The sequence below is a fragment of the Juglans regia genome, chromosome 5, assembly GCF_001411555.2.
Source record: "Juglans regia cultivar Chandler chromosome 5, Walnut 2.0, whole genome shotgun sequence".
Lineage (NCBI taxonomy): Eukaryota > Viridiplantae > Streptophyta > Magnoliopsida > Fagales > Juglandaceae > Juglans > Juglans regia.
Genome location: NC_049905.1, coordinates 15,576,669 through 15,648,757, shown reverse-complemented (window position 1 = coordinate 15,648,757; position 72,089 = coordinate 15,576,669). Strand labels below are relative to the sequence as shown.

The window sequence follows — 72,089 nt, the reverse complement described above, 5'->3', positions numbered from 1 at the left end:
TTTCAAACTCTTCCAAGTCAGTAATGCTAGAGGAGACCAGTTTTAAAACCTGTTGGGGGGAGGCAAATTTGGATTCAAAAATGAACTTGTTCCTTCTGAACCAAATTTCCTTTGCTGTGATAGCTAATTTAGTATGATCCTCTGGTGGAAGTGTGGATAGGAGGTTTGAAAGTAAATCATAAAAGGGTGCCTCCTCAGTTTTACTTTTATGTATTCTTCTTGAGCTAATACTCCAAACATCCTGAGCTGCTTTACACATCCATAGAACATGGGATACGGTTTCTGGATGAAGTAAACATATGGGGCACAATGGTGAGTCAATGATCTTCCTTTTGTGCAAGTTAACTCTGGTGGGAAGGATTTCCTTAGCTGATCTCCAGAGAAACATTTTAATTTTGTTAGGCACTTTAAGCTTCCATAATCGATTCCAGAGGGCCTCATGTTTGGAATTATCTGAAGCTTGTCCCTTACTGATATCATTCATAGAAACTTGGAGATGGTAAGCTGATTTAACTGTGAAGATCCCGTTCTTAATACACATCCAAACCTGCTTATCATTGTTGTTGCAAGGACTAACATGAATTCTGGAAATAATAGCAGCCTCTTCAGGAGTGAAAACATTTTGAACCAGATGCATGTTCCATGAGTGGGCTTCTTGATCAATGAGAGAGTTAACAGTAGCTTCAGGACACAGTACCTTGGGTGGAGACTGAGACTTGTAAGATGTTGGAATAGGCAGCCATCTATCTGACCAGATTTTCACTTTGTTCCCATTACCAATCTTCCATATAAGGCCCTCATAGAGTAACTGTCTACCTGCTGTGATACTCTTCCACACAAAGGAGTCACCCCTTCTGACTCTAGCTGAGGAGAAGTCCGTAGATGGAAAATACTTAGCTTTTAGAACTCGAGAGGCCAATGATTGAGTCTTAGTGATGATCCTCCACCGTTGCTTAGCTAGAAGAGCCTTATTGAAATCTTCAAAATCTCGAAACCCCAAACCCCCAACCTGTTTTCCTTTTCCAAGACCTTCCCAATTTAGCCAATGCATCTTAGAATTCTGGTTTTTGATACCCCACCAAAAGGATTGCATTAGTTTGTTAATGTTCTTCAATATGCCTTTTGGAATTAGAAAAATGCCCATGCAATATGTAGGTATGGATTGAATGACTGACTTCAGCAAGACTTCTTTACCTGCTAGGGAAAGTAGGTTAGTTTTACAGCTGCTCATTTGAGCTTTGATTCTGTCAAGGATTGGAAAGAAGGCCCTTGATTTACTCCTTCCTATGTAAAAGGGCAATCCCAGGGCTTTAATTCCAGCAGTAGATAGTATAGAACTTTAGGTCTCTTGCCTTGGGTTTTTACTAAAAAAGATTGAAGACTTCTCAAGGTTTAACCTTTGACCTAAAGCTGATTCATACAAAGAAATGATTTTATGTAGCCTGTTCCATTCCTGCAACTGTGCTTTACAAAAAACCAGACTATCATCTGCAAAAAAAAGGTGGTTAACAGACAAAGAGCCTCTAGTAATTGGGAAGCCAGATATTAGTCCCTTTTGTTCAGATTGATTCAGTGCATAAGTGAGAACTTCTGAGCATAGAATGAACAGGTATGGTGAGAGTGGATCTCCTTGACAAATACCCCTCGAGGGCTTGAATGAAGGCTGAGGTGAACCATTGAGAAGAATAGAATAAGAAACCGTGCTAATGCACTGCATGACCAGCTCAATCCACTCCTTGACAAACCCCATCCTTTGAAGCACTTGCTGTACAAAAGACCACTCTAGCCTATCATATGCCTTGCTCATATCTAGCTTGAGTGCCATGAAACCTTCTTTGTGATTCTTTCTTCTGTTCTGCATTGAATGCATTAGTTCATATGCCATGATTGTGTTATCAGAGATCATCCTTCCTGGAACAAAGGCACTTTGGGTGTCTGAGATTAGAAGAGGCAGAATGGATTTAAGCCTATTTGCCATAACCTTTGCAATGAGTTTGTAGAAAACATTGCAAAGGGAGTTTCTTCTTGGGGATAAGGGTGATAAAAGTATGGTTGATTGATTGGAAATTTGACTTGGTATTAAGGAATTCTAGAGCAGCAGCAACCACATCATCACCAACAATATGCCAGTGGTTTTGAAAGAAAATAGCGGGGAATCCATCTGGTCCCGGGAAGCCCAGAGGATTCATATGAAAAATGGCTAACTTAATCTCCTCTCTAGAGTAAGCTTTTGTTAGGGAAGAATTCATCTCTTGCGTGACCGTTGGTCTGAAGTTTTCCAATAGAGAATCAGGGCTTGTAGGGTTGGAGGTAGTAAAGAGATCTCTAAAAGCTGATTGGAATTCACATCCAATCTCATCCAAATTTGTCAAGTTCTGTCTCAGACCAGTTTTGAGTTTTTGTATCAAATTTTTCTGTTTTCTAATCGATGCACATTTGTGAAAAAATTTGGTGTTCTTATCACCATCTTGGCTCTTTGCCTCCACTTAAGGTCCATTGCCTCTAAAGAGACATCCAATTCCTTCTGAACAATTCGAATCTGGTCATTATCCATCCCAGAGTTGGAAGCTTGCAAAGATCTCAATAGTTCAGTTTTGGTATCTAGGTCTTGTTGATGAGAATTTCTAATCAAAGTATACCACTCTCTCAATTGGAATCTGCATCTCTCAAGTCCCTTTCTAGTGACCTCTGCCTTGGAACCCGATTGTAGTGAGCCTTGCCAAGCCCTTTTAATCACAAACTCACATTCCTCCTGCTTGGCCCACGAAGCTTCATATCTAAAAACTCTTTTGTTTCTGATAAAAGAGGGAGTGAATGAGGAACTGGATATGAGAAGAGGGTTGTGATCAGAACAAATGGTAGGTAGGATGGAAACTGAATTAGAATAAAAAAGGTCCTGCCATGCACTGTTTGCTAATCCTCTATCCAATCTTTCTTTTGTGAAGTTAGGACCCTCACGGTTATTGCACCAGGTAAAAAGGGATCCCTCAAAGCCCATATCACCAAGTCCACAGTAGGTAAGGGTCTGTCTAAATGCTTCCATCTGATTAAAAGGTCTGGGAGGGCCACCTCTCTTTTCACCATGGGAAGTAATCTCATTAAAGTCTCCCATGCACAGCCAAGGAGTATCTGGGTTCACTTTTATTAGTCTTAGAAGGTTCCAACTTTCTTTTCTTTTAGCAGTAATAGATTGACCATAAAAACCAATGATAATGAAAGATTTTCCATCATTTTCCATTTGAACTCTGAGAGATATATGGTAAGGGAGTAAGACAACAGATTGGCAGATGTTTCTTGTTTCCAGAAAAAAGTTAGGCCACCACTTCGACCTATGCAATCCACTATGAAACTGCACTCAAATCCTAGCTTGTTTCTAATGAACTCCATTTTTTCTCTTTTACATTTTGTTTCTATTAAAAAATCAAAGATGGGGACTTAACTCTCACCAAAAGGTGGAGTTCTCTAACTGTCTGAGAGTTCCCAAGCCCTCGGCAATTCCAGCATAAGGTGATCATGGAGATGGGCAGTGCTGTTGAACAGCCACTGCCAAAGTGTGTTGGAGTCTTTTTGAAGATCTCATGGGTTTAACTGTCGAGCCATTGATTCTTTTTTTCCTTTTGGTGGTTCCATTTCCAGCATAGGGGTTGGACAAGCTTGACACAGTATTCAAACCTGTCTTTCCACGTGCTCTTCTTTTCCAGTTTGACAAAAAGGGAGATTTTGTTTGTAACTTTTGGTCTAAATGGGAGTACAGAAGAGGAAGACCTACTTGGTAAGTGTCTGCTACGAGGGTCATATTGGTGTCCATACACAACAAGTCTGACTGCCTGCTGGAAAGTGAGGTCCTGCCATCTCCAACTGGTGACCCCTCGAGACAAGTTGGGGTTGTTTTCTTTTACTATTGACAACTGACACTGTCCTTTTTTGACACAAGGTCTTCACCTTCCCTGTTCTTTTCCAATGCAGAGTTTGGATGCACAGGATCACACGGGTCTAATGGCGAGAAATCAGCTGACTTTTGAGATAAATTATTCCCGCCAAAATCAGATTCTTGATCATCGGAGCTGGTCTGTCGACCATTGCCTGTGGTCTTCCCCTCTAGACTATTAGAATGTGTTTTGTAGTGATTTGGCTTTTGAGGTGGATCAGCTCTAAGTCAAGGGCCATATTGAAGTGGTGACTCAGTATGAGTACTACCATCTGAGAAATGTCTTGAACATCTATGTTGTGTGTGCAAAACTATCCCACAGTAGTAACAAAATGAAGGTAGTCTTTCGTATTTGAAAGGTATCCAGGAGCGAGCATCTCCTACATTAATAACACAACCTCTTGTCAAAGGTTTAGAGAGGTCAATCATCACCTTCACACGTAAGACTCCCCCCATGCTCTTCCTTTTTCATCAACATCCACCATGATGACCTTACCTGCACTAGTCCCGAGCTTCTCACCTGTTCTTTTGTTCATCGCAGCAAAAGGGAGATCATGGAGTTGGAGCCAAAAAGGTTCCAGAGAAAAGTCGATATCTTTTAAGGCTAACCTACCTTTGCATTCCTGAATACAAATTAGGTTTCTGTCAAAAGACCAAGGACGGCCAGTTAACACCCTGGTTCTCACGGTGGGGTTGTGAAATTCGAGAAGGAACTTGTTTCTTCCTAAATCTTTGAAAGTAACCCCACCTTCACCATTCCATAGCCTAGTCATTGTTTCTTTGAAGGCTCCTTTATTCACTTCTCTGTCTGCAGCTACCAGTGCAACAAGGCATGAGTTGCTAATATCCTGAGAAAACGTAATTTCCTCTTCCGTTAGGTAGTATTCTTGTTGTTCCTCTTCCGTAAGCTTGAAGCCCTTACAGAGATGAGAAATCTCCTCCTCCATGAGTGTAAGATCAACTGAGACAAAACCAACCTCCATGTATCGAGGAGATACCAGAGATAGAACTCTATGTTCCTAGGAAGCATAGAGATAAAACCCCATCTGCTCAAGAGAGAGGGGACCCTCATCGTCACTTCTTACCAAATGATATTATACATTTTCATTAGTTCATCACTTATATCAAAATACAATGAACCGTATATAATTCTTCACCGAAGGAAAATATACATCTTTACAATTACAAATACCTATTAACCAGAGATAGGCCTCTATATCTACACCTCAGGCGGGGTTGGTCCTTCTTCCTTGGGAAACTCTTCCTGAGATAAATTTGCATCAAGATCTACGACTCTGGTAAACGAAACCGCAGGTGGGACCACCACAGTGATACTTCCAAAATATCGCAATAGGTTAAAACCCATGACAATATTATTATTAAGAGACAATGAAAATTAATATGCATGCACTGTTTCATGTAAATAAAGTCGTGAACACATATTTATGCATGGCGAGGAATCACCCTCATAATAAATCTCAAGTTTCAACGCATGGTGAGGAATCACCCGCTGAATAGGCGAGGAATCACCCTCTTACCAATCCACATCAAATCCATAATATGTCATTGCATAAGTACCAACAGGAAATCGCTCCAGCGTTTGACTCAGGGAATCACTCTACCCAACCAACATGCGAGATCTTTTACCAAATCAAGAACCATTCGACTCAGGGAATCACTCTACCCTGTCAACACACAGAAGGACACCACGCATGATCAACCTGACGACTCTCTCTACCTGTGTTATCAATTGAGGCTAATACAAAGACGTTCCCCTCCCTCCCGGAGATCATAATGGGAAATCACTCTACCCATATAAAACTCATGGCAATGTGCCTTAGGAATGGTGCAGAGACTCCTTGTCCTATCCATGATTATCGACACACAGTAAGACTCAACACACAGAAATCACATCATCATCAAATTACAATATTCAAATGCATCATCTCAATATAAAAGTAACAGATAAACATAATGAAGAAAATATACTTTCATGTAGGGAGGTGAGTAACTGAATATGCAAAATTCTGAACTTATAACATACTCCACATTCCCAGTATGGTCATAGAAGCTAACATACCTGAACAATACTTCCAATATTTCAGTAGCGTCGATGTCGATCCTTCAGTTATAAGCCTTGAAGTCCCTTAATTTCTTGAAGACTCTGACCGTAATAGAGAATGAACACGTTTTTATCTAAAAAGTGAGATTTTGGCTTTTGTCCAACTCGTTTTATACTGTGGGATTTGCTGCCCTAGTTCTGACGTCTTTCTGACTCCAGACATGCTTGAATGAAAGACCTTCATTCTCAGTCGTCTATTTACCCTCTGGCCTTACAGGATGGCAGAGATTGACAGAGACAAGGCTTGCACGTCCTTTGCAGCTTACCTTGGGTCAAGTCCCACTATTTTTCCTCAATAAGGGTTTCCCATGTGGCGCTGGACCATACATTTTTCCACATGCTTACTCTAGATGTGGCATTTCTTACGGAGTATGGGCCTCTGTGTACAAAACCTACCACCCTCTGAGCACATCTGTGTTATCTCAGAGAACTCTCATGTCTGCATCGAGCTTGTCCTTCCTCATATCTCATCCAAGTACAGTCAGCACATTATTTCTTCACCTAATGCAGGGTGAAAAATCCTTTATCGCCCATTGCTGAACCATGTCAGCCAGGCTTTCTATATAGTGTTGCTCGCCTTTCTCCTGGATTAGCAACACTTTGCGCACCCAGCAAACTCCTCGGAAGGGGATCTGTTCCCTAGCTTTGGCATGGTCCTCGCACATTAAGTTTACCGACTACAGATAAATTGTAACAGCAAGCTAAAAATTCAATTGTAGAATTTCTATAGGTTTTAGGAACGACCTGAAAACTCTATAAGTTTTCATGAATCGACCAATCAAATATGTTTTGGTCTATCTAATGGTCGATGTTGCCACTCACTATGGGCCAAAAATGCGATTTTATTTATTTGAGATAATTAGAAGTGTCAGAATGAATTATGGTCTACACAATTGGACTTAATTGATTATTTAGGATTTTATGGCACAATAAACTCCAAAATCATGGAGGAAACCGAAACCCTAAACGGTTACCCCAAACCTTAAAGCTTACCTCCAAACTCTAAATGGATTCGATTTCTAGCATTGTATTTAATCACTTGATTAAATCATTTCCACATGCTATTAATCTCTCAAATTCATCTTATGACATCATTATTCAACCATTTAAACCTTGAAATTTTGATTGGGCCAAGAAAAATTGGATTTGAGCTTGACATCATCTCAAATCCTAACGAAGCCCTCTTTAAACCCCAAAATGAAGCCCACTTATTTAAGGCCCATGAATTGGCCACCTCGGCAAAGTTTCTTGAGGAAATTTTCGCCCACCAATGGCAAAACAACCTATGCCCAAGGCAGGCCCAAAAAGTCACATGATGTGACGGGAAGTCCACCTCATCACCTCCACTCTACACAGCAACTAAAGCAACCCAAAACCACTCACTATTTGCCCCTTGTTTTGATCAAACAACCATCCATCAAGGTATCACTCAAGTGAACTTAACTCTTCAGAATGTGTAAAAGGCGTGCTGGCCATTTCCTCACTAATCTCATCCCTTTCATTTCCGTTCATGGAGAAAATGTCATTTTCTCATATTAGATGTTTGATCAAAGCAAAGTTGAGAAAAAAAAATTATGTTTTTGACTAAGAGTTGGAGCCAACTACTTCAAGTGAGATTTTGTGTTTTTGTTGACTTTTATGTGTTGATTCAAAGCATGTTCATAAGATTTATGAACATGTCAGACGAACATTTTGAATTTTTGGAGTTCTTGGAGATGTTTTGAAAATGGTCAAAACCTTGAGATTCAAGGGTTTGTGTTTTGGTAAAAGTTTGGATCTTTTGCTTAAAACCTTTTGTGCTTTGTAAAGTAGATTTTGTTGGATGTTTTAAGCATATTTTTAAGCTTAGAATATGAGGATTTTTATTGCAATATTTTGGTTTGATCATGAGTTTTGAAATTGGATGAAATTGCAACAAAATCAAGAGATATGGCCTTTGGAGTGTTTTGGCCTTAGGGTGCTTTTCATAATTCTAGTTGGTTTTCAATTTTTCTAAGTTAATATTTGAGTTTAGAACAAAATTTACATGAGGAATGTAAATTTTGGTATTTTTGGAGTTAGAATGTGAAATCCTTAAGTTAGAGGTAAAACTGTCATTTTCTCACATGTAGATAGTAAAATTGTAATTTTACTCTAAGATAGCATTTTTCATGTTACTAAGTTATTAGTGATGAAGTTTCTAACTTTTAGAATCTCTACTTACAACTTCTTGTATTTCGTGCTTAATCCCTTGTAACTCAACAATCACTATAAATTAGCTCTTAACTTACTATCAAATTATTGTATATGTGTCATGGGTAAGGGAGCTACCGTTTATGTATTTATGTTATCCTATATGCCATGTTATGCCATGTTACCTCATGTATGTTTGTTACAAATTATACTCTATCATAAAGTACTTATCTGTTACATAATGTATTCTGTCACATAATATTATCTCTTACACGTATGTCATGTCATGAAATATTATTCGGTACACATATCTCATGTCACAAAATGCTATATGTTACACGTATGCCATGTCACGGAATGTTATCTGCTACACGTATGCCATGTCACGAAACGTTATTTGCTACATGTTATGCCATGCTATGAAATATTTTCTATCTCAAATTACGTCATGTCTTTCATCTAGTGTTCATCTCATGTCACGTTACTTCAGGGCTTTTTTCCTTTTGCCTCACGTCACCTTTTGTCTCAAGTACAATTTGTGTACCTCGAGAACAGACTTTCAAGTCAAGTCAAGTTTGTTTTCGTTTATCACAACCCTAAGTGCTAGGATGGAGTAATATCCTGGTGGAACTGCTTTCTTCATGCTGGAGTGTCTAATCTAATGTGAAATTTCCAAAGTTGACAAGGTAAAGATCAACAAACTTCGAATGAGGCCTAATTAACTGGTCACCAGAGTGAAGTCAGACACTAACGTTGATGGTACCACCCACATTTCAATTTCATATTATACGTACTCGTACGGGTGCAGTTACCTAACACTGGATACATACCTTTTTTTTATAAAAGAGGACGGAGCCCCAATTTTATTAATTGCTCTCGCTTATGGCGGAGGAATACCGTGGTAACAAGCAGAACACGTGGGATTTACAAATATATAGGATGCGTACCTTATGTGTGTCCACAGAGGTGCAAATACCTGTATTGTGATGCGGTAATTAGTAGGGACACATGGGTCAAGGGGAAACCGTGTTGCACCCATATGTTCACTTTTATTTATCATGCTTATTAAATAAGATTCTAAGTTCATGTATTTCAAGTTCACATTCATGCTATGCTCGGTTTATATTATTGAAGTTCAAGTTCATGTCATTCAACTTCAAGTTCATGTATTTCACGTTCAGTCATATTTCAAGTTCACGTTCAATTCATGTTTTAGTCTAAGTTTTGTTTTCAAGTTCAGATCAAGTTCACCTCACGTCAAGTTTCAAATTCAGTTCACGTTCAGTTCAAGTCATGTCAGATTATGCCATGTTACACGTCAAGTTATTTTATGCATGCTTATGACTTTGATTATACATTCACGTCTTTACTGTCAGGCATGCATAATTAACATGTGTGGAAGTTCTCTATGAACTTGCTGAAATTTATACTCAAATCTCATCGTGGTAGTCCAAACTACCATTCCCCCCAACTAGTAGGAAATGTGTTAGGACCTGGAGAGGGAAAGGAGCTTGGCAGACTTGAAGAGGTTGATTAGGCCATGCTGACACAACAAGGAGTTTGAGGCCCCCATAGTTAGATTTATAGACGGTATTTTGGCATTGTTAGTTGAGTTACGCAAGTTACTTGACGAACTATCCTAGTGATTATGTTTTTGGTGATATAATGATGGAGCTCTGACTCCCATACTTTAGAGATTACAGTCCTTTTGAGACCCATATTGTAATCATGGATTTTTAGCATCTCAATATATATGGATTATATTTCAAGTATTTGGGATATCTTTAGTTGGTGCATAGTATTGCTCAAAGAAAATAAAAAATTATCTACTACGAATATTGCATATTGTTAGATGCACTGTTAGATGTCTGCTAGGCGCATTGCATCTTTAATTGTCATGAATAGGGTCAGATAATCTTGTATTGCATGTCCTGATGTTTCAGCTATCCGTCTGATCCCAAGCAGAATCTGGGGGTGTCACATATATGGTTGGCTGCTATGAGAGATGAGATGAGTTTTGTGGCAAAAAATCAAGTTGGGGAGTTAGTTGATATTCTGCTGGGCACAAATCCATTGGGAAAAAGTTGGTCTTGAAAACTAAGTGCTAGACAGAGAGATCAATTGAAAAATATAAAACATGTCTCGTGGTGAAGGGATATTCCCAAAGAGTGGGTATAGATGCAAGAAGAAGATCATTGTGTATATGTCAAGCATACAAGGAAGAGTTTTCTAATGGATGGCATCTTATTAGATGGAAATTATATGGAGATAATTGTTACCAAGAAAGAGTGGTCGTCCTCTACTTTTGAGATGAAGGACATAGGTGAAGCAAATTAGGTGCTTGGAGCTAAAATTTTAAGGGATTGGTCCAAGACACTTCTTGGTCTAGAATGATTTTGTTTGCACAATTCCAAACTTATAGACACTCCAATTAAGAAGCATTATGCATTGAGACTAGAACATTACCACAAGAGTGGTGAGAAAAAGAAAGAGATGAGCATAATTGCTTATACAAATGCGATTAGAAGTCTTATGTACGCTATGTTGTGTACATGACCTAACATTTGTTTTGCAGCTAGATTGGTTAGTTGTTATTAGAGTAACCAAAGTCCAGTTTATTAACAAGCAGTTAAAAGGATTTTCTGATACATTCGTGGGATAGTAGATCTCATTCTTTGCTATCGGGGTGGACACATGAGACTAGAGGGTTATAGCGATGTGGGCTAGTGATAATGATGAGTGTGAACCCACAATGGGTTATGCATTTATACAATCATGTATAGTGGGAGAGCTTCCTTTTTGTGTTAAAAAAAACAATCATGTATTGTTTTATCCATGATGGAGTTAGAGTACATTACTTGTTCAGCAGTTGTACAAGAAGTTGTTTGGTTTAGGAGAGTTATTTAACGCCTAGAGGTTACAGCTCTTGCAGATTAAACCATTAAGATATACAATGATAATATGGCAGCTTTGGAATATGCCAAGGGTCCCAAATAACATGCCAAAATCAAACACATAGATATTTGAATTCACTACATTCAAGATTCCATTGCGTGAGGTAAGGTAAGGTGATATTACAACATATCTCAAATAGAAAGATAGTAGCTAATCCTCTTACTAAGGCTTTATGTTAAGAGTTTGGGAATTTATCAGATTTGATATATATTCTATTAAGGATATCTTATTGACTTTATTGCACATTTAACACTGTTAGTATCTATTTTGTTAGAGAGATTATTGTTTTTATCTCATATTATAAGTTAATTGATACTAAGAGAAAAGCACGTATTACAAAGATGTCACCAATCAAAGAGCAATCCACTCACATAGATGATCACCTTGGTGCTTCAATAACGAGCAAAATGATACAAAATGATTACTTGGACACTTGGAAAGTGAGCAAGTAAATATCTTGATGCTTTGGAGGCATTCAAGATAAATTTAAAGAATGTCATCTTAGCTTAGCTAAGAAAACATTTACAAGAGTTGTACATGAAGTATTTGCACAACTTCATAAAATCTTATTAAAGTGGAATGTGAGATCTTAGGCAAATGCTAGATGAGTGACTGTGCTAAGAAACTCGACTTAGGGAGATTAAGATTGCCACGACATTTGAATGTGACAAGTCCAATTGATTGGGAGTTTTACCGTAACATACATTTTATATTGTATGTGCTATAAACCACTATATGTGGGATTGATTGGATGGGTACATGCTCCGTCACAATGTGAGCCCTAATGGATCAATAGACGATTTATTACTATCTCTACGTTAGCATGTTATCTAAGGGCCACAAATAACATAGTCTCGTAGCGCATGTCTGGGAAAGTGGTCAAATCTAATTGATTTAATATGACTGCCAAGGGAAGATTATTTAGATTCTTACTTTTTATTTTATGACCCATATCGTTTTGACTTGATATAATCATAAGCATATTATAGTGCAAGGTCAAGATTGCTTTGAATTATAAACTCATGAGAGATTAAGGACCCTTGACCTAATGAGATCAAACAGACTGGGGGCACGAAAGAGATGTAATGAGTGATATATTATGTTAATAAAATGGTGACTTAATATAATACTCTAGAGGAAATTCACCAAGGGGCCACAGTACATTTTCAGAATTTACTGTCCACCATGCCAACTGTGCATCCTACGGACCTTTCGAAATTTGTGAGTCCTGTGATTTCTTCTTATGAAAACGCTATGCTTTGTGAGATTCCTTCGGTTGATGAAGTTAGAGCAGTTATTTTCTCCATTCCAAACCATAGTTCTCCTGGTCTGAATGGTTTCGGTTCTGGTTTTTATGTCTTGTTGGGAGATAGTGAAGAATGATGGGGTGGAAGCAGCGAGAGATTTTTTTAATGGTGCGGCTTTACCAAGATTTTATTCATCTTCTTATATTATTTTGATTTCAAAAGTGCTGAATCCAAAAAGCTTTGACAAATTTAGACCAATAAGCCTTTGTTCTGTGGCTTATAAAGATTTTTCAAAGATTTTGGTTCAAAAGATGACAAAATTGAAAAAGACAATGAAAGCCCGAACTCATACCTCTCTCAATTCAACAGGAAGCACATGACGTCGGATGACCAGGATGAAACAATCACCCTAGCAGCCTTGTTGGGGGGGATCTGGCCTCCCAACCCTTTCATGACAAAGATCGCACGAAAGACGCCAACTTCATTAAGGGAGTTCATGGACCGAGCTAACAGTTTTATCAATGCCAAAGATACACTTCGGGCGTTGACGGCCCCCTGGCAAACTGAGTTGGAGAGGGGGGGACAAGAAAGCAGCTACATAGCAGTGGGGCGAGCCAGGAAGGTAAAAGGAAGAACATGCACGAAACAAAGCGCAAAGAGGAGCAACCCACACATGGGAGGATCGGACCATGCCTCCACTCCAACAGGGCCAAGGCGATATAGAGGAGGATTTGTGGCAACAGGCTCTAATGCACTTAAACCAGAAAACTTGGGTGAATAGAAGAGAGCGGCTACACTGATTTCTAGCTGCTAAATTCTCTTGGCTTCCCTTGGGAGTGTAGATGGGTTAAGTACAGAAGTAGAGATATTGAGGAATTTCTGGAAGGCTGGTGGCACAAGAAGAAACTAGTGTTTTATTGCTGAAGGTCTTTATGCTTTGTATGTTTCTCATTTTTAGGAAATAGCAGCAACTTTTATCTAAGGTATGAAATACAATCACGCAAATAAAGTATATATATATATATAACCATCTCATTATTATGCATTAAGGTGAATCATCACGCATAATCAAAAGATGCCTTAACCCTTATCATCTTCCTCATCTACTTCATCTAAATTCATGGTCCAGACAACGATGGTAGAAAAAGTAGCAGTACATAAACTCATCAAACCAAAACATAATCATCTCATGAAAGGTATGAAGTACAGTCACGCAGATAAAGTCAAATACAACTCATAAAGTAGCCATCCCGAGAATACAAGTCATGCTAAAATAAATAGAGTCACAATGCGATAAAGTAAAATACAACTCATGCATGCTACTTTAACAATTATGGGCCAAAAGGTCCCTCCCGATGACATCCAACGACAATAAGAACTGTCACGTTGATGGGTTTAGTAATTTCTCAATTGCATGAACAAGTTGTTGGCCCTCCAGTCTCAGGGAAAGCTCGCTGAGCAATGTCGCACACTGACTAATCGAGTCGTAACGTCCATTGTTGGCATCACTAGGCTGTGATCCTTTGCTGCGTTTGGCTGAATCCATAGCTTCTCGATCATCATACCGCTTACGTCGCGCGATCTGCATGCGTTTCCCCTCCTCCACGGCCTCAAAAAGTTGTAACTCGAACTCGCTCGGTGAGCCGCTAAGCTTAAACTGCATGCTCTCTAAACGTGATCTTTCCAGCCCTTAATTTACCGTGCATGGTGTCTTGGTAGAGCATGTCAAAGAATATCTCCTCCATGCCATTGCCCCAAATTTCACGATCCGACACGTTTAGAGAGTTTGTAGTTTATGCTCAGCGGCTCACCTCTATTGGTGTAAAGGTGTTTGACGTGAACCAGGTTCGCGACAAACTTATGAGGTTGAAGGGTTTACAAAGTTTGTTTATCGATCTATTGAGCCAAACCGGGATGGGTTGAGATCCTGACATGAAGAAGGTAGTCACGAGCGACGAGTGTTGGGAAAATACCATTAGGGTAAAAATAAACTTACTAAGCATCTTTATTTAACCAAACAACAAGTTTGGTCACTACAAATTTGATTATTGACATGTATAATATGTAATTGTTAGGTTAAATCGAAATGGGGGAGGTTTCATACTTTCGACTGCCCAAAGTATGAGGAGTTGTGCTCCATATTCGGCGCTTCTGTTGCATATGTGACTATGCAACACGCGTCAAAACAGTTGCTTGCAGATAGTGATGAGGAGCGGCGGCTTGATGAGGAGCTGCGAGCTCGGTGCCTCCTGCATTGGGCAATTGACAGGAATTTGAGTCTGATGACTTTATTGACTCGATGGGGGATGAGGTCACCTTTAGTTGATGTAACGACACATTCATCACATAGGCCGAAGAAGAAAATGAGCGAGTTCGAGTTATAGCATTCTGAGGCCGAGGAGGAGGTGAAACGCACGTAGATCACGTGACGTAAGTAGTATGAGGATCGGGAAGTTATGGATTCAGCCAAGCGCAGCAAAGGGTCACAGCCAAGTGATGCCAGCAACGGAGGTTACAATCCGATTAGTCCAGTGTGTGACATTGCTCAGTGAGCTTTCTCCGAGATTGGAGAGCCAACAACTTGTTCATGCAATTGAGAAATTACTAAACCCATTAAGGCGACAGTTCTTATTGTCGTTGGATGCCACTGGGAAGGACCTTTGGGCCCGTAATTGTTAAAATATCATGCATGAACTGTATTTTACTTTATCGCATTGTGACTCTATTTATTTTCGCAAGACTTGTATTCTCGTGATGGCTACTTTATGAGTTGTATTTCACCTTATCTGTGTGCCTGCACTTCATACCTTTCATGAGACGATTATGTATTGGTTTGATGACTTTATGTATTGCTACTTTTTCCACCATTGTTGTCTGGACATTAATTTAGACGAAGTAAATGAGAAAGATGATAAGGGTTAAGGCATCTTTGATTATGCATGATGATTAACCTTAATGCATAATAATGAGATGGTTATATATATATATATATATATATTATCTACGTGACTATACTTCATACCATAGATAAAAGTTGCTGCTATTTCCTAAAAACAAGAAACATACAAAGCATAAAAACCTTTAGCGATAAAACACTAGTTTCTGCTTGTGCCACCAACCTTCTAGAAATTCCTCAATATCCCTACTTTTGTACTTAACCCATCTACACTCCCAAGGGAAGCCAAGAGAATTTAGCAGCCAGAAATCAGTGCAGCCACTCCCCTCTATTCACCCAAGTTTTCTGGTTTAAGTGCATTGGAGCCTGCTGTCACTAATCCTCCTCTGTATGGCCACAACCAAGCCAAACTCTTGAGTTTAATTGCAAAGAAATTGGAAGGATTTTCCTCAAACACACTAAACTAGAACAAAATGTAATATTAAATTATTCAGTAGGTCCTACCGCATAATTTAAAAGCATTATTTTAAATTAAGCAAAATACAGATGTTAAAATATTTAACATCAACCACTGTTTATTTTCTCCTTCCATCCATTCTTTCAAGTGAATATCAAAGTTTTGATACAATAAACAACAAAAATAAAGCATTTTGGAGAAGAAGAATAACGTTATTGCTGCAACCACTACCTTTGATAGAATTTGATGTCTTTGAAAAATGTTGATTAGGTTCAAAACCTACAACTACCCGTCGGCCATTCAATAGAAAAGTAAGAATACAAAATGTAGATATGACACAGGACAAATTGTCACTATCTATTTCAGAAATCAATTCAAGTGGCATGAAAAATGTGATATAAACAAACTCTAATAACATTAACAATTACATGAACAATTTTGATCCTCTACCCATAACATAACACAATACTATTAATAGAAAAAGATGTAAAAGCAACATACCAAACTGGATTGAAATAATAACATTCAATCATGTCCAAAGATGTCCATGAAACCAACAAATGTTAACAACAACAAAGCACACATAAAAAATGAAATTACATAACGCCAATGAAAAATTACAACTCAGCAAAGCAACTAATGAAGCTCTAATGCACAAGCTAGTCACTAATCAACTATGCATAGCCCACGCTCGCCTATGGACATCATTCATTACCAAAAATTCTCATTACCACAAATTCTTGTTGTGCCTAGGGATTCATTAATCGATCAAATGCACAAAAGAAAACATCATCAGGCAGTGGGGGCTAAAGTGCCTGTAACAAGGCCACACAGTGTGGGAAAGAATCACAACTGTCATCACTATCCATAGCATGTGTGGATCCTCTACTACGATTTTTCCTTGATGCTTCCCATCCACCCTCATAACACTTTTGACATGCCTCATAAGAACGCGTGATCACTGAAACCATGTTCAATATCTTCTCATCCTGCTAGTTGCTTTGCCTTCCCTTCTAACGCCATCGGGACGAGTGAGCTGATGGTGTCCTCATGTCCATGAAAAACTGCGATGGGCCATAAAAAACAAAATCCCAACCAGCTTGGGTGCCAAGTGCTATCCACGACGCTGTAACTCAACGTCAAGACACTCCTCCTCGTTTGAAGATTGTGGTGGTTGGGTGGACGCGTGGTGGAGTGTGTCCATGGCAACAGAAACACCAAAAATGGTACAAAGGTTTGCATATCGTGGGCAACCCGAGGTACAGAACTTTTTTACTTGTGGTTTGGCCTGGGCAAGGAATTTTAAATTCAATATATTAGAGAAGGATTAAGGCGGAAAAAAATGATAATCAATAAAGGGATTATTGTATAAGATGAAAATATGGCGTGGTTAGAGATTCGTTATCCTAATGACATTTGCTAGTGTTCATCGCTCTCTAGAACCGTTTTGGTATCGGGGTCTCATCCCATACCAGTTTGGTGCATTAGGTCAGTGAAAAGTCGTTGCATCATCTTCAGCCTATGTATTTTTTCCATGACTTGGCTCACATCATACGTCCTTATGCCTATAGCCGTAAGACGTGCAGCATAGGAAGCGTGGTCCCTATAAGTGATATTCTCAGCCCTCAGTGCACCATTAAGAGCATCAACTAACATCATGTCAATGAAGACGTCCTCCATTCCATCCGCCCATATTTTCTGATCAAATTGTGAAATGTCGGAATCAGGGTCCATGTGGAAATGCTAATAATATGATATGAAATCCAAAGACGTTTATATCATACGTGGCAACATAAATAATAAATGAAATCCAAGCTATTGTTTTTTAGAAGTGGGCCATACCTGCCGAGGGTGAGATAGTTGAAAGGAGCATAGGCAGTAACGCTAACAAATGAAAAATGTTGTTAAAAATTAGCAGACAAATTATTAATAGTTTAATAAAGGATTTTTTTTTTAACATTTATATTTTAGGTGAATCCAATTTTTTAGAATAAAAAAATCTCTTAATAGAGTGTCTTACTCTATTTGGATGCATTTATAAATCTCTTCCCAAGTTAAAATGGAACTGTGAATTACCATGACTACCTTGTTAAAAAAGGATTGGAAGCTTGAGCAGTGCAGCGATTCATATGCTTGTTAATTTGCTCTATGATACCATATTTGTCAATAATTTGCACAATAGACATAAAAAAAACATATATATATAGCTGTTGATTTTTTTATCACTTTGTTTCACCGAAGTTTTTCAATAAATAAATCTCGGCAGGCACTATTTTAATTTGTTGGCAAAAGAGAATCGGAACAAAACTGTGCACTCCTGAAGCTCATTTTAACTTCAAACACGCAAGAGACTCCATTCAAACACACAAATAACTCCATTAATTGATCCACAACCACAAACAGACCAGTCTCAATGCATTAATCACCAATAATAAACAACATATTTGTACAAATTATTGATATAAAAAAAAAATATTAGAGGGGTACCATTGACTACCTGGTATGACCTCGTTCTTGAACCTATGGTGCCAGTCGAATCAATAAGAGAGCGTTTATGGCAGTCATTTTTTAGAGATAAACGATGGTTGCAGCACCTAACCGTGGTGGTCTCTCGGTCGGTTTTCAAAGCTTTCGGCATCTCCTATATGTAGGTTGCTTGGAGCAATGAAAAGGGAGAAGAGGACGAGGCTGCAATCGGTTGAGTGATGGGTAGAGGAATAGGGGAGATTCGCATGGCAAGCTCCACAGAGATTCCACACAGAGGCTTAATTTTTCTTGGAGATGAGAGATTTTTCTCGGGATGTCGTTTGGAAAGCAACATGGGCGAGGATTATAAACTGCAATTGAGGGATGCACATGAAAGGATTCTAAACGAGAGAGATGGGATCGAAATGAAGCTAGATGGGATGGACAAGCTGAAGAAGATTCGCACAGATTGAACTTCAAAATGGGGCTTATGGGAGAGAGGAGAGAGATGCTGCGAGATTCACACGGTGCACTAATGAAAATCAGTCAACAATGTTGAGCAAAGGGAGAGACCGACTGAGATGAAAACTTCAGGGGTAAAATTGTGTTTGTTTTGGGGGAACTAATAATCCATAAGAAAACTGTTTTAAGGTTTTGAAAGTTTTGGGTTTATCCCTGAAAACAAACGAGCCCTCAGTCAATCTCTCCCTTTACTCAACACTGTTGACTGATTTTCATCAATGCACCGTGCGAATCTCGCAACATCTCTCTCCTCTCTCATGTAAGCCCCATTTCGAAGTTCAATCCGTGCGAATCTTCTTCAGCTTGTCAAATCCCATCTAACTTCATTTCGATCCCATCTCTCTCGTTCTTCGCGTGTATCCCTCGGCTGTATTCTATATAATCCTCGCCCACATTGCCTTCCTAACGACATCCCAAGAAAAATCTCATCTCCAAGAAAAATCAAGCCTCTGTGTGGAACCTCTGTGGAGCTTGTCGTACAAATCTCCAATGTTCCTCTACCCATCACTCAACCGATTACAGTCGCGTCCTCTTCACCACTTTCGTTGCTCCAACCACCCTACATATAGGAGATGCCGAAAGTTGCAAAAACCCACTGAGAGACCACCACGGTTAGGTGCTGCAATCGTCATTTATCTCTAAAAAAAACTACCAATAATGCTCCCCCACCAATTTGACAGGCACCACAGGTCTGAGAATAAGGTCATACCAGGTAGTCAATGGTAACCTTTAATATTGTATATATATATATATATATATATATATATATATAACAATAATTTGTGCAAATATGTTGTTTATTGTTGATGATTAATGCATTGGGACTGATTTATTTGTGGCTACGGATCGATTAGTGGAGTTATTTGTGTGTTTGAATGGACTCTCTTGTGTGTTTGAAGTTAAAATGAGCTTCAGGAGTGCACAATTCTGTTCTGGTTCTCTTTTGCCAACAAATTAAGATAGTGTCTGCCGAGATTTATTTATTGAAAAATCTCAGTGAAACAAAGTGATAAAAAGATCAGCAGCTATGTATATATATATATATATATATACTTTCTTTTTTTTATGTCTTTAGTGCGAATTATTGACAAAGTATGGTATCATAGAGCAAATTAACAAGCATATGAATTGATGCACTGCTCAAGCTTCCAATCCTTTTTTAACAAGGCAGTCATGGTAATTCACAGTTTCATTTTAACTTGGGAAGAGATTTATAAATGCATTCAAACAGAATAAGACACTCTATTCAGAGATTTTTTTTATTCTAAAAGAACGGATTCACCTAAAATTTAAATGTTAAAAAAAATCATTTATTAAACTATTAATAATTTGTCTACTAATTTTTAATTACATTTTTCATTTGTTAGCGTTACAACCTACGCTCCTCTCGACTATCTCACCCTCGGCAGGTATGGCCCACTTCTCAAAAACACAGTTTGGATTTCATTTATCATTTATGTTGCCACGTATGATATAAACGTCTTTGGATTTCATATCATATTATTAGCATTTTCACATGGACCCCAATTCCGACATTTCACACGTTGATTGGGAAATATGGGCGGATGGAATGGAGGATGTCTTCATTGATATGATGTTAGTTGATGCCCTTAATGGTGCACTGAGGGCTGGGAAGATCACTTCTAGGGACCACGCTTCCTATGATGCACGCCTTACGACTTTGGGCGTAAGGACTTATGATGCGAAACAAGTCAAGGGGAAAATACATAGGCCAAAGATGATGCAACGACTTTTCACGGAGCTCATGCACCAAACTGGTATGAGATGGGACCCCGATACCAAAACGGTTCTAGGGAGCGACGAACACTTGCAAATGTCATTAGGGTAACGAATCTCTAACCACGCCATACTTTTATATTCTACAATAATCCATTTATTGATTATCATTTTTTCCTGCCTTAATCCCTCTCTAATATATTGAATTTAAAATTTCTTACCCAGGCCAAACCACAAGTAAAGAAGTTTCATACCTCGGGTTGCCCACGATATGCAGACCTCTATACCACTTTTGGCGCTTGTGTTGCCACGGGCACACTCCACCACGCGTCCACCCAACCACCACCATCTTCAGACAAGTAAGAGTGTCTTGACGCTAAGATGTGGTGTCGGGGCCCGGCACTTGGCACCCAAGCCAGTCGGGATTTTTTTTTTATGGTCTGTCGCAGTTTTCCATGAACATGGGGACACCATCGACTTGCTCGTCCTGACGGCGTTAGAAGGGAGGGCAAAGCAACCAGCAGGACGAGAAGATATCGAATATGGTTATAGCGATCACGCGTTCCTATGAGGCACGCCAAAAGTGTTACAAGGGCAGAGAGGAAGCATCAGGGGAAAGGCGTAGTAGAGGATCCACACATGCCATGGATAGTGATGACGGTTGGGATTCTTTTTCACACTGTGTGGCCTTGTTACAGGCACTTCAGCCTCCACTGCCCGAAGATATTTTCTCCCATGCGTTTGATCGATTAATGAATCCCCTGGCACAATGAGGATTTTTGGTAATGGATGATGTCCATAGGCAAGCGTGGGCTATGCATAGTTGATTAGTGACTAGCTTGTGCATTAGAGCTTGATTAGTTATTTTGCTTAGTTGTAATTTTTTATTGGCGTTATGGAATTTCTTTTTTTTTTTTTTTGTAATTTGTTATTGTTAATATTTGTTGGTTTCATGGACATCTTTAAACATTATTGAATGTTATTATTTCAATCCAGTTTGGTATATTGTTTTTACATCTTTTTCTATTAATAGTATTGTGTTATGTTATGGGTAGAGGATCAAAATTGTTTATGTAATTGTTAATATTATTAGAGTTTATTTATATCACCTTTTTCATGCCTCTTGAATTGATTTCTGAAATAGATAGTGACAACTTGTTTTGTGTCATATCTACATTTTGTAATCTTACTTTTCTATTGATTGGCCAACTGACAGCTGTAGGTTTTGAACCTAATCAACATTTTTCAAATGCATCAAATTCTATCGAAGGTAGTGGTTGCAGCAATAAAGTTATTCTTCTTCTACAAAATGCTTTTTTTTTTTGTTATTTATTGTATCAAAACTTTGATATTCACTCGAAAGAATGGATGGAATGAGAAAGTAAATAGTGGCTGATGTTAAATATTTTAACATCGGTATTGTGTTTAATTTAAAATAATGCTTTTAAATTATGTAGTAGGACTTACCGCATAATTTAATATTACCTTTTGTTCTAGTTTAGCCTGTTTTCAAACTGTTTGTTGGAGCTGCTGATGCTACTGCTTGTATAAACTTCTTGTTACTGCTGCTGAAAAGTACTCCGACGGTTCACTACATTTAACACAAACTACAAAATTGAAGTTTATTGGGCAGGGCTTTTTGACTTTTTCCTGTTTGTTTTCTTGAGAATTGACTTTTGTATTTCCTGTTGGTTTCTCTCGTACTTCTTACCTCTCCACTTGCCTCCCTTCATTGAAACTTCACAACACCGCAAGAAAAAGAATGTATGGCTCGGGTATTGACAAATATTTCATTATTCTTCTTTTAAACCTATTGTGTTATGTTTTATTCTTGTCATTGTTTGATCCCTACCTCTACCTTTATTCATAAATGGTTCTGGCCCTTCTTGGTATTTTTTTGTCTTGTGGGGAAGAAGACTACTGCTGGAGCTTGAAAGCAATGAGAAAAGTAAAGATGTATGAGTTTTCCATTAATCATAAATTAATTCCCATATTTCATCCCAAAGAAGTTGATGGGTTTGTGCGGGCTAGCTAATTAGTACAGAACATCCATTTCCACTTGTCATCCTAGATTCAGATCAATCAGTACTTTACTCATTGAAGAAATTGTCTAGAACAAATGGAAAAGAAAATAGATTAAAAATAATAATAATAATTGAAGTGGGAACCTGATCATGAATGTCTCTATCCACTCAACATAATTCATTTCTAGAAAAGCAATATATATGTGTTCTCTACTTATTGACAGTGATGGAAACAAGCCATGCCTGAAATGATTTCATGGTTGGTTTGCATCTTATAAATAATATAAAGAAGAAGAATCTTGATATTTTAGGTGATCTGTTTGTTCCGAAGAAAGTTTTCCATGTCCATAAATTACTATTCAAGTCAACATTTACCAATAAATAAATAAATAACACAGAAATTAGGTGCATACTATTTCCAATAAATCTTTGATGGGTTTAGATTGCCTAAAGTAGACATCAATTAATAGAGAGATCCATGACAAAAAAGTAAAAGCTTCACATCAGTAGTGGGCTCCATGCTCTTTTCTAAGCCTGAAAAGTACTCCCTTTTGCAGTAGTTTAAAATATTGTTAGACTCATGCATAAAGAGCAGTCTTGGTGGACAAGTGTATTAATGTAAGAGGTGTTAAGTGTGAAGTAAAAGCTAACTGAATTAACCGTGGGATTAGATACTGTGCGTTTAGATTTAAAGAGGTTGAGTGTTTTAGTGATACGGTGCATTCGAGTGTGGGCGTTGATTGTTAATAAAACGATGCGTTGAGGAATGTGAGCTACGGTTATAAATAGCAGTGATTAAACGGGGCGTTTTGCTTAGGCGGTGTAATTGTCTATAAAAAGGAAGGGAAACCAAGTGTATAGGTATTCTGTTAGTTGTTCAGCGTTTGGACTATAGGGAGGTTAGAGAACCCTCGAAGTTCTCTATGCAATAAGATTTCAAGGCTGTTCTTGATTCTTCAATTCATTTCTGTTGTGTTTTTCCTTATTTTATCAGTCTCATTACAAGTTGGTATCAGATTGGTGATCCTCTCATTTTACAATGGCTTAAGACACTCGGGGTGCATCGTTGAAGCTGCAGCAGCAAGAAGGGAGTCAAGGAGATCGGGAAATGGTTCAGAAACAATTGGATGATCATAATCAAGCGATACATGGATTGGCTCAAAGGTTAGACTTAACTACTGATATGTTGAAGGGTTTTGTGGGTGGACAGAATGGTGATCATTCTGGAGAAACTTCTCAAGGCCCAAGAAATGGCCAAGCAGAAGAGAGACCTTTTAACTATCGAGGGATAAGGCTTGATTTTCCTCATTTTGATGGTACCAACCCTGCAGGGTGGATCTTTAAGGCCACTCAATATTTTGATTACCATCAAACTCCTATTAATCAGAAGTTATTGGCATCTTATTATATGGAGGCTAAGGCCTTGGTCTGGTACCAAGATGCAGTGGAGGGTGGGTTGTTTTGCAATTGGGATTCTTTCGTTAAAGCTTTACAAGTGAGGTTTGGCTCAACTGCATATGATGACCCAATGGAGGCCTTGACTAGGCTTAAATAGACTTCGACTATTGCTGTGTATAAAGCACAGTTTGAAGCCCTGTCGAATAGGTTAAAGGGCTTACCTGAGAAACATAAGTTGAGTTGTTTCTTGAGTGAATTAAAGGATGACATTCGATTGCCCATTAGAATGTTCAATCCTGTTAATCTCAATGCAGCCTTTGGGTTGGCCAAGATTCAAGAGGAGTATCTTCTATCTTCTAAGAAACCTTAGAGGAGTTATGTTATGAGTAAAGAGAGTCCTGAATTTTCTGTGGAGCCCAGAAGAATAAAGAAAACTGCAGGTCCAGTGAGAAGAATTCCTTCTGCAGTGATGGATGAGAAGAGAAGGAAATGCCTTTGTTACCAATGTGAGGAGAAATGGAATCCTGCACATGTGTGCAAGAATCCTAAGGTCTATTTACTTCAATCTGAGGAACTTGAAATGCAGGAAGAGGAAGTTTTGGAAGAAGTGTTACACATAGAGGGAGAAGTTCCTCAGCAGGAAAACTTAGAAATTTCTATTAATGCAATTTCTGGGTGTTTGAACAATAATTCTATGAGATTGCTTGGAAGAGTGGCTTCTTGTTCTGTAGAGATCTTGGTGGATTCAGGAAGTACTCACAACTTCCTGGATCCCTCATTTGTGCAAGCTGCTAAGTTGACAATTAAGAATGATACTAGCTTACAAGTTAAGGTGGCTAATGGTAATAAAGTTCTGAGTATGGGAAGCTGTGAAGAATTGGTGAACATACAAGGGTCGAGATTTACAGTGGTCCTCCAGATCAACAAGACTAGGCAGAAACAAAGGTGAGAATAGATGTAGAGGGTAAAAAAGAAGTCAGCCGTAGACTTGGGTTAGAGAATCCTCTTTGAGATATATATATATATAGAATAAATGTTATATATATATATATATATCATTCATTATTGAACATAAAACAATGATATATATATATATATCAACTTCCGCATGCGCATGCCTTGAGAGTACAGTAATGACACAGGAAGAGATCTAAATAATAGCCTTGCTGTACTCTATGTTCTACAGCCTTATTTAGATCCCAAGTTCCACACAGATAAAATACAGCTCCAGTGTTTTCTCTTGGTTTTAACAGAATTATTATGCAGTAGTAGTACTACTACTACTACTACTTAAACCCACCAAATTATAATTAATATCATCCCCAGATGTGTTTTCTTTTAATGAAATGATTTCACCAAAGACATAAGATCATCCTAATGCTAGCAACAACATGATCAAGAACCTGCCCCCACCACCCACCACCAGATCACACATCGCCAATTACATTTAAGATAATGGCATGTTCAGGTCAAATCATGTCCAAAGGTATGCATTGAGTAGAGATTTCAGAAAAACACACCGAAGGAATCATTTTGATGTATATGCAGTTGATGATTAAGACAAGTGAGATGACTGCATATAGCGCAGAAATTTTTTTCCCAAGTTACTGCTGATCTGTGATCACTACCTGAGAGTTTGTTAACCATTTTTTTTTTCTCCTTTGTGGATCAGAACGAATAAACATATATTGTTTAGTAACATACTATGCTGTAATTGTCTCCTATTATTTGTGATATGCCCTTGAGGTCGATATATAATGCATTATTGTCGAATATTGGACTTTCTGCAATTTTTTTTTGTTCGATATATATGTTATTGGCTTCAGCAAACCAGCCAAGGAAGGAAAAATTCCAAAGCATAAATAAATGAGGCAAGCAAAAAAATATCCACAGTGGGATAGAAATTGAACGTGACATGTCATTTGAGTACTCTGCATTTCCCTTCAACCAACAAATCTTCCTAAATGATTATATGGACATAAGCATCAACACATACACTACAGTAGCAGAACAAAAAACAAAACACCCCACTACCACATTCAAGTATGCATACCAAAAAAAAAAAAACCACATGCATGGCAAACCATAAACATCACAGGATTATGCATTGTTAAATAATCTCATTATGCATCATCATTATGCAATTTCAAACCATAACATCTAAACAAATGAAATGGGTAAACAGCTCTAATACTCATCTAAACAGCTGACCATTACAAATGAAAAATTAAAATAACATGAAACTTAGCACTGTCGTACTCATCTAAACAGCTCTAATAATATGGATACAAATTTATCTCTGTCAGTAACCACTACAATAATAACTTTTAGGTGAAATTCATCTCCCAACTGGAGTCACGCCAACTCATATTTGTGCACTGCATAAATAACAGCTAAAAAATTTGAGATGAGTTAGATTCACATACTTGGAAGGACCGTGTTCTTGGAGCCGTGGTGGTGATAGAAATACCCCGTGGGTGTTTATGGAATGATCGACTTCTTGAGGTGCGGTGTTTGCACATTTTTGGAATGGTGGGTTTCATTTGTGTCAGCATTTGTGAATTTGTAATGCAAGGGGCTACGGAAATAAAAAAATGTATACACTGTTAAACGCTAATTTATGGTCAAAACCTTAGAGAAGTAGTTCGCAGGCTTTGGGTCAGGGGGGCAGGGGAATCTCTGTAAAAGGAAGGGGGAAGTGATGTCGTACGGTTACCAGGCAGTAGATGAAACCCAGCTGGATTGGAAGGGACTTATCTCTCACGCGATCAACAGACCTGGGTTGCCTTCACCGTGGGTCTTGAGATGCTTCCAATAGCTCGGGCTGCCTTCCAATTCGTGTGTTTCCTAGATTGCAGATGAGATGCCCCCTCGCCCATGCCGTGAAGTGGGCTGAACTGGTGAGATCCGGCGTCGATGACGGCAGGAGGTGGGTCTGCCCACAGTGACGAGCTCTGCGTCGAGATGAGGGGTGCGTGAAGGGGGGTGGGTGAGGGCCTTCAGATCCTTCGTTACACCCGTGCATGGAAACAGTCCCTTAGAAAAGGAAAAAAGCAACGGTCAGATTGTCAGTTTGTCGTATTTGAAAACTGTTATGAAGCCGTAGTGGTGAGGCCCAGAGAGAGATGAGTTCGGGCCAGAAGGAAATGCTCATGGGCCAGGCCCAGGGGAAGAGACAGAACGCGGCGTTTTGAGGAAGCTATTAGAATCGTCCGTGAAGAAAGAGATGCTGTTATTTTTATGTGTCTATTTACGTTTATGCACTTGCTTTACAATTATCAGTTTTATACCTGTAAGCCATTGATTGGCTGAGTTTATTATTTTTCCTGACATAGATTCTAGAAAAGGGGCGGTAGTGGAGGGGAGAAGGGGTCGGGGAAAAAATAGTGAGTTTTGTGTCGTCTGTTCATGGAGGTTGGGTGTTCCTCGAAAACGCTCTTATCAATGAAGATTTTGTGATTCCATTCCATTGCTCTTATTACATTACTCTCTTGCATTACATGAAAGTTCAATATATGAAAGTCCATTACAGGTGGTATCAGAGCTAGGTTGATGAGAAGAGGAAAAAGGGTTTATAAGAGGAAAAAGGGCAAGGGCAGCGGATATTTAAGCCCATCAAACAGCTTTCACCTACCCAGATTGATGAGAAGAGGAAAAAGGGTCTTTGCTATCACTGTGATGACAAATGGAACCCCTCCCATGTTTGTAAGTCCCCTAAACTCTATATGCTTCATGGTGCCGAGGACAATACCGATGAAAAAGGAGAGGAAGTTTTTTTTGACACACACGAGACAGCAGAGGTTACAATGGGAGATAAGGCTGAGAAACAAATGGAGATCTCCTTAAATGCCATCACAGGAGCTCCATTTCCAAAAACCATGCGCTTATGTGGTTTTATTGGAGGACAAAGTGTGGTAATCTTAGTGGATTCCGGAAGCACCCATAACTTCCTGGATCCCTCGATTGCGCAAAGGGCCAAATTGCAAGTAGATCCTACCAAACAACTGAATGTGAAAGTGGCAAATGGAGACTCAGTTATCAGTGAAGGGTTCTGCTCCAACACCTCCATTAAATTGCAAGGTAATCAATTCATTACCCCTTTTTATTTGTTAACTTTGGGGGGTTGTGATGCTATTTTAGGCATCCAGTGGTTAGAGACCTTGGGCTGCATTAATTGGAATTTTTCCAAGCTTATTATGCATTTTCAGTGGAAGGGGAAACAGATCACATTACTGGGGTTACCATTGGGCAGCTCCTCTTTTGAAGAGAGCAGTAGAGTGAAACTGAACTCTACTAAGGGTTCTAAAGGGGTTTTCATTCAACTTAAAGCCATGGAACTTTTACCACACCTGGACAGCAAGCCTCCTAGACCTGTAAATGAGAAGATTGATGCACTGTTGAGACAGTTTGGGGGAATTTTTGAGGAACCTGTTGGGCTCCCTCCTAAGAGAACCCAAGACCATAAAATTATTTTAAAGGAGGGTACAGCTCCCATTTCAACCAGGCCATATCGATACCCCTTCTATCAAAAAACTGAAATAGAAAAAATGGTGGCAGAATTGTTAAAATCTGGGATGATTAGGCCCAGTTCCAGCCCCTTTTCATCACCAGTTCTCTTGGTCCGTAAGGCGGATGGTAGCTGGCGACTATGTATTGACTACAGGGCACTCAACCAAGAAACCATTAAAGATAAATTCCCTATCCCCGTTATTGATGAACTTTTGGATGAGTTGCATGGCTCGGTTATATTTTCCAAATTGGATCTAAGGTCCGGGTACCACCAAATCAGGGTAGCACCTAAGGATGTTCCCAAAACGGCCTTTCGCACCCACGAAGGCCATTATGAGTTTTTGGTGATGCCATTTGGCCTCACAAACGCACCAGCCACGTTCCAAGGCTTGATGAATGAGCTGTTTAAACCTTTTTTAAGAAGGTTTGTTTTGGTTTTTTTTTACGATATTTTGGTTTATAGTCAATGCTTAACGAACCACTTGTGCCACCTTAAACAAGTACTAGAAATTCTTGACACCAACCAACTTTTTGCTAAGCTGTCAAAGTGCACATTTGGGGTGCCGGAAGTGGATTATTTGGGCCACATAGTGTCACGGGAGGGGGTTAAGGCAGACCCTAATAAAGTTTCTTCTATGTTAGATTGGCCAACTCCTACCAATATAAAAGCACTACGAGGGTTCTTGGGATTAACCGGGTATTATAGAAAATTCATAAAAAACTATGGCCTCATAGCTGCACCTCTCACTGCCCTTCTTAAAAAAGATTCTTTTTCTTGGTCCCCCGAGGCTACTGTAGCTTTTCAGCAACTTAAGGCTACAGTTTCACAGCCACCAGTTCTTAAGCTTCCTGACTTTACCCAGGCATTCACAATTGAATGTGATGCGAGTGGAGGTGGCATAGGGGCAGTGCTCATGCAAGGGGGGCAACCAATCTGTTTTTTCAGCAAAGCCTTGAAGGGTACGGCATTGGCACTCTCCACGTATGAAAAGAAGTTGTTAGCACTGGTTTCTGCAGTGCAAAAGTGGAGAACATATTTGTTGGGACAGGCTTTTGTGGTCAAAACTGACCAACAAGCCTTAAAGTTTCTGTTAGAGCAAAAGTAGGGACAACAGCCCAACAGAAGTGGGTTACTAAGCTAATGGGCTATGATTTCACAATCGAATTCAAAAAGGGCCGGGAGAATAAAGTGGCCGATGCCTTATCTCGAAAGCTTGAGCATGTGGTGGAAGAACATGGTTTATTAGCAGTCATCTCCTTTCCAAGGGCTGACTGGATTGGGGAACTAAAACAAAGCTACAGCACTGCACCTGAGATGTTGGACTTACTGCAGAAACTTCAGGCTCACCAACCAGTTCCTAAAGGCTATACCATGCAGCAGGGGCTGCTGCTTAAGAAGGGGAGGCTGGTCATAGCCCCTAATTCAGAATTTAAGGCGAAGGTTTTGCAGTTTATACATAGTGATCCAGCTGCGGGTCACTCAGGGTTCCTTAAAACCTACCAACGAGCCAAGAGGGATTTTTTTTGGCATGGCATGAAAAAAGACATTAAGAGTTTGATCAAGTCCTGTGATGTGTGTCAGGTCAACAAAACAGAAAATATTTTTCCTGCAGGTCTCTTACAACCATTAACCATTCCTGAGTAAGCTTGGCAGAAAATTTCTATGGATTTTGTGGAAGGTCTTCCCTCATCTAAGGGAGCTAATGTCATTTTGGTGGTCATTGATAGACTCACTAAATATGGCTATTTCATGAGCCTGTCACACCCATATACAGCCACGGATGTAGCTCAAATCTTTCTCAAAGAGGCCTTTAAACTACATGGGTTTCCAAGGGCCATCACTACGGACAGAGATCCTATTTTTTTAAGTGCCTTTTGGAAAAATCTGTTTGCACTACAGGGAACATCACTGAACTACAGCTCGGCTTACCATCCACAGAGTGATGGTCAAACCGAGGCCTTGAACAAGGCAGTGGAGGGATATCTCAGGTGTTTTACAGGGGCCAAACCTAAACAGTGGGTGCAGTGGTTAACTTTGGCAGAGTGGTGGTATAACACTTCACACCACACCTCTGCAAAGATGTCCCCTTTCGAGGCCCTGTATGGGTATCAACCCCCAAAACTTACAACCTATGTCGCGGGTATCACTTCCAATGAATCTGTCGATCAACTACTCAAGACGCGGGAACAGATCAAACACATCCTTAAGGAAAATCTTAACTTTGCTCAGCAAAGGATGAAGAAATATGCGGATCTACACAGAACGGAAAGGGAATTTGAAGTGGGTAAGTGGGTTTACCTTAGATTGCAGCCCTACAGGCAGAGGTCAGTGGCGATTAGGCACAACCACAAACTGTCTCCCAGGTTTTATGGCCCCTTTCGGGTGGCGCAACGCCTGGGCACGGTTGCTTACCGTTTGGAGCTACCACCGGACGCAAGGGTGCATCCAGTCTTCCACGTGTCCTGTCTCAAACGCAAGCTCGGGGAGCAGATCAGCCCTCTGCCGACGTTGCCTCCTGTCAACGAACTCGGAGAAGTAAGGCCCGAGCCGGAAGCCGTGCTGGGTCGCCATATGGTTCGCCAAGGGAATTGCCCTCTCACGGAGGTGTTGGTGAAATGGGTCGGAACTGCTGAGGAAGACAGCTCGTGGGAGGGATTGAAGAGGCTTCAGGAGGAGTACCCCCACCTGGTGGGCCAGGTTCTCTAAGTGGGGTGGGTTGTTATGAAGCCGTAGTGGTGAGGCCCAGAGAGAGATGAGTTCGGGCCAGAAGGAAATGCTCATGGGCCAGGCCCAGGGGAAGAGACAGAACGCGGCGTTTTGAGGAAGCTATTAGAATCGTCCGTGAAGAAAGAGATGCTGTTATTTTTATGTGTCTATTTACGTTTATGCACTTGCTTTACAATTATCAGTTTTATACCTGTAAGCCATTGATTGGCTGAGTTTGTTATTTTCCCTGACATAGATTCTAGAAAAGGGGCGGTAGTGGAGGGGAGAAGGGGTCGGGGAAAAAATAGTGAGTTTTGTGTCGTCTGTTCATGGAGGTTGGGTGTTCCTCGAAAACGCTCTTATCAATGAAGATTCTGTGATTCCATTCCATTGCTCTTATTACATTACTCTCTTGCATTACATGAAAGTTCAATATATGAAAGTCCATTACAAAAACACATCAAAAAACACTTCACTACACATCAATACACCGTTTGAATTGGAGAAGGGATGAGTTGAGAATCTTGAGATGTTCTGAAAGTCATCTTCGAATGCAAGGGCCATTAGCCAAAGATTTCCCTAGTATCACGATTTTTCCCTTTTGTCCACCCCATTCATAACCTAATTCCAAATTATCTATCTAAACTCTAAATAATTATAAAATATTATTTACTTTCGATTTTATTTTATTATTCTTTGTCTAATTTATATTCATCATATTTTATATATTTACTGGTTATATTTTATTTTTTAGTTAAAAAAAATATATTTTATTTTAATTATCATAATTTATATCACGTTTTATGATGGTTTATATTTAATAATATACCTGTTATTTCGTTCATTCTAAGCAAATTATTTTTTTTACTTATACTTTGTTACTTATATTTTTGAATGATATAATTTTCTTTCTGAATCTAACTGTAACGTCTAAAATTATATGCTTGCATTCATTTAAAATTCCATGTAAATATCTTACCTTGTCAACCTTTCTTGTATCCAACCGAATATCTATATTTTTCATCTATCATTTTTTACTAACTCTTTTTCAATCCAACAATCATAAGAATAAGAATAAAATATTAAAATGAGATTGCTAGGTCAAATAAGAATAAGAAATGGAAATAAACTCTGAAATAATTTTTATTTTTGGTGTACTGTTAAACTGAGGTCAAATAAGAATAAAATAATATGACTTTGCAGTAGATCAAATTTGTAGAGTTATTTTGAGTCACTGTAGCTAAAAGTCAGGACGACTTTATCTTGGCTAATCCACTACAGTGCTTTTAGGGTTTTCACTGCCTCATCTTAGAAAATTCAAAACTTTCTATATTTTGGTACTGCTATTGACTAGCATAGTTTTTTTTTTTTTTTTCTAAACAAGTAAATTTCATTATAAATAGAAAAGATGATTCATGAGTTGGAAGTGAGATTCCCCTATAAACACTCAAGTGCAATAACCACAGTGCAAAAAGGATTGAAAAAAGAAAATTAAATCAAATTTTTAGACTAATTTCTTAATCCCCACCCATGCACAATTTTAAAATATGATTTTAAGTAAGCCACTTCTAGAAGCGGTATAAACTATGGGTACACTACAATTTATTGTCTTGAGATATTTTTTAAAAATGTCCTTAGTCTCAAGATCATCGATAAGGAAAAGCGATAACATAGTAATCCCTTTTTCAAAACCGGCATCGGATGACTAGCATAGTTAGTTCAAGCCCACGATAAAGACCTACATGTTTGTGGAACTGGAAAATTTGAGATTTACTTGACCCGATTAAGAAAAATAAAAGCAAACGGAAAAGGCATTGAACTCGCAGATAAGTCAAAGCCAAAGCTACATCTTTAATTCCGTGGAACAGAAAACAAGATACAAGATTCTATGGCCAAAACTTGACATATTTTTCATCTGTGTCGGGCAAAAACTTTATCTTCACACGAAAGTTGTACAGATGAAAATTACACAAAGCAACACCTCTATGATACATGGACGTCCACAAAGATTATATATATCTCACCATCAGGTATGAAAGACCTCGAGTCCTCTCAAAATAGAAAAAAAAAATTAATAGGCCTAAAACAAGAAATAAAAAATATATAATTAATTATGGAAAATAACCCATCACTACCAACCCATTGGAAGAAATAACCAAGACTGACTTCTACCTGCCCGTAGCTCAATTTACAAACCGTGCGCGGACCCGAATTGTAACTTTTAGCGCATCAGGAAAAAAACTATCCGCCGCCTGCAACCTGGTTCTCCAAACAGCTTCATCTCAAGGCTGGACCAATTGTGTGGCAAGAACCCGAAATTCCGAAAGCTGTCCAATTTCTATCAGGGAACCAAGATCACAAGTACAGGATTCCCTGTATATGGCATCATGCTCTATACAGAACAGTAACTCAAGGTGATAGCATGGGCTTGGAATGAATACAGTAAAACAATTCCAACCAATGTACTATATCCAAGCAAGGGAACCTCGATCATTTGTTACTTGAGGACGGCCTCTAGTTGGGGTCGGAGGCCTGTTAGCATTCAACTCCTGATCTCATTTTCAAAGGGAGAAAAAACAAAACAAAACAAAATCAACAAGAAGACCAGGACTAGTACCAAAAAGAACGTTGCAAATACGAGGAATGCTATGGCCACAAACAGATTACACTAAAACAATCCTACAAACTGACGTGGTTTTATATGATTCGTTAGATCTACTCTACAATAAAAATAATTTTACAATCTGACGAACCATATTAAACCGTGCAGTTTGTGGGATTACTTTTGTGTAATCCATTTGTGGCTAAAGTATTTCTCTACAAATAATCTCACTTTGATGTTATATTGCATATTTATAAAGCAGCATCACCTGCATCCATGTATCTTCTATATGACGCTCCGGTGATGTTTCTGGTGATGAAATTGCTGGAGGCAATGGATGAATAAGTTTTGGGACCACCACCAGATCTCTACCCAAAACTAAGATTGCTCCAGCATTATTTGCGGTACCTGTTGTGTTGTGAGGAGGGAGGGGGGGTCCAAATTCAAATCATATACCATCTCAGCGTAGGTGCTGCATAAGTAGTCACAAAATCCAGGAGCATACCACAGTAGTTGGTGGCTGAGAAAAGTGTAATCAAATGTCCCTGGGCAAAGCGCTCAAAGCCATCCATCACACATTCATGTGCTCGTACAATTAACTGAAGATCATTGTTGTTGCAGAATTCCATAACACGATCAGGCTGAAACAGCAAACCATTTAGATGCAAACAACACGCAAATACAATCTTGAAAAAAAAAACACCTAATTGTTAGTATGATTTGAACTTTAGACCAATTCCAAACCCAACCTACCGGCTACCATTAATGACCTGAACCAAGGCCAGCAATTAAACACGTACATAATAGACTTGTCTCGATGGACCAGTTCTCCAAATACATGTTTTTACGAGTCAGACTTATATTAAAAACGCAGAAAAGGGATGCTACCCAAGTACGAAGTGCATACAAGAGGAATACCTACACTAAGTATAGTTCAAGGAAACACAGACAAAATCCAAATAAGTAAAATGCCAAGAGCAATTATGAGCAGAATCCTCCCGAATGGGCTTTGTGGCACAAAATGCTGGAGAAGTGCCTGCAGGACGCAATGAGTGATGAAAAGCTCTAACTTCAAACTTCCTCCCCCTTGGTGGAAACCACAAGATTCTATCCTCTATAACTCCATAGGAGCACCATCCTCCCCACACGCAAATCATATTTGACTTTCACAACTGGGGGAGGGGGGATGGTCAATGGAAGCATATACAATTAAATTTAATGAAAACGTAGAACCACCATTTAGACAAAATTACCGAAGTCCTAGCATCCAGTCCCCAAAAATTTTGTACTTCCATTAGTCAATAGATTCTGCTTATAGAATCAACATCCTACAACTAATTTCCACATTGCAACATAGCCATCGACTTCAACAGATATGCCAACAGACATTCCTGTCTGACTTAAGAAAGTTGTCAGATGCAATTACCATATTCGGAGATATTCTAATTTTAAAATACCACCTCTGCCAACATCAAAACTCATAAATGATAGTCAACTTTTAAATATATATACACTTGTTAACCTACGACACGTAAGAGAGAAGAAGCTACAAGATAAGACTCACCCCAAAAGTAACTAACCCAGGACCTCTGGCATTAGGTCGCAGTCCTTCCACACTATCATTTTCTGTTGGATCGGACCTAAAATCGTATTAAAATGTCATTGATAAATTGTAGACACGAGAAAACTCTCACAAGAACCAAACTGAAGCGGCAGAGGCATGCACTGACCACAATAAATCCATCAGCACGATTGAGCCAGCTTCCATTGTTATTGGACGCTGAAGACTCTCGATCTGTTCTACGTGATTTATAGAACGACCAATACCACCATGCATACAGATTATTTTCTTTTCAATTAGAGCTGCCAGAGGAAGCCAATTGAATAGTCGGTTTATCCGATGCCATGCCCATATTCCATCTCTCTCACCCTGCTCAGCAAAATATGAAGTTGTTAGTAGCAACCAGTTGATAAAAGAGTGCGCAGAGACTACTTGATGCATTTCGTGACATACCATACGCTCAATGCACTCAATCCGGAAGCCAAAAAGAGCATTAATATCTGCAGCTTCATGATTCCCACGAATTAAATGTACATTGTGGGGATATTCTACCTGCAAAATTGACATAAACTACATAAATCTTAACAAGTTCCAAAGAAAGATATAGATAAACAGTAAATAAATTGAATACACAAAAGCCATCAAGCTCAAAAACTACCTTCAAAGCAAGCAATAGAGTAATAGTTTCCAGGCTGTGCTGGCCTCGGTCAACATAATCTCCTAAGAATAGATAATCGATATATCTGGTAGACAAATCATACAAAATTAGCATCATGGGAATAAGTATTTACTTACCAGCAAAGAGAAAAATAAGGAATAAAAAGTATCCAACTATAAATGTCTACAATATAAATCAGTGAGCTACTACCATTCAATGGAGAAACAAGCAACTGATAACTTTTTGTTTTTGTTCGGTTAAGGACCAAGCAACCAATAACTTACTGATAAAACCTTTTTTTTTTTTTTTTTTGATAAGTAACTTACTGATAAAACTTAAAAGGAGATGCTATAGAAACATATAGGTGGAACCTAAAAACTAAAGATGAATGGATGGCAAATAGGCCCAATAAAATGAAACTTATTTCTGCAATATGAACTAATGATCCCATCACAAGTAGAAAAGTAATCATTTTGATGGATATGATCGATCCAACAAACTCATTAAATGAGAACAATAAACATTTTCTATGAGGGCTATTTCAGGAAGTTTTAGTTTGGTTATTTGGAACTGTATTTATCCCATTCTCGATGATGAGCATGACTGTCTTATTGTGGTTTGCAATTATTCTTTGTTTTGTAGAGACACGAGAAACTTGTGCCTTCTCTAAGTGGGGATAATTTATATTTTCTGGTAGTTTTGCTTTTGTATGAGCTATGTCAGAGAGAAGTAGAGAAATTCTGTAGAACCTTGACAAACTTATTGCAAAGTGTGCAATATTTTGATGGTAAGACTATACACTTAACTTCTTCAAGGCTCTACTCTGAAAGCCAAACATCAAACTTTCACGTTTTCCTCTCTTCTTCTTAAAAATCCTAGTCTCCAATCAGATTTATTGGTTACTCCTTTCTTGCTATCCAGCACTACAGTTTCAACTTTAAAGGCAAAACCAGACATCTCTTAGACCATATAATCCCTAAAACGCTACATTGCGATCACAAACACTTAACCCTACTGCTCTACAGTTTGAAAACCTTTCCTCATTTCCAGAAATCTTGCAACTCTCACCTTCAAAACCCCAAAAAACATCCATAAGCCTAAATTCTATCTTCCCTTCTAAAAAACTTCAAAATAAAGGCGCTAGCCACCATATAATATGCATATCCCTTGGCAGTTATAAGGGTTGTCCGATGTTAGCACATCTTTCCAAAATCAAGAATCTATCGTTGGATATTTATATCCATGACTGAGCTTCATGCATGCTAATAAATTTATGACTTGATTCACAGTTCAAACGACATCAGGATAAACTTCACATTATTTAGAATCCAAAATTGCTGTCAATCCTACATTACTCCACTTCAGAACAGGGCTTGTAAATCTGCAAGAAAGGGGCTTTTCCTAATGCTCGAGATCAGATAAAAGACATCATAATTTCAGTATAAAAAACCCTCAACAAAGTTTACACTCAAACTAACGGCTGTAGTCCATAATACAAAGTGGGATAGGATTAACCCAAAGCTGTAAAGAATAATCTTACCTTCCTAAAGCAAGAATTATGGGCCATTCTTTTTTGTCAACCCAACTGAAGATTAACAGGTTCCCCTACTTAACGTAGGAGCAATATATAAGTTGGTATACCAATTAACAGCTCACAGAAGACAAGTTTTCAACCTCAACCTCAAGGTGAGATTATATTGTAATACTCCGGATCAAGTATAGAAATGTGGTGAATGAGATCTCACATTGCTTGGGAGGGAGAATTTCTTCCCCTTTATAATAATTCCATGGAGCTTTAATCAGACACAGCTTAGACCGCCCTTGAGACCTTCATTGGGTCATTACATATGGTATCAAAACCAATCGTAATCAAAAGTATTGGAAAAGAATGGCCCCAAGACATCAGGAAATTATAGCAGGGGTTGTAATACCCTGGATTGACTATAAGAAGTCGGTAAAAGGAGATCCTACATTGCGGATAAGTTCTCACCCTCTATAATAATTCCAAGGGGCTCCAATTGTAATATTAACTAGTCTTTTTAGAGTATAACTCAGATGTGGCTGATGCCTTCCTTGGATCATTCTAGATGCCAAGACTGATTTCACTGTTGAAAGAGCAAACAAGCAGGGAAGATTTTTTTTTTTGGGGGTGTTGGAGGGAGTGAGTAAACAAGGTCTTGAATACTACATTTAAGCTTCGCTTGAAAATGGAAAATAGAGCCAAGAGAAAAAGTAAATCAATGAAGTCAATAGGTGTAAAAAGAGCACACACAATGACGCATGTATGAGCCATGATAGTATCAACATGCACACAGGGTTGTGAATGTTTCATTCATGCAGAATCTAGTGCAATAATAATCATAATGCAACCTGAATAGCCAAAAGGTGGACCAAGGAAGAAGACATATAGCTCCGTTTAAATGCTAAGAGTATCTCAGAAGATCTATGAATACACTGAATAGTAGTGAAATAGTAGTAAATAGTAGTGAAGTAGTTTGAGAATATCAGAGAACAGTTGTGTTTCCAAACAGAGATCAAAAACATTTCAATCAAATATCAGCTCTCAAGGTTTAATATATAGCCTTATACATATATATAGAGCTCCTTAAATTTACTATAATGCTCCACAACTTCAACATTTCCATGTTACCATCAATTTGACAATACAAACAAAACCATTAGATCAACAGCACTGTCTAATAAGTAATCTCACACATTCGCACTTTCATTGCAATATGATAGCATCATTTTAAGAGAGCAAACTTTAATGCAGCAGGTTGAACCATAGATTGTGCACACGGAACGATATTTTCAAATCTGGAAGCATATGGACTATTACATTTTTTTAGTGCATTATATATGCCCCAATTGGATTTTGAATCCCCAACCTTAACTCTACCCCATTCTTAAAGAAAAGGAAATCCCATTTGAGCTACAGCTCGTTGGCTCACAAGATTTGTGTAACAGCTCAATTCCACATTGGGAATATGAGTAACCCAAATAGAGTGGGTAACTTGTAATGGTAATCATGGGTGCTACATCCCACATTGGCTATTTACGAATTGAAACCGTGCTTTATGAGTAATATTAAGGAGCTTCAAACTAACTATTCTTTTTGGGAATACAAACAAAACCAATTGGATTTTGAACCATAGATTGTGCACACGGAACGATATTTTCAAATCTGGAAGCATATGGACTATTACATTTTTTTAGTGCATTATATATGCCCCAATTGGATTTTGAATCCCCGACCTTAACTCTACCCCATTCTTAAAGAAAAGGAAATCCCATTTGAGCTACAGCTCGTTGGCTCACAAGATTTGTGTAACAGCTCAATTCCACATTGGGAATATGAGTAACCCAAATAGAGTGGGTAACTTGTAATGGTAATCATGGGTGCTACATCCCACATTGGCTATTTACGAATTGAAACCGTGCTTTATGAGTAATATTAAGGAGCTTCAAACTAACTATTCTTTTTGGGATTATTGTGCAAAAGTGGTTTCCCCAGGTCATTATAAATGATATTAGAGCCACCTAATGCTGGTGATATAAAGAAGCTGGTTAGATTTGTCACATCATTAATAATTCCATCACCTGTTCATCAATTTGCACAACTCATATACAAAGGAACTATTCCCCTGATGCTTCATCAAGGTATTGGTAATGCATCAACCACACCAATCAAAGTGTAAACAAGCAAATAAAGTGTAGGAAAAAGAACACAATCATAAGCAAGAGACAAGAATTTACGTGTGATTCGGCACTAAGGTCTACATCCACAGGCAATCCAGCAAGGGAGAAATTCACCATCAATGTAAAGAATTACAAGAAGAGAGGTTTAGACACTTACCTCTCTACAAGCATGGTCTATAACCAAATCACCCCAACTCTTACATTCTCACACTCACAATGTATTCACACACCCAAACACACCATGAAAGCGCCAAACATCTTGGATCACCCATGACCACAGTGGGAATATGAGTAACCCAGAGAGTAGGTGAGTTATAAAGGTAGTCATAGGTGCTAAGTCCTACATTAGCTATTTACTAGATGAAACTGGGCTTTATAAGGGATCCTAGGAAAGGTTCAAATTGACTAATTCTTTTTAGGTGTACATCACAAATGTGGCCAACACTTTCCCTGGGTCATTACAATTTGTTAAGCTTCATACAAAATAATTCAAACTAATCAGATTACTTACGCAATATCCCCAGCAGTTGAAGGTGCTCCATACTCATCAAAAAGGCGCATGAGATCCCCAAATTGCCCATGTAAATCACCAAATATTTTGATGGGAGCCTTCAGCTGTAAGACACTTGGCTCACTGGAAAATATGCGCTCTGCACTGTCGCAAAGATCAGCTATTTCATTGCAATCTAAAAAAAATTGCCTGCGAACTGGAGGCTTCCATCCACGAGGCTTTAGAAGATGTGCTGTGACCTGTTAAGGTAAGGAGAATCTTTCAAAAAGACAACACAGAGAAACAAACAAAACATAAATTTTCTTTAGTAGGTATGGTTAAGACACCATGGAGGGGGCCTTATTCATGGACATTGAACAAAATGACCTAGTAAGAAAATGGAAACTTAACATTTTCCCAGCATCTCAAAATTTTCTAGGGAGATGAATATAATTGATGGATGCATGTTTACTCAACAGATAACAAAAGCAATTAGGAGCAAAACAAAATAATCAGAAAAATAGCTGTGATTGTTAATATGCTTATTTAAGCATTTTAAATAAATTGAATTACAGTCCAGAAAAACTTCAGATGCTTAATCATGCAGGCCCAGAAGCCAAGAACCACGGTTGCAAAATAATGAATAAGTAATTGGGAAGTTTATTCCAAGACAATATTTACTTTCTCATGAATGAGACTTCTTTGTTCAACACATCATCAGTAAGCCGAATCAATCTTAAAATTCATGTCATAGTAGCCAGCAAAGTAGCCAGTAAAGTAAAGGGAGCACAAAGAAATACATCTTATTTTAGGATTTAGATTATCTCAACTAAACCTAAACTTGTGATAGCCCATACTGAGTGGCGGTGAATGTGATCCCACGTTACTTGGGAGGAAGAAGTTCTTACTCTTTATTATGACTTCAAGGGGCTCCAATTATACCATTCACTAATCATTTTGGAGTATGGACTCGAATGTGGCTTGGGCCTTCCTTGGGTCGTTACAAATGATATCAGAGCCAATTTCAGCCAGAAGTGTGGGACTTGAACCTTGCCACCTATAATGGAATGGCTCAATGAGGACGTTGACAACATAAGGGGGAAAGATTGTGATGCCCCTTACGGAGTGAGTATGGGTGATGAATGGGATCTCATATTGCTTGGGATGGAATCCTTGCTCTATAATGATTCCAAGGGGCTCCAATTATACCATTGACAACTCTGTTTGGAGTATGCGCCTAGATGTGGATTGGGTCTTCTTTGGCAACACCGGTCTAAGAACAAAGTCCCAACTAATCCCGATGGTGCATAGGCCACTTGACAAAGAGTTGCACGCAAGTGCACCTCAAGTAACTCAAAGACGAAATTCCCCAAGTCCAATGGCCCCTAAAAATTGTTTGCACCTAAGGATTCAGACCTTAGACCTTGAGGGAGCATACACCCAAGACCATGGCTCTTACCACTTGACCAACCCCCAGGGGTTAATGCTAGAAGGCTTGTTCGGAATGAACTAGCTAATTTGATGAGTTGGTGAACCATCCCATGAATTGGGGGTATATTAATGTCATGCTTCTTAGTGAAAATTGGTTTTAGATTTTATATTAGAATAAAACCTTATTACTTGCCGCAAGTGGGATGAGCTTTCATATAGTCAAATAATCGATTACATTTATGCTTGGTCTAGATTGGATTGCTTGTCTAATCCCCTTTGAATGGTAAGTGCACTTTCCTAGTGTGACTCAGAAAAAAGGCTACTTTATCAAGAGTGCAGAAAAGGCTACTTTATTTTGGTGCAAAAACTCAAAGCTTTGAAATGGGATTTACAAGTTTGGAATGGAGAGGTGTTTGGGATGTTGGGGAAAAAACTACTATGAAGAGTTAAAAGACCATGACATGATTAAAATAGGCCATTATAGGTTGAAGACAAAGCAAGGACAACTTTCATCGAGAAGAGACATGGGAGACAGATCGAGGGCAATGTGGCTTCAAGAGAGGGATTGATGCACTAAGTACTTTCATCAAGTGGCTAATTCAAATGGAAAGAATAATTCCATTATCTATATTTAAAAAAAAAAAAAAAGTAATTCCATTGATTCCTTACCTGTGGATGGATTGTTTCCTTATGCATTGGCGATTAGGAATCACATTGTAAAATTCCATCAGAGTTTATATTATGAAAAATTAAATTGAATGCCTAAGTTGGATGGAATTTCTTTTGCACCCCTAGGGGTTGGCTCAAGTGGTAAAGGCATTGGCCTTGGTAGTATGCACCCCTCCCGGGGATCTAAGATCCAAATCCTCTTGAGTGCAAACAATTTCTAAGGGCCATTGGACTGGAAGAACTTCCCCTTGAATACCCAAGGTGTACTCACGGTAAACTCCATGCCGAGGGCCTGTGCACCCCGGGATTTGGACTTGGTTTTTGGACACCCGATGCCAATCCAAAAAACAAAGGTTAGAAAGACCTTTGAGAAAAGCAATGTCTAGGAGGTAGTGAAAGCATTCAACGCAGACAAGGCACTGAGACCGGATGGATATTTTCCCCCAAGCTTGTTGGGATTTGCTTAAGGAAAACAATATGAAGGTGTTCTATCAATTTCATTTGTAAGACAACTTTGAGAAGAGCCTTAATGCTACATTCATTGCCCTTATTCCAAAGAAACTAAATGCAATTGATACTAAGGACTGAGATCGAGAGAACCTGGAGTGCCTTGTAATTGGGCATGGAAAAGGCATATGATCACTTGAATTGGAGATTCTTGATAATTTGCTGGAAATGTGCAGATTTTGAGAGATGGTTTGTTTGGTTTGCCCAATGCATCTCTTCATTCCATTTTTCAGTTTTGGTGAATGGTACGCTGCGGGCTTCTTTACCAATACTTGAAATTTACAATAAAGGGACCCCTTCTAACAATCATTGTTAGGATGATTGCTCTTTGTAAAATGTTATGAATACTCAAGAGTAGGGTGATATAGTGCACAGGGGTCTCTTATCTGGTATTTCTGGTAGGCACCTACAATGAAATAAGGCTTAGAATCTCTCACTTGTTGTTCACATATGACACATTACTATCTTGTGAGGCCAGCCATGATCATCTCCGCTACTTGAGCTGCTTATACCAAGTCTTTGAAGTTGCGTTCGAGTTGAAAAGGGAACTTTGCCAAGTTGGAACTACCCCATTCAATAGAGTTGAGAATGTCACTATTTTGGTGCATGGCTTTGGAAGCAGGATTTCTATTTCATCCATGACCCATCTTAGGTGAGATTTGGATAGTGAGTTGAGATGAAAGATAAATAAAATATTATTAGAATATTTTTTTCTTATCAGAAATCAAGGTTTTTTATTCATAAGAGTAGGCAAAGCCCAAGTATACAGGAAAAATATTGTTAGAATATTATTATTGTTTTGGGATTTGAAAAAGTTGAATTGTTTATTATATTTTGTATGGGAATTTGAAAAAGTTGTAATGATTAGATGCAATGAGTTGAGATCAACTCTCAATCCAAACGGGACCTTAGTCTTCCTCTAGGAGCTCCCTCCCAAGCTTTAACATGATTTTGATAGCCTTCTCCAAGGCATGATTTTTTGCCTTTTAGGGAAAATTAGTTTATGCCTCGTGGTAAATCTCTTCACATTTTGGAATTTAGTAGCCATCCATGCCCCATATTGAGGAGAAAGGAATGACCATAGCTTCGACTATTGCGAGAAATTGGTACCAAAGTTCAAGTCTTTCTTTCTTAATACCCTCTTTCATTGGATTGTGGCCCAAAATAGTGCAGTTTTTTATATTTCTATTTTCCAAGGACTTTTAGCACTTTCATTTTGCTAGTTAGGTAGATCTTTCGTATACTTTTCTGTGTTTTGGGGTAACACTGTCTTTCTTCTTAACAAAATTTACCCTATTAATCAGAAAAATATAGCAAGATCCACTATACCTTTTTGGGCACACTATTGATGGACATTTGCCGATCTAATAGTTTTCTAGCAGCAGTTGCACTCTCTGGGGTTCCATAACTGACCCGCCTGCCTTCATTTTCAAATTGATCAATTGAAAGTTGTCTGACCATGCCACCTAAAGCTCCACCAGTCTCTGCAGCTACAACAACCTGACAATATATGTAGTAGCAAAACATCAGATAGTGGCGCCAATGCTTACACATTTTCATGCTAAAATTGGCTCAAGATGATATTTAAAAGATTATCAAAAGCAATACTGACAGCTCTGTGATGCAGCCGAACGCCAGCTGGAACAATATTATTTGACACATCAGAATCAGGCTTAATTAAGGTAGATATCGGTTTTCCACTGGGGGTAGCCTCTGCCCCACGATCCCTGTCAGGCAGTTCAACTTCTCCATTAACTTGCCGTGCCTTGGCAGCAGCTAACGTGGCACTGATGGCTTCTGCTTCTGCTGCTGATGCTTCAACCAAATACTCAACACCTTTGCTCATTCTCCTGCATAAAAGTCCACGTCCAAATATACTTTGAATGAATGAGGAAGATAGGATACAAATTAATGACTTTTACACAAAATCCATAACCAGCTAACCGTGATCCCTGGAGCATGGCATTTTCGGTGCTTATATCAGTATACATGTCACCATTTATAGGGGGAGCAACTGGATTTCCCAGCACAACTGCGCCATCAGGAGCTGCTTCAGGCATTGTTTGCCTTGTCCTCTCATCAATGAATCCATAGCGTCCAGGTGACCGCCCGGCTTGAACATTCGATGCAGCAGCAGCAGCCGCAGCATGTGAAGCAGCATTTGTTGTTTCAGCAGCTGCCAGATCTTCAGCAACAAGTAGATCATCGAGCAAAACCCCTATAGCATAAAGATTACAAATCACTATGCTAAAATGTTGATATTAGTATTTAATAGCTCATCCACCCATGATAGCAGTGGGAACTATATTCAAAATAGAAAGGCTATGAAAAACATGACCCTGACAACCCTATAGATTCTACATGGAATACCTAACTCTAAAAATTGATAACTTGTTTTGATACAGCTCGTTAATAGTGCATAGATGATATGTTTGCTGTAACAGCAGATAAGCCTAAAAGTTGGAGATAAGTGAATAGTTTTTTTATAAATAAAATATATATAAAAAAAAAAAGAAAGAGAAGAGAAGAGGAAAAAAAAAGAGAGAGAAAAAAAGTGTAAAAAGTCCCAGAAATAAGGCGAGTCTCTGTCAAGGTAGTCCGACCTTATCAGATTCTCATTCTCACTTTATAGAGGATACATGCCTAACTCACATTTATATTCGTTAATATCTTATTTACATGATATTCGAGGGACCTGTATTTCTAATAAATTCAACCAGTGGTTGCATCAAGCTAGATTTGCCACACTTTATGACCAAGAGAAGAAAAAAACAAAAATTCAGAAGAGCATAAGCACTTGAGTAAGGAAATATCGGCTTAGGAAATATTATAAAAAATCAAGAATAAAAAATGCTATGTAGATACATGTCTTGTGATTGATGCATGTATTTTATCGTCAAATCTCATCTCCAGAGAGAGATCTTTCAATCCCATAACTTATAATATCCAATTAGTTCCCCAGTTTCCAAACATCCCTCCAAATCTCAGACTGCATATTTGTGTTGTATCCACAAGTCAAATTATAGTTATTAAGCAATGCAATGCCTATTGTGCCATGACACTAGCCCATTCAAAGCTCATAACACCATAGTCCCACACTGGGAATATAAATAGTCTACAAAGTAAGGTATAAAGGTAGTCCTGGGTGATAAATCCCCATTGGCTACTACTACGTCTAACTAGGCTTTATAAGTGATTCCAAATAAACTTAAAAACTAACTAGTATTTTTGAAGTCATAACACGTGGCTAGCGCTTTCCCTGGGCAGTTACATTGGGTACCAGAGCCACCCAATAAGACCAGTCATGAAACAAAGCACTAAACGACATGAACCAATTAAGGACGCCAGTAATTTAAAAAGGGGGTTTATTTGTACACCCTAGTCCCAAAATGAGAATATGAATAATAAGCATAGAGTAGGTACATTATAAAAGTCGTCATGAGTGCTAAGTCTCATTCACATTAATTAACTACTTATTGAAGGAAACTAGGCTTTATAAGTGATTCTAGGTAAACTACAAATTGACTAGTCTTTAGGGGTTATAGCACAGATGTGACTGGCACTTTTCCCGGGCCGTTACAGACCCTCAGCTTCATCTTTAAGTAGAGATGAAGTGAAATCCATGTAGTAGACTAGATCGCATTTAATTTGCAGACTCCGCATTTCACCACCTTTCAACAAGCATCAACTTGATCTGCATTAATTGTCAGAATTCATCTTGCACGTCCATATTAAGCTCTATGTAGAAACCACTATATTGAAGGAACCAAATTGACCTCAAGAAACCGAAGAATGCATTTCCTTCTTAAAGCAAGACTTTTTAAGTGGTTATGCTCTTACATTATGATCAGCATAAGATGGAGTTCTGAAAACACAATGATGTACAAAATTATTCTCATTGAAGGGATTCATACCTACAGTAGGACTAGAAACAAATGCACTAAGATGATTTGTTAAATAATTATATTCATCTCTTACCGCCACGTAAACCACCGTAAATAAATATCAAGTCACCAACTGCAGCTGCTGCATGCCTGCAACGCCTTGTCAATTCAACTGCAGCATCTCCACCGGCTGCATCAGCACTATATCGGCCAGTCCTAGGACTAGTAACAACGGATTTTGTATCACACCAAACGCCCGCAGCAGTATCCAACACTAGACAAGAAGGAACGTGAAAAAAATGTAATATATTTTTTGGTGGGTCATCTTTTAAACTTACATCAAGAAAAGGGTCTTCTGAATAAATAAATAAATAAACAAAGCTTCTTTCAGCATAACAGCAACAAATTTTTGGGTGATAAGTGCATGAACAATAAAACATTAATCATAACTAATAATTCATTTGTTCTATAAATATTACTCAAAACCAGTAATAAAACAAAGAAAATATTTTTGAACAACTCATCCCCACAACAAACTCAAAAGATTAAAAATATGTCAGAAAAAAAGAACTTATCGTTTTGGTTTGTTTTGGAGCATAAAACAAACCCTCAGACCCTAAGAGTGACAAGATAGCACATGTTGAATAATGACATCTTGCACTGAAAGCGAGATAAAACCTGATAGAAAATCTAACATGTGATAAAACCAACGAGACAACCAATAATTATAGAGTTGGACAGGAAAACACATCAGGCAGGTAGGGGAAAAGCACATATAACAGCATGAAATCAGAACAGTTGGCCACAAAACAAAAGGATCAACACAGAAGGGTTACCCGCGTCACATATGACTAGTACTCTTTACTTATCAAAAGAAAAATGTATTTCTATTCCCTTTTCTTTTCTTGGAAAGTACCATATGATGACCGAGTTAGGGAAAATCTTACCAAACCAAAGAGGTAGAGAATCCAATCCTACCCAAACTTTTTGTTTTTTTAATTAGTAAGAATGCATCATACCTAAACTTTACCATACTTTCCTAGAAAAAGCATAAAGATTTATCTTCACAAATGGGAAAATAGCTGGTGAAATTCGAGGCCAAAAAGGATAACCATACTGACTAAAATTCCCATATACATCCTATATTAATTATACTTTAATTTCTCTCAGCATGCATTAGAGTGAGCTGTTCTCAGCTGAGTTAAATTAGTCACCCACCTGAGCTTATGAGGAAGCGCCCGTCCAATTTCTCTACACAAGGTCCTACTTTTCACTTTCAGCTTCACAATACAAATTTTAAATCGAGAATGGCCCATCACATCCCAGGTCAATTCAAAACCATTGATAAAGGCATAAAAGCCTACAGTTTAGCGCAAGATTTCTTGCACTGAGCTTATTAGCTAGATCGGGGCACAGCTCAATCAACAATTTCCAACCTAGTTTCGACCAAGCTTGAACTAGGCTACGCCCAAGTACTTGAAACACCTGGTGTTTCAAGTAACATATGCATTGCATATATACTACAAGCCACTTGCTCATAACACCCCAGATCAAAACTCCAAAGTTTGTAAAAATAAAATACCTGCAACACTTGAAGAGTCTTCTACCATGCGTCCCCCACCAAGGGCCCCTCCAGACACATGAAGCCGTGCATTAACAAAGACCTAGAAACATAGCATGTGATTAATCTTCTTACAAAAAATAAAATAAAATAAAGAGTCAACTTAAAGAAAATAATATAAAAGAAACCAAAACCCACTGCTGCATGTTGATATCTGGAAGATGGTGAAACACCAGGAGCAATTGCCCACTCCCATCGACCATCCCTATGTTTAGCAAGTCCATACGCACTTGCCAGTGGCTGCAAGAAAGGCAGGAAGAAACAAAAACCAGGCTTAACACCCAAAACATCACATATAGAGAAGCAGAAGAAAATCCTTACAAATAAAAAACCAAGATTTTTTTTTTCTTTTTGATAACGAGAAATTCCGAAGATCGTGCAAAAGCAACATGTCTTTTATCCGGTTAAACTCTGGACCCGTGTAATGCATCCCCATCACACGGATCAGGTAAATCATCACTTTTCACTGAAATAAGAAACAAGAATTACATAACAAGCTACACAACTTTTTTTTGGGGTGTGTGTGTGTGGTGGGGGGATGGTCAACACAGATCTGAGAGCAGAATATTCTTGCAAATACACTAGATTATTCCTATGCAAATGTGTGGGAGTTATTTAAAATACTAAAGCTGCCAATTTTGAAGCCACTACACATTTGCACAATAACAGAATAAGAATAATCTGATGCCGGCTTATTTGCATGCCTTCCAAAAATGCTAATTGGCTCCACATCAGTAAAATAGTTCCCTAAAGTCCAAGGACAAATCCTCTCCATTTCAGTTGAAACGGATAATTTCTTATTAGGTTTTAAATTTTTTTTCATAGGTATTTCGATTGAAATGGATTATATTCTTTGTGTAAAGCGCCTTGACAAGCATTTTAGTCATTTCAGCTGTTCAAGATGGAGAGGAAGTCCAAGGATTTATTACTAATTACTTTCATTTTTGTAAGAAATATTTATTAAAATGTGCAAAAGGTGCAAGCCTAATACACAATATATACATAGCGGCACCTATCTAGAAGGAGAAAAAGAGATTCAAGAAAATCCTTTTTTAATTATGTACACTTTTTTTTGCCAAGTCATGATACAGGTCTCTGTTGTAATGCAATTAGAAACTACAAGATGAAAGAGCAGTCTTTTCTGATGAATCAAAAACTGTCAATTGGTATTTAGCTTTGCTTCCTCGTTTCTTGCAGAAATGGAAACTTAGGTTCCCCAATTGGAAAACCCTATCAGCTTTCATTTTAACAAATCCTAGGAATTTTTCTTTTTATGACTGTACTTAATAAATTATTCATCTGAACAAAATAATTTATGACAAGATACAAAAATATTTGATGCACATTTTGGACCAAGGCCGTAATAGGAGGAGAAGAAGGTAGCCCAAGTTGGATTATGAATATACAGTGTTGCATTTACTGTAAGAGAATCAACAAACACGTAAGGAGTAAAAGAGAAGCCAGCAGAAACCTCCCATCCCCCCCAAAAAAAAAAAGTAAAATTACAGTACATGTACCTGTGGTTTTTGACTTTTTCAAAAGTCATACCCGTGGTTATAAAAGTTTCTAAGAAGTACCTATGGTTATGGTCAAACTTCAAACTGGTACCTCTGTCAATCTCCTGACGTAACAGTTAACTGCCACATCAGTATGAATCAAAGGACGACACGTTAGCCTGAACAGCAAAAAATTGAAAAAAAAAATTTGAAAGGGAAATTTGATCATAAGCCCTTGTACCTTTTTACATTTGAGATTTGCCCCATGTACTATTTTTTTAAGATTAACACCTTGGCTATTAAGTTTTTGGATCAAATCCCTCAATTAACGGATGATGCATGTCACCCAGTGAAGTAGCCACATGTCAAACTATTTTTTCTTACTTTTCAAATTTCAAACTATTACAGCATCTTAACAACACAACTTGGTAGTATTTAGTTTCCTTGGAAGAGTATCTGGAGGTCCTGTGTGCCTTCGAAAGTAGCTTTTTTTGTATGGAGTGCTGCTCTTGGGAAGATATTGACCACAGAAAATTTGAGAGAGAGAGGTTGTATAGTGTTGGATTGGTGTTATATGTGCAAAAAGAACGGAGAATCTGTGGACCATCTATTATTACACTGTGAGTTAATAAGGATGTTGTGGGATGAAATCTTTCTAAGGGTTGATGTTGCTTGGGTTATGCCTATGAGTGGTTGATTTGTTGGGTTGTGGCCAAACATGTAAGGCAGTCATCAAGTGGTAGCAGTATGGAAGATGATTCCCTTGTGTATTATGTGGTGTATTTGGACGGAAAGGAATGCACGTTGCTTTGAAGATAGGGAACGCTCAATGACCGAGTTCAAGAATTTTTTTCTCCATACTCTAATGTGTTGGTTTTCCACTATTGTATTACATGGGGATAATGTTCAGGAATTCTTTATTTTACCGTCTTTAGAATGTAGCTAGGAGTTCTTATGTATACTTCCCGAGTACAAGGACTATGTCTATTTCATTCATATATATAATATCTTTCTTTTACTGATAAAAAAAAATATTCAAAATGGAAAATGACACAAGGCCCCCTCAAAGTTACCTCTCAGGTATTTTAATTTTTTTTTTTTCTTAAAGGTAAAGGATGTTAAAAATATGTTTAAAAGAAAAAAAAAATCAAAAATCAAATGCACTAGGGGGCACGCCCAACGGTACATGATGGGCGGCCCCCTAGCATTGTCCATTCAAAATTAAAATAAAAAACTAACTTTTAACAAATTTTTACGAAAAATAAAAAATATAAAAATTAGTGGTTTGTGGGAGGGGAGCCGGGGGGCCACCACGTGGTGGCCAAACCACCAGGGTGTTTGAATCCGGCCACCCAATGGTGGTCAGACTTGGGACTGGCCATGCGCCACCCCATATGTTTTCTTCTTTTTAGATATATAAATATTTTTATTTTTATTTAATATTTTTATAATTTATTTACTGTTTTTATTTTTATTTTTTTTTTTAGTTTTTTTAACGCTTTACTGATTTTTTAAATTTTTTAAAATGTTTTAACTAAGTTTTTTATTTTTTATTATTTTTATTTTTATTCTGTACTGTTCACTCTGACATGTCATCTTCTGATTAGTGCTAATGTGGCTGTCAACAGCCACGTCAGCATTTTCCATCAAGAGACTGACAGAATACTAACGGAGGGGGGACCAATTTGAAACGCTACCATAGCCATAGGTACTACTTAGAAACTTTTTAATCCGCAGGTACCATCTTTGAAAAAGTCAAAACTACAAGACCTGTACAGTAATTTTCCCAAAAAAAATGAGAGAGACAGAGAGAGAGAATAAGAAAATTTTTCATGAACGTATACCTAATATCATAAACAAAACCAGTGCATATCAAATAGTACCATAACACTTGAATTTTTTGAAAACATAACTTTAATTAATGTTAGTGGGTGGTATCAAATAGCACCACAAGTATATGAAGAATTAGATTTTGAAGCAGCATAAGATTTAATCCAAAAGAACCAACTGTAAAAGTAGACCACAACCATACAAAGAAAGAATCAAACAAAAATGATGTACGTAAGTGAAATAATTTTTTTCACTAACCACACTGTTTGCATCCCTCCCTCCACAGAGCAGTAGAAGACCATCAGAGCGTGCACTTGCTGTTGCATACCTAATCAAATATGTAAAGCAATTGCAATTGAGGGCCTAACTCAATTGATACAATATGCAAGCTTACTTTTTGTGAATCCTAACATCATTTTCGCATGTGCAACAAGTATAAAGCACTTGAAAAAATTGAGTTCAATCGTGTGAAACTATTTTCCATTTTCCCAAATGATCAATAAAAAAAGAATAAGAGTAATTATCTCATGTGACCACGACACAAAAACGTGTAATGCAGAGCCTTTTTTGTTTATACGTAAAATATCACGTAAAGAGGCACGGCTGTTGAGACTCAAACCAGTCAAACACTAAACAGAGGCATTATCAATCAAATTGAAAGCGTCAAACCAGTATACTGTCAGGAAACTACCAGTAGCAGTAATTTTAAAAAACTGCCCGATTGTACCCTTCCAAGGAGAGACATAAAACTGTTGAACTAAAAAATCCTCACATTATATAGCCCTTGATTTTCTAAGCCCTACAGTCCTGCTCATCCACTTCTGGCTCAAGTCCTAACCTGTGTTGAGACCGACACAATGGAAAAACTGAAAAAGCTAAAGAAGCTCCAAAGCAGCTGAACATAATTTACTTTCTGCAGATGAAGTTGTCAGATGAAGATGGTAGTGTGTGTGTACTATGTCAAAAGAATTTTATTCAAAAGGAGAGAACTCTTCGATGCATGGATTGTCAAAAGCCTCCTAAAGAATTCGAAAAAAGAAACATGGACACAACCAAAAGCAAACAGCCACTCATTCAGTGATGTGCAAAACAGATTTCAGATCAAACATAGCGAGCTGCTCAACATTTTTTTTTTATCGGTGCAAGCTCTTCAACATTAAAAGTCATTAAAACTAATCCCGTTAAATACAATAGCCGAAGCCCAAAGTAACAATGTATGAAAGAAAAAGTCCCTGAACTCCCCATCGAAAGTTCCCTGTTATCAAAACAACGACCATTCCTTTCGTTCCAAGTGCACCACATTAGACATAGAGGCACATCTTCCATAGAGCTGCTATTTGACGATTGCCCCGATTACCTCTCCAACATGACAGTAAATCTACCACCCTCCTAGGCATGACCCAAGCAATACCAAGCCTAGTAAAGATTTCATCCCATAAAGGCTTAACCACATCGTAGTGAAGAAGAAGATGATCCGCTGATTCACCATTACTTTTGCACATAAAGCACCAATCTGTTATAACAATACCGCGCTTTCTTAGCTTATCAATAGTCAATATTTTCCCATGAGAGGCCAACCAGCCAAAGAAGGCAACTTTGAAGGGAACAATACTCCTCCAAATGCTCTTCCAAGGGAAGAAAATGGTAGAATGGATCGATATAACCTCATAAAAGGATTTTACCGAGAAGTTCTTGTTCCCCGAATGAATCCAAAGCAACATGTCCTCCCCTCCAACTTTTAAATTCAGCGCATATAATGCACTATAAAATTCTATAATATCTCTCATCTCCCAATCCTAGGCAGCTCTAATGAACCTCATAGACCATTTAAGAGAACCAAAAGAAATGTCCATATTATCGACCACTGAAGCATCCTTGTCCAATGCAATCCTGTAGAGAGAAGGGAAGGCATTCATCAAGGCAACTTCACCACACCAAGTGTCGTACTAGAATCTTTCCCACTTCAAATCTCAAATTATTGAAGAAACCTTCCCATCCATTCCAGATAAATTTCCATACTCCCACACCATATGTCCTTCTTACTTCATTTGAGCACCAACCTCCCCAAATACTCCCATATTTGACATCAATAACATTCCTCCAAAGAGCATCCCCTTCCCGATGGTACCACCATAACCACTTCCCTAGTAGTGCAACATTGAAGGTTCTCAACTTTCTAACCCCCAATCCGCCACAAGATAAAGGGATGCAAGACAAGGCAAAGAAAATGGTTGTTGTAACAGATCTGGGAAAAATACCCTTATGGAGGAGATTTCTTGGAAAATCCCGGGCTCTTTTGTTGAAGGAAGGGAGCAAGAGCACAAAGTTTTTCTACAGAGTAGCTAATTTCCATCGATGGAATAATATTGAGGTTCTACATTCAGAAGGTAGGGTACTTATGGACAGTTTTGAAATTAAGGAGCATATTGCTCACTTTTATGATATGCTCCTCATGAAGCAACACCATTGGAGGCCTAAGGTTGAAGGGCTGGTTTTTTATTCAAGTGCGACGTGGTTGTAGAGATCATTTGAAGAGGAGGAGGTGCTTAGAGTGTTAAGAGGGATGGACAGAGATAAGGCACTGAGTCCAGATGGCTTCACAACGGCTTTCTTTCATGTTCGGTGTGCTGAATCGAAATTATAGAAAGATTAGGTACAAGAATGACCACAAATCAATATTAATGTGAGTGACAAAGTTAATCCTATCTATTTGTTTGGTTGTGACAATCGAATATTTTTTTTACAAGTAATAAAACTTCTTTACAAGAGGAAAGGCGCAAACCAAGTTCAGAGGAAGCATAAAAGAACACCCATCTGGAAGGATAAAATAGTGTTTTTTTTTTTTTATTGACACCAGGTGTCCATGAACAACATCCCGACAATCCCAAGTAAATAGCTAAACGTAAACACAACATCATAGAATATTTTTTATTATAAGTAAATGATTGTATTAATGAGAATAGGCATAGCCCAAATACATAGGGGGTATACAAGAGGTAATAGTGGAAGAATCATAGAATATTTATATTTTTTTTTTATAAGTAAAAATTATATATATCAAAAGGAGAAACCAAGTACACTGAATGTATACAAGAAAACACCTTGCCCAAAATGACCCAAAAAGTCCCTAATGACCCAAATAAATTATTACATTAAAATAAATTATGCTATTTGTGAATTAAAATAATCTTTGAATTATAATCTGGGGTATCATAAATGGCTATTTCTATCTCTTAGCCAAAAACTGCATATTGTCCAAATCACAAGAATACCTACTCTCTCTGGTATTAAGTTTTTTTGTTATGTTAGAGCAAGACATTTAATGTTTCAATGCTTTTATTGAGGCTACATAACTAGTCATGGCACATTCGCCTACCTTAATGATGGTTCTTGTTCTAAGCTTACCCAGGCTTATGGAGGATACTTGTGGTCTAAAAGTACAACTAGTGATGTGAAGAGATTTGAAGGGATAAATTATGCCCATCAAAAGCCTTGAAAAAGCAAGTGTTGCATCAACAACAAGCCTCCATACTCTAGTAAATTAACCACAACAAAACAACTGCAATTTGTAGTGCACCCAAGGGTTAAGAAGTTCCACCACATAATGCCCACACGAAGGTAAAGTCAGTTAAAAATTTGTGTAATTTTCGACTCATAAGTCATGAACACTTTTAATGCTAAATTTTAGGAGGACATGCAACAAATTAAATATATAATCAAAATTCAGTAACAAAATCAGAAACTCGTTTTAAAGTATTGAAAACTCTTAAATAAACCAAATATGTGTTGCTGGTTTACTTATCAGAAAAAATATATGTTGCTGATTTACAATTTTGAGTTTCTACATCCATGAGAGAGAGAGAGAGAGAGAGAGAGAGAGAGAGAGAGAGATTTACATGCATGGAGGTGGACCCTCCCCTTCTGGTTCCAACTTACGCCATTCATAAGGCTTGGCAGCCGTATCCAGGGCCCATACATCAGCCAAAGGCCGCTTTCCTGAAAAACACACAGCAATACTCTTCTATTCACTTAAGACTCAACACATGAGATACTTATGATTTTTACTTACTTTGTCTCCAAAAAACATTAACAAAAGAAAAGGTCAGATAATGAAGTAACTAACCATCATTCCCACCAATTGCCATAAGATACCTTTGCCCCACTAAAGCCATCACATGCCCATAACGTGGCCCTGGGCCAGGGCCCTGGACAACAACTCTACAGAATACCAGCATTTCTGAATGAATAAATAGAGGAATATTCTTAAAAGAAATTGTGCAAGCACATCCTTCGTGAATCTAACCTATGCCATCGCGGCCGTTGCTGTGTGAGGTCAAGAACATGTAGATCCTCAGCAGACAAACCAGCTGGACCAATTCCACCCTGTTTTGAAAGATTAAAGACTCCAGTCAGAACTACGTTATAAATTTGAAATCAAAATTCAAAACACCACTTCGTCAATCATAGCCAAAAGAAGAATATACTGCCAGCTAACCTGAATAACAACCATAGTTCCTACAGCAGTGGCCACATGGGCAGCCCTTGGTGTCGGCGGTTCCCCAAAGGGAGCGATCCTGCAAGAGAAGTTTGTTAAAAGCACTAAAATGATTTATAGAAAAAGTAAGAATTAATTATTTAACTACAGCCAAAAACGCAATTTAAGAATGGGTATGGACTGATAAGATGGGGGGAACCATTTTTCCTAGGCTTACCTAGACCATTTATTTGTTAGTACATCATAACAGTGCACATCAGCTGTAGCACCCGCTAGTCCTGTAATAAGAAAATCATAAGCCATGAGAGATTAAAGAATGCAACACTATCACTGCAGGAAACAGGCAAAGTAGGCATCCCTCTTTTGAAATAATCTTAGAAAGAAAAAGGATAAACTATTCTTCATCTTCAGCCATATCTTGCATAGATTTGTAGAAAACACATCAATTGAAAATATCAAATCCTATTGCATCTTACATTCAATTGATATTGTTTGTGATTCAGCGTAACCATGCAACCAATAAGTTTATAAAATAGCCAATACGAGGAACCTTGATGACCAAGATTTCAAGATAATTGGCCTAATTTACACTGTTAGCAAATATTTTCTCACTAGGAGCCCAAGAAATTAACATTAGGAATACCCATGCCAAAAACAAAAGAAGACAGCCTAAGACCATTATCAGTTACATCAACTTCAATAAAACCATAATCCATGAACAACTAGAACCAAAAGTTTGAATTTTTATTCTGTAAATTAAATGATGAAAATATAAGTGGTTTCACTATAGTCTTCAAGGACTCACAATCTAATTATAGATAAAAAACAACACAATCATGTTTCTAATGACCATAAATAATCTTGATAAGTAGATCGAAAAAACAAAATATGAATGATATTGAAAGGACAAAAAAAGAATTGAATCAATTGACTCTAATGAAATTCAGCCTCTCTTTTGTATTTTGGTTGGCATCGGGTGTCCGGAAACAGCATCTCGACTAATCCAGAGGTGTGTGCACAAGCCCTCAGCAAGAAGTTTCCCGCAAGTGCTCCTTGGCTAGTTCAAGGGGAAATTTTCCAATTCCGATGGCCCCTAGAGATTGTTTATACCCAAGGAGGTTTGAACCTTAAACTTGGTGGAGCATACTCCCAAGCCCAAGGCCTTTACCACTTGAGTCAACCCCTAGGAGTTCTCAGCCTCTTACAACACTTGTATTGACAGGGATTCCAAACAATAATAACAATAATTAAAAGTAACATTTAATCAGCTGATCCCATAAGAATCCAACAATACTGGTGTCAAATTCACTTAGACTCCAATTCCATAATATTATTCCAAGTGCTATGACACCATAATCGATAACAAACCAGCTAGAAACAGAATATGAAGTAATCACCACTTCACTGCTACCATGACCATGACCATGTGCCTCTGGCATTACTTTGAGTGTTCTATTTTCCTTTTATTTTTCATTGTTTACGAGAAAATTATTTTCTTTTAAAAGGCAAAAATGTAAAAAAATTAACCAGTAAGTTACCCACCATTTCTTTCTTATGGGAGAGAAGATACCATCTAGTCAGAAGACCAAACAAAACAAATTTAAGGTTAACAGTACTATGAATGATATCAAAATAAGCATACAAAGATTGGCTGGGCCGCTGGAGTCATTGGAATTGAACAAAACTAGGGATCACAAACAATTTGAACTTATAAAGTTTCAAATCAGCAACAAATTCTATTCTATTTCATGATAATCAAGAACAGAAAACCAAAATACGTAATCAGCGCAACTATGTTCACAATCGAAACACTATAAGTTACGGTTTATATCAAAATTAGTAACAAAATTAGGGTTTAAATCAAAATTAATAACAAATTAGGGTTTCTCATTTTATATCGAAATTAACAACTGACCAACTTCCATTCCACCAAAACACAAAATACCACCTCTACGACCCAACAAGCAACACAGTAAAATGGCAACAAAAGAAAATTAAATGAGCAATCCAAATGAGAAACATACGAATGCCGGCGCTCCCGGCTGATGAAGGAGTCCCCGAAGCTGCGGAATTTCCCTCGAGCGCGGTAGCACCTCCAAACAAAATCAACCTAGGACCGATATACCCAGGCGTGCCCTCCTCCCCAACCGCCGCAACAGCGGTGAGAGTGTGGCCACACCTTGGGCCCGGCCCGTCCTCTTTCTTCTCTAGAATTGCATTAACAACCGAATAAGTCGGAGCGTGCCTCGGCCCCACCACGGGGCTCTGCTGCACCTGAGGTGCCGGTTGCTGCTGCTGCTGCTGCTGCTGCTGTTGCGGAGGTGTTGGCGTCGGAGACTGAGCCGGCGACGAGTCGCCTAGCTGCTCTCTCTCCATTGCAGCAGGAGACGAGGCCGTACTGGTGTTCTGCACCGCCGGATCGTGATCACCCTCCGGTAGCATCGAAGAAGAATCCACATCCATTTACTCAACCTCCCGATTCGCGCTCTATATTCAAGATCGGAGCTAGAATTTCCGCAAATTCGCATTTCTAATCAACATTTCGATCCACCGGTGGAATCAAACCCCCACCACCACCACCACCACCACCAACAATACCCTTAACTCAGAAAAAGCCACAGAAACGAAACCCTAGCTTCGATCCTCAACTCTTCAATTCAAGAATACAACGCACAAAACTTCCGGATAAAGTTCCAAAAACATAGAAAATTGATTATGCTCTCTCTCTCTCTCTCAATCTATCGAGTATGAGAAGAATAAGAAGAAGAAGCAACAAGGTGGGAGGAAATGAAAACGGGGACGGAGAAAATCTAAAGAGGGGCCTAACAAACAAACACATCAAACTGGTAGAAAACACCAATCTCTCTAAAAAAAAAAAAACATCCTCAGTTTCTCTCTCTACCAAAATATTATTTTATTATTATAATTATTTTTTATTTTGTATTTTAGTATTGTGGGGTATCTGAATCTCTCTATTGGGAGGTATCGTTTCAATTTACTTTGGAATGTGTTTTTCTTTTTTTCTTTTCTTTTTTCTTTTTTCTTTTCCCGTTTGAAATTCGATTCACTTACCGCAACCAACCGGTCATTTGTGCGTGTACGGATGGGGAGGCAAGCCCAATGTCATTGTCCCCAGGCCCGGTGCGGTGATGCGGACGGAGGGGTTACCGGATTAACCGGGGAACGGGTTCGACTATTATTAACGGTGATTACCGGTTCCTATTTATAGGGACTTTGGCATCCCGCTTCCCCTAACTAAAATACCTAAAGCTGCAACAACACTCCCCAGTGAGAGTGCGGTTCACGCGCCTTTTCTTTTAGCATGCGACTCCCTCCCTCCAAAATCATGGATATAAAATCCCCTTCTATATATTCTATCCTTATCTTGAGTATGTTCACAAAATCTTATCTTTATTTAATATAAAAAATATTTTTCTAATCTATAAAATAAAATATAAAAAATAATTTAATTCTTTTAAATTTTAAAATAAAAATTATACTCTAATAATATTTTATTTAACTATAATTTCATCTCATCTATGTAATCAAACGAGACTTTATTCTATATTCAAATGTAAAGATTATAGAAAATTTAGAATTTTAATCTTCTCCTTTTTATGTTTTTGGATGTTATTTTATTTTAAATATATATTTTTATAATTTTTTAATTATTCGTGTTGTACATGTCACATTAATAAAACAAAAGAGTTAGTCTATATATAGTTCTCAAATGAAGACTCTTTATGTAAGTCCATATAATTATGTTTAAAAATAATTTAAAATTATAATAATATCTTTTTTAAACTTATAATTTTTTCATTTTACTCATATTTATCAATTTTGTCTTTATATATATTAATGTCTAGTAACAGAGTGTTGGAAGGTTTTACTTATATTAAAAAGTTGTTTGGATAGTAAAATGAGAAGAAACGAGAAGGTTTTATTTTTAAGATGAGTTGAATAAAATATTATTATAATATTATTTTTTATTATTATTATTTTAAAATTTAAAAAAATTAAATTATTTATTATATTTTGTATAGAAATTTAAAATAATTATAAAGATAATATGAGATTATTTGAGAATATTTTTCAGTCCAAACTACTCAAAAATTATTATAATTTACTCACACCTTGTAAGTTCAAGTTGGTGAATGGAATGGAATTTCTAGAAGCGACGAAGACTGAAGTGGTCCAACAACATTGTTTTGTTTTTTTCCAATTGAAAATTATTAAATGAAAGAAGTAACTACACTTGTGTCTGTTTTGATTGATGCGTGTGAAGTAAACTGCACTTAGGAAGTGCGTGAGAGTAGCACTCAATCTTCAGCTGCCCCGACAGATATACATGGGTGGAGCTGGCTTGGCTACGTATTACAATTTACTTCCTTTAACAAGCATAAAAATAGTGTGTTTTCTTGGATTTAAAAAAGCAAACTTGTCTATGTATAAGAACTATCGAAATACCTTTTAATCCAAGGATAGATCATCTTCGTAATAACGAACATCCTCTAAATCCATTAGAATTGGATAATGATAGACTTACTATCTGTCTATCATCTTTTTACTATTTTATAATATATTTAAATTTGTTTATTTTATTATTATTTTCTCTTTTTTAAAATATTTTTTAAACACATTTAATCATTAAGAAAAAATTAAAAAAATATACAACTTCATTAATAGTCACTTCACTTCCTTAACCATTAAATAACAAAAATTTTAAAAAAGTAAAAAAATAAAATGAGTAGTAAATGGATGGTATAAAGTAGTAATAGGGCTGCAACCCGACCAACCTAGTCCATGTTTGGGCCCAACCCGGCCCGACCCAGCTCAAGAACAAATCAATCCGATATGGGACAACCCAACCCGAGATTGGAAGTAGGTAATGGAAACCTGAATCATATACAAACAAATCCAAAAAAACCTTACAAATCCCATTATCCCTATACAATTTGATCAAAACTCAGCATTAGCCAATACAAACAAAGCCCATTTTCTCGAGATTCTTGGATAAATGCACAATCTCTTTCCTAAATTTTCAAATTTAACCAGCGTCCACTATTACAGACACAATTTTAAAGTATCCTCACCCTATCACTTCAAATTTTCTCGAAAAAATAAAGGAAAATTTAAGTTGGGAAAGCAAGCTAAAATAAGGGGGAATCACACACACAGAGAGAGAGAGAGAGAGAGAGAGAGAGAGACGTGATCGATCACTGCCCGTGACCCTGAAGGAAAGAGATTGGCCAACAAGAACGGTGTTGGACTACCAATTCTGACCCCAGTTGCGGCTCATGCTCATCCACCCAATGTTCGATCCTTTAATGCTCACCTGCACAATGTCTATAGCCCCCGCAACGTTGGTAACCAAAACCAGATTAAAGTAACAGAAGCCGTTGTTCGTGAATCTGATGCCTCCTTGCGAATCCCTATACAAATCCACCTGAAATCTCATCTCTCACCCCCGAAACATTTTTGACCACAAACCCATCGGAAGAAGAAGAAGATTCAACAGCGTGATCCTTGGTGGAGGAGCCGACACCACCCATGTCCAATTTCTCGAGCAGGGACTCAACATCGATGTTGTTCTTGATGGGACGTAGAGTTCAGTGATGGAAGCCGCAAAGACCACAGAATCTGAAGAGGGCAACATTATTCTTGATGGAGGCTAGGGTTTCTGAGCTTTTATTTCAAGAGAGTGAACTTCAAGTTTCAACTCGCCCCTTTTTTTTGTCTTCTTATAACCTTATATCGATTTCAGTGGATTCGACCCGCAAGTTACTTTAACCCGTTATTTTGGTCAAGTCGGATCGGGCCACATGGACGGGTCAAGTCCTAACGTTTTCTGCACAGGCCTAAGTAATAAGCCTATCATTATCCATTGGAATTATGTAAAAGTTCCCTATAATGCAAATCCTCCTATGCATAATTTGACAAAACGGGCACTTCTCTATGTTATATGTGCAAATTTGATTTATAAGATTTAAATTTTAAAATTATATTTTAAATTAAAGTATAACGTATGGATAATATATAGTGTAAAGACCTCAAAATAAAATTATTTCTAAATAAAAATACTCCAATTTACTTATTATCTCTCTTCTCACCGTGGTTCCAAAGCAAAAAACATCATCAACAATTATCTAATTCTAGTTAAATACTGTTTATTGTTTTATGGTTTTCTTGCACCTTTAATTCTTCCCTGTAGTGAAGGCTTATTTGCCCTAAAAGAAAAGAGGTAACCAAAAAATTAAAAGAAAAGGCTTCACTAAAAGAGGTGATAATAATTTATCTGATCAGCACATTAAAAGAAAAGGCTTCACTAAGAGTAAAAGAAGGTTAGGGTTATAGAAATGGATTGTAAAAATATAGAAGATAAAAGATAAAAGAGTTTTATAACCTAGGAACTTAGGTCTCGTTTGTTTTCATAGATGGTCTCAACATATTTCATTCTATTTCATCTCATCTTAATATTCAAACACCATTTAAACACAAACACTTTTCAATTTTATATTTTCAAGTTTTTCATTTAATCATTACAACGTTTTCAAATTTATAAAAAAATATATAAAAATCATTCAAATTTTCAAATCTCAAAATAAAAATAATATTAAAAATTTATATTTTAACAATATTTTAACTTTATAATATTTTTATACAATTTTTTATTTTATTTCCTGAAATCTCATAACATATTTTAAATCAAACTATTTCACTACTATTTACAAATTATCTCACTACTATTCTCAAATTTCTCATATCATTTCATCTGATCTTTATAACCAAACTACACCTTAGACCTCCTTACATACCGTGCAATTCTTAATACTGCTCAAATCACTTTTTTTTTCCATCAGTAAGTCAAAACACATTTTTATTTAGAAGAATTGCTATATTTATCGTTTTCAACAATAAATTATACGGTTCTAACGTAATTTAAAGTTTTATTATTTGATTAAAAAAGAAATACATTTATGTTTTACACCTTTGAGTTATTATAGTTTTGTTTTTCAATTATCACTTTAAACTATCAAAGCTGGTAATTTGCATTCTAAAATCAAAAAAATTTGATAATTTGTATCGGTTTAAGATCCAATCGTTAAAGTTTATAAAATATAATGGTTAGGTCTGCAAAAGATCTCAATGAAGTTTAAGAAGTGACGTATTTTTACGTGATACATCATATTTATTTTATAATAAATAAAATTTTACAGTCTAACGTATTATATAAAAATATATCTGTTTGTAAAATTTATTTATAATACTTTTTTTAGATAAAGTATTTTATGATAAAAAAATATACACATAAAATAATCTACATGGCCAAATCTTAATATATGCTATATATTATCATACTTTAATGGTATAAAAAAAAAAAGGTAAGAATTGTACGCTTTTGACAATCTAGAGTGTTATTAATAGAATAAAAAATAAAAAATAATTTAAAAATGCAAAACATAATTTAAAAAGATATTTTTACAAAGTTTTATACGGAAAATTGGCGTATTTTAACGTAATACATCATATTTAATTTATAATAAATAAAATTTTACAATTTAATGTATTATATCAAAATATATCAGTTTGTAAAATTTATTTATAATATTTTTTAAATCAAGTATTTTCTGATTAAAACATGTACACATAAAATAATCTAAAAGGCCAAATCTTAATTAATATATGCTATATATTTATCATATTTTGATGGTATAAAAAAAAGGTAAGAATTGTCCGCCTTTGACAATTTAGAGTGTTATTAACAGAATAAAAATAATTTTAAAATTAAGAATAGTATTATATATAATTATGTAGTATGCAAGTACCGTACAATTATTTAAAAAAAAAAATTTACTATTCAAAAATTAATTTTCTTTATATAAAATTTCTATTTATTCATTTAAAAAAAATATATAATATTTTTACACCCTCTAATTATAAATATCATTTCTCATTTTACAAATTTTATACGAAAAACTCAATACACTTGCAATAGGCGTGCCCGCCCGGATAAAGCCTCCAAGAGAAGGCCACATGGATAGATTATCTGCCCCATGAGACTCGCAGATGCTTTTGTTCAGCAAAAATTCATTTCAAGAGTTTTTGATTTCGGCGGTAAAAATTATTGGTAAAACTCTTGGTAAGAGTAGTATTACTCTTTGGGGGATAAAAGGAAAATGCTACGGCCCGTTATTCCTTTCTCTTTTTGCTTTCCGCTTGACATGAATATGCCACCGTGGCATGCATTTTTTTTCCTTTCTTTTTTGAAACTCCTTTCGTCTTCCCCTCCAACCCATTCATTTCATCTTCCTTCTTGAGCTGCTCTTTGAGATTTTACAGAGTGCCCAACTCTAATTTGCTTCCCTCATCATCTTCCTCCTCCTCAGTTGCATTCATAGAAGACTCACTCATATGTTTGCTTATTCTCTCTCCCTCGGCATTAGCCTCTTGATTTGCTTCCACTGTTTCTCTTTTACTGTCTTCCCCTCCCTCCATGTTTTCATAAACCCGGCCATGACGTAATTCTTAGAACTTGAAGTAACTCCAACGGCAGAAAACATCAACCCGTCAACAGTCACAGAAACGAACATATATCACAGAGAATAAGAAAATCCCATTTTCTAAAATCTGGAATCATATTGAAAAATATTATTGTCTAAAAGGATGTGTTTTATTAAAAAAAAAAAAAAGAAAAAACCCAGAAAGGTAATAGTTGTCTGTGTTTCAGAAAAACCAACAAATAGTAGCCGAAAACCCACAAATCCAATGCACTAAAGGACAGAAGAGAAAATTGGATTTTTCTTCTCTCTTGACTTTGTTTGGTGGGTTGTAGAAGATGTCAAAAAGAAAGAGAGAAAATAGGTGGTCTGGTTATGTTTTTCTCCAAGTGAGTGAGAAAACAAGATCCAAGGGACGACTTCGGCTTCGGCTGTTTGGAGGAAAGACAATCCAAGGGACAGGGAGGGAATATAGAGTAATTATGCAGCATACATTCACAAATTGGCACACGATCCAAGGGATGACTTCGACTGTTTAGTCCCTTTGATTTCGGCCAGTTGGAGGGAAGACGAAATCATGAAATGAGTTGGAGGGGGAAGACGAAGGAGTTTCAAAAAAGAAAGAACAAAAAAATTATATATATATATATATATATGTATAAAATACACTTTTTAATATTAAATTTATTTTTTAAAATAAATGTGTGAAATTTTCGGTTAATATTATTTTTAAAGCCATATTAATAACAAAAATTATTATCTATTGTCACGTTATTATTAAGTGCAAGCACCGCAAGGACCATTAAATTCATGCTCAGTAATCATTGTACTAAACTTTTCGATCGATGCTGTAATTAGTTAAGAAGCTTGTTTTCAAGCAGATGGGCTGTTTCTTTCTTTTCTTTTATTTTTCTTTGTTTTTTGTTATTTTTTTCCAAGAAGATAGAATATTTCAGATTATTTCCTCACACGCAAATAGCTACTTAATTACTTTCGAAGTTTTAGTAGTTTTTTTTTAATTTTATAAGAGTGCGTTTGGATGTTAAATTGAATTGAGTTGAATTGAATTGAAATGATAAAATATTGTTAGAATATTATTTATTATTATTATTATTTTGAGATTTGAAGAAATTAAATTATTTATTATATTTTGTGTTGAAATTTGAAAAAATTGTAATGATAAGTTAAAATGAATTGAGATGATTTTAAGTTCGCCTAATCAAAGTTAATGTCAAATTTTCTGAGGCATTTTAATTATACAGAACATAATCTTTCAGTAACCAAAAAAAAAAAAAAAGTAAGAAAACTATAAATTATCAGTATTATGACTATTTCCTATTTTTTGTGTAAATCGATAAAAGATAATTTATTTTTACTTTTCACAAAATATTTATTTTGTGTTATATATTTTAAAAATTCATAAAGTAATTTACTTTTCCCTTTAAAATTAAGAAAATAATCAATTATCCAAAAAATTATAAAAATATTGGTTTTACTAGAACTCACAATATAGTCCCAAATTAAATTTTTCTTACACACATAAATTTTGATCTAAAATTCTTAAAAGTTAATCTATATTAAAAGAACTTGTAAGTTTTTTCTATTCTCCTTTAGGTATCCTTCGAACTTTTTCTTACTTTTTACTCGTTTTTAGTAAAAAAAATTAACATATTTATCATTAATTAGAAAGAGAGATTTAAGAATGAACTAAAAAGGAAAGTTATGTATAAATATGGAATTCAATAAGATCCACTAATTTTTAAATCTCTCATGTCTATTTTTAAAGCAATCATAGAAAATCTAAAGATAAGTTATATATACATAAGAAGATCTCACAAAATTAAACTCACAAAATGACACGACTTTATCTGATACGTTAGATTTATTTTTCAATAAAATATTTTTATAATATAATGTACCATATCAAGACATGTCAATTTGTGGATTAAATTTTATGTGATCTTTTTTTAGAAATGCTACTTAGTATCCCCACATCACACACTAACATACGATTTGACATTTTCGTCGTTCTATTTAAACACACATATTTATATAGTAATATGTGTGTATTTAAATAGAATAATAAAAATGATAAATTACATGTTAGTGTGTCGTATAGGGGGTGGTGGAGTTTTTACTCCCGTCCCCCGCCCGCGGGATGCAGGGGCGGGATGGATTCCCAATCCACCCCGCCTCCGTCTACTTAAAAAAATACTGCATTTTACTTGATTTAAAAAATATTTCTAAGTCTAAAAATAATTAAAAAAAAAATATTTTTAGACCCAAATTATAAATTTAAATTTTGTAAATATGACTATAATTTTAAAAATATATAATTTTTAAATTTGCTAGTGCATATTTTATGTAAATTGAAATATATTAGTTTTTAAACTGTATACTTTTTAAATTTGTCATTGCATATTTTGTGAACAAATCTAACAAATTGTAATATATATTTATATATACACAATTTGTAAAATATAAATATATATTTATATTTATATATATAAATGTAAGCGGGGGCGGGACAGGGAGGGGCATGGTGGGGCAAATGCGGGGTAGGGTTGGGCACTCCCCACCACCCACCCCCGCTAGAGGCCCTAGATGTAGGGCGGGGGGCCTACCCCCGCATGGCAGAACACATACCTTTTATAAAAAAAATAGACCACACTATAAAAAGTGTAATCTGTTTGGATACATAAATACTTTCAACCCATCATATCTCATCTCATCATTACAAGTTTTTCAAATTCTTATATAAAATATAATAAGCAATTATATTTTTTCAAATCTTAAAATAATAAAAATAATAATAATTAATATTTTATTTAAATCATATAAAATCATCTTACTATCCAAACGAGTCAAAAAACTCACTTTTTTCTTAGTGCGACCCACGTTTTTACGAAAGGATTAAGCAAGGCTTATGCATTTGGAGTTTATACTTAACATTATTCAAATTTGATAGTTTTGATTTTTCAGAAAACATTGTTGTTTTTTATTTTTTATGTTTTTATTTTTAAAATTCTTATCATTTTATAATTTTTTATTAAGGGCATTTATATCGATTTTTGTGCAAGCATACATTTCAATATTTTAGCAATTTGTCGTGGTAAGGATTAAAATTAATTAATAAATTTAAAAGTGATTACAAATTGGGCTATATATAGTTTGAAAAGATTAGATAGATAATGAGTCTTTTTACCTTTTTATGTCTGACTGAAAAGGATTGCTCAGTGGGCTAAAATTAAATACTTTTATCCAAAACTAAAGACAACAATTTTGAGAAAGCAGCTGCAACTTGCAATTTTGCTTTGATTAATGAATCCTCCAATTAATGAGTCAGATGGAAATTTGCTTTAATAAATGAATCCTCCAATCAATGCCCCCTTGTCGGCTATCAGAAGTGTTTTACCTTATCCGTTTTATCTTTATAATTTTTTAAAATTTTTACATAAAATATAATAAATAATTTAATTTTTTTAAATCTTAAAAAAATAATAATATTAAAAAATAATATTTTAATAATATTTTATTCAATTTTTCAACTTTCATCCAAACTTATCTCATTTTAATTCGTTATCTAAACGACATTTCAGTTGAACTTTGATCTCGTTTATTTTTACAACCATTCTCATCTTATCTAATTATTATAAATTTTTTAAATTTTTATATAAAATAAAATAAATAATTTAATTTTTTTAAAATTTAAAAATAAAAATAAAATTATAAAAATATTTTATAATAATATTTTATTTAAATTTTAACTATTAACTCATCTCAAACTTAAAGTTAAAGAAAAGAGGTTCAATTGAGCAATTACATCAAAATATCTTTAAATTTTGCTTTGATTATGAGTACCGCACTCATAAATATCTCTCCAAGTACAATTAATGCTTACACACATAATGGAGCTTTGAATTTTATGACATTTGTTCGGAATGGGGTTGTACTGTTGCAAATTTAATGTCTTCATAATGGACAGGTTATTGGAAATTTAGAACAACGTTAATTGAAGACACATCCTGTGCTATTTGTTGGATTCCATGTTGATTTGATACATCTCTCTCCTGCAAAATAATAAGCAGATTTTTTTTTTGGCATTTGAATTCCCGGTTTGGATTAAGAATCAACTCAATTCATCACGATAAAATACTCTCTAATTCAAACACTCATTTATCCAACTTCGAGATGGTTTCTGTTGGTTTATATTATTATAAAAACAAATTGGCCATTTTTTATTAAAAAATTATTATTATTTATTTATAAATATATTTATAAATAAAAATAAAAGTATTACAAATACTATACAATCTTTTGTGAGACTCATATCTATTTTATTCTCCAACAACTTAAAACTATCTCATTTCACTTTCAATTCAAACATATAAAATTTTTAAAAATCATCTCAACTTATAAATCTCACTATTATTTACAAATCATCTCAATTCATCTCATCTAATCGATTAGATAAAATTTAAATAATTATTTTCAATTATAATATAATAAAATAAATCATTATATTGAGTGTTTTTTAAAATCTTAAATAAAATCTCAAAATTTTCAATAAAATGAGTTTTCATTTAAAATTTCCAAATGAATTTATATTTGATACAACTATTTAAAATGAGGCTTGTTGTAAACTTTTTGCCTCAATTCAGCAAAATCTTAGGAACATCTATTTTAAAATATAAATTATTCATTGTATTAAATATAAAATCTAGTATCATGAGGTCTTGCACGCATCAAGAAACAGAAATATTATTTAAATGTTTATTTAATGAAATGATTTTTAAATATATATTTTTAAAAAGACTAAAATAAAAATTTATTTTAGGGCTTTGTATAGAGGGTGGGCCTTAGGGCTTTGTAATTTGTATAGGATGGGTCTAAGGCTTCGTTTGGAATTTGGATTGAAATAAGATCAATTCAGTTCAATCTAATTTTAAGTTGAGTCTAACATTCAACAATCTAACTCTCAAATCACTAAATTCATCTAACTCAAAACCTCGTTATATGTGTGATCCATAACTTTTTTAACTTAATACTTCTTTACATACAAGACTCACAACTTTTTTTAACTTTTCATAAATATATCTAAATTCATCTTTACATCAAAACACATCTAAACTCATATTTGATCGGCTCTACAAAACTCACTTCATCATCTCAACTCACTATTATTCATAAAGAACTCAATTTATCTCAATTCAACCCAACATCTAAACAAGACTTAAGTAGACAAGGGTAGGTTTGGGGGATGAGATAAGAATTTTGTGTTTTGTTTTGAAGTTTAAAATATTATGTTTTAATATTATTATTATTTTGGAATTTAAAAAATGTGTATTCGGATTTAAAAAAGTTAAATTATTTATTATATTTTATATGAAAATTTAAAAAAGGTGTAATGATGAGATGAGATGAGAATTTTGTATTTTATTTTAGTTACTAAACATGCATCCCCCAACCCTGGCATTAGTTCATGACAAATGGTACTATTTATCCATAATTTTATCATATCCAGCTATACTTATTTATGTGCCATATTCTGCATTATTTTTTATTTAAATAGTTAACTTGGATTATCTTAATTCTATTATTTTTATCGTTAAAATATTATTTTTTAATATTATTATTATTTTAAAATTTAAAAAAGTTAAATTGTTTATTATATTTTATATTGAAATTTGTAAAAAGTTATAATGATGAGTTAAGATGAGTTGAGATGGATTTAAGAACCAAACGACAAGAAAAACCTTCTTTCTTCCTCTATTTCTTTGATTTTTTTTTTTTGTTTTGCCCCTAAAAAGATGGCGCGATGCATCACAAAAATAAATATAAGAAGTAGGCACGAGGAAAAAAGACAGGATGATTTGCAGTTTTGCATTGCGCCTTAAATGCTGGAGCTTTTCATTACGACTACTTTGATGAAAACTAATCGGAGAAGCATGTGTCCGATTCATCGCATGTTACAATCATGTAGGAAATACACACAAAAAATGGCCAATGCCTCATCCAAAAATAATCACCAAATAAAAGATCCACAAAAATAGAAGACCATTTGAAACCAACGCCATCACTTTTGGACAAAAACCAAAACTATAAAAATCTGGGAAAACACAAAAATCCAAATGAGCACAGCATACAATCGACTCGATTACAACCACATTTTCAGGATAATCCGGCCCATTACAGCCATGCAATTTCGGCCACACTTCTTTATGCAATCCCACGATTCAAAGAGCCAACTAATTTTTTTTTTTTTTTTGAAAGGAAAGATTTCATTCATAAGGATGATTACACCGAACAAATTACATCTTTCAAAATCATACTTTTGACCTCTGGAGGGCCATCATTTAACCAAAAACAATCAATAACATTTGAAATAGCTAGTTGAGCTGTAATATGAGCAACTTTGTTTGCTTGTTTATGAACGAAATTCAATTGCTTGTTTATGAACGAAATTCAGGTCCTCTGTCAATTGTCCCAACCACGTGTTGTCTTCTTTTTTGGAAATTACCGCATCAATGACCATTTTGGCATCTCCTTCAAAAATAACGTGGTGCAATCCTAGCTCAAGGCATAAATCTATAGCCCTATAAAGAGTTACTCATTCGACTTGAAAGACTGAGATAGTATTATCTCTCGAGGCTGTCAAAGAGTCTTGTAAATTACCTGCATGGTCTCTAATTACTATCCCCATCCCCATTCTACCATTGGTCTTGTTAAAAGCTGCATCAAAGTTGACTTTTACAAAAGGCTGGTCCGGAGGCTTCCAAATTGTAGTCGACCCTTTCCTGATGCTGTCTTCAACTCTGATCTTGTTGACTGTATTGCACTCATGGAACGAAGAGAGCTCAGCCTGAGCCTTTGCTGAAACTGAACCTGGTTGGGAGAATTGATTTTGGAATATGAATGCGTTCCTCCTGGCCCATAAATGATACATAAGGACTAAAGCCAGTTCGAGGTTCTCCTTAGTAAGTAAATTGACCAAATCTGACCATAAGAGCTGAAAATCGGGATAATGTCTCCTCCATTTGCTAAAAGCACTATTTTCCCCTCCCCACACATCAGCTGCAGCGGGACAAACCCAGATAATATGCACAGAGGTCTCCACCTCTCTTCTACTGATAGGACAGAGGTTGTTATCAACAATTTGTTTCCTGAAAAGGTTGTCTTTGGTAGGGAGGATGTTATTTAAGCATTTCCAAATGAACAGTTTTACCTTTCCAGGGACTTCTAAACACCAAAGAGCCTTCCACCATTCAGAATTTCCCCCTTCTTTTGAGCCTTCCCCCGAGTATCTCCCCTTGAGTGAAGTTGCTAGAAAATAGGCACTCTTGACCGAAAAGGTTCCTTTCTTTGAGCCTGCCCAGATTCGTTTGTCACATGTGCCTCTATTACTTATAGGTATGGTGAGAATACACTCAGCTTCCTCTTCCTTAAATACTGCTGCCACCAGATCTTTTTTCCAAGATCTATTTTCAGTATCCATTAGGACTTCCACT

The 72,089-nt window shown here is 36.7% G+C and overlaps 1 protein-coding gene across 2 annotated transcripts; it reads right to left on the bottom strand.

The window, feature by feature from the left end:
• Positions 1–32,967: 32,967 nt before the first annotated feature.
• On the bottom strand, positions 32,968–58,929 carry LOC108997817 (serine/threonine-protein phosphatase BSL3). 2 transcript variants are annotated; one of them, XM_018974189.2, is made up of 21 exons: positions 58,108–58,928; positions 56,301–56,361; positions 56,084–56,162; positions 55,892–55,971; positions 55,712–55,806; positions 55,485–55,584; positions 51,847–51,916; positions 48,401–48,502; positions 48,224–48,305; positions 46,736–46,915; positions 44,702–44,975; positions 44,370–44,607; positions 44,087–44,257; positions 40,172–40,410; positions 35,962–36,046; positions 35,757–35,855; positions 35,473–35,672; positions 35,307–35,382; positions 34,248–34,383; positions 34,011–34,150; positions 32,970–33,689 (listed from the first exon to the last, which is right to left on the bottom strand). In XM_018974189.2, the coding sequence occupies exons 1-21, from the start codon at positions 58,544–58,546 to the stop codon at positions 33,606–33,608; spliced, it is 3,030 nt and encodes a 1,009-aa protein (XP_018829734.2). In that variant the 5' UTR covers positions 58,547–58,928; the 3' UTR covers positions 32,970–33,605. The 2 variants fall into 2 exon arrangements, with proteins under 2 accessions (XP_035546005.1, XP_018829734.2); XM_035690112.1 differs by having other exon boundaries at positions 32,968–33,689; positions 35,473–35,855; positions 58,108–58,929.
• Between the last annotated feature and the right edge of the window lie 13,160 nt (positions 58,930–72,089).

Excerpts from the sequence above, each read along its gene's own strand:
- LOC108997817 (XM_035690112.1), bottom strand. The coding sequence starts at position 58,546 with ATGGATGTGGATTCTTCTTCGATGCTACCGGAGGGTGATCACGATCCG. Across the intron at positions 55,972-56,083 it reads GAACTATGGTTGTTATTCAG|GGTGGAATTGGTCCAGCTGG; the intron begins GTTAGCTGGCAG and ends CTTTCAAAACAG. Across the intron at positions 44,258-44,369 it reads TTCGGCTGCATCACAGAGCT|GTTGTTGTAGCTGCAGAGAC; the intron begins GTCAGTATTGCT and ends ATATATTGTCAG.